The sequence below is a fragment of the Amphiura filiformis genome, chromosome 18 (genome assembly GCF_039555335.1).
Source record: "Amphiura filiformis chromosome 18, Afil_fr2py, whole genome shotgun sequence".
Lineage (NCBI taxonomy): Eukaryota > Metazoa > Echinodermata > Ophiuroidea > Amphilepidida > Amphiuridae > Amphiura > Amphiura filiformis.
In genome coordinates this window covers 65,359,006-65,429,210 of record NC_092645.1, presented here as the reverse complement: position 1 = coordinate 65,429,210, position 70,205 = coordinate 65,359,006, and the positions used below count along the sequence as shown (strand labels likewise).

The 70,205-nt window shown below is 36.4% G+C and overlaps 3 protein-coding genes across 3 annotated transcripts in view; 2 read left to right on the top strand and 1 right to left on the bottom strand.

Moving 5' to 3' along the window:
* Positions 1 to 26,279: 26,279 nt before the first annotated feature.
* LOC140139322 (uncharacterized) lies at positions 26,280 to 27,008 on the bottom strand. Its single transcript, XM_072161103.1, has one exon. The coding sequence runs from the start codon at positions 27,006 to 27,008 to the stop codon at positions 26,280 to 26,282; it is 729 nt and encodes a 242-aa protein (XP_072017204.1).
* A 3,741-nt stretch (positions 27,009 to 30,749) lies between these two features.
* LOC140138935 (uncharacterized) lies at positions 30,750 to 59,466 on the top strand. Its single transcript, XM_072160718.1, has 20 exons — positions 30,750 to 30,991; positions 33,846 to 34,393; positions 36,514 to 36,681; positions 37,637 to 37,757; positions 38,554 to 38,674; positions 40,073 to 40,190; positions 40,613 to 40,769; positions 44,120 to 44,346; positions 45,311 to 45,388; positions 48,362 to 48,531; positions 51,069 to 51,326; positions 51,460 to 51,618; positions 52,471 to 52,527; positions 53,104 to 53,154; positions 53,510 to 53,572; positions 54,680 to 54,742; positions 55,817 to 55,879; positions 57,117 to 57,206; positions 57,884 to 57,981; positions 58,918 to 59,466. The coding sequence occupies exons 2-20, from the start codon at positions 34,243 to 34,245 to the stop codon at positions 58,937 to 58,939; spliced, it is 2,235 nt and encodes a 744-aa protein (XP_072016819.1). The 5' UTR covers positions 30,750 to 30,991; positions 33,846 to 34,242; the 3' UTR covers positions 58,940 to 59,466.
* Positions 59,467 to 67,099: 7,633 nt separating this feature from the next.
* Positions 67,100 to 70,205, top strand: part of LOC140139321 (aquaporin-3-like) — a 17,672-nt gene continuing 14,566 nt past the window's right edge. Inside the window, exon 1 of the mRNA XM_072161100.1 lies at positions 67,100 to 67,204. Within this exon, the coding sequence (XP_072017201.1) occupies positions 67,100 to 67,204 (105 nt within the window). The remainder of the gene's footprint in view (positions 67,205 to 70,205) is intronic.

The window sequence follows — 70,205 nt, the reverse complement described above, 5'->3', positions numbered from 1 at the left end:
CTTCATTCTATGGGATAGTATACAAATACTACTTGGTTAGAGAGGAAATAGGGAAACATGTTTTATATAATGATATCACATGGGTTCCTGTCTTCATTCTATGGGATAGTATACAAATACTACTTGGTTAGAGAGGAAATAGGGAAACATGTTTTATATAATGATATCACATGGGTTCCTGTCTTCATTCTATGGGATAGTATACAAATACTACTTGGTTAGAGAGGAAATAGGGAAACATGTTTTATATAATGATATCACATGGGTTCCTGTCTTCATTCTATGGGATAGTATACAAATACTACTTGGTTAGAGAGGAAATAGGGAAACATGTTTTATATAATGATATCACATGGGTTCCTGTCTTCATACCATGGGATAGTATACAAATACTACTTAGTTAGAGAGGAAATAGGGAAACATGTTTTATATAATGATATCACATGGGTTCCTGTCTTCATACCATGGGATAGTATACAAATACTACTTGGTTAGAGAGGAAATAGGCAAACATGTTTTATATAATGATATCACATGGGTTCCTGTCTTCATACCATGGGATAGTATACAAATACTACTTGGTTAGAGAGGAAATAGGGAAACATGTTTTATATAATGATATCACATGGGTTCCTGTCTTCATTCTATGGGATAGTATACAAATACTACTTGGTTAGAGAGGAAATAGGCAAACATGTTTTATATAATGATATCACATGGGTTCCTGTCTTCATTCTATGGGATAGTATACAAATACTACTTAGTTAGAGAGGAAATAGGGCAAACATGTTTTATAATGATATCACATGGGTTCCTGTCTTCATACTATGGGATAGTATACAAATACTACTTAGTTAGAGAGGAAATAGGGCAACATGTTTTATATAATGATATCACATGGGTTCCTGTCTTCATTCTATGGGATAGTATACAAATACTACTTGGTTAGAGAGGAAATAGGGCAACATGTTTTATATAATGATATCACATGGGTTCCTGTCTTCATTCTATGGGATAGTATACAAATACTACTAGGTTAGAGAGGAAATAGGGAAACATGTTTTATATAATGATATCACATGGGTTCCTGTCTTCATGCTATGGGATAGTATACAAATACTACTTGGTTAGAGAGGAAATAGGGAAACATGTTTTATATAATGATATCACATGGGTTCCTGTCTTCATTCTATGGGATAGTATACAAATACTACTTAGTTAGAGAGGAAATAGGGAAACATGTTTTATATAATGATATCACATGGGTTCCTGTCTTCATACCATGGGATAGCATGCGCGTATTTTGGGGGGGGGGGGGATTTAGGGGCGACAGCCCCCCGGGGTAAAAAAAGGAGCGACAAAAAAAAAAAAAAAGAAAAAAAAAAAAGAAAAGAGAAAAGGAAAAAAAAAGAAGGAAAAGAGAAAAAGAGAAAAGAAAAGAAGGAAAGAAAAAAAAACATAGAAAGAAAATGACACTATCATCTATAAGGGCGGCACATTTTAGTAGGGTGGCGTGTAATCAGGCAATAATTAGGGGGAGAGAGAGCACTATTATGCCTACAGGGTGGTATATACAAGGAGGGTGGCTTATGGGGCGACACATACAAGGGGAGCGGTGGCCTGTGAGGGCGGCACATGGTCAACTTGTAACCAAGATAAAAGAGGGGGTGGAAATGTACAAGAAGTCTAATATGCCTACAGGGTGACCTATCACAAGGGGGCGGCTTATGGGGCGACACATACAAGGGGAGCGGTGGCTTGTGAGGGCGGCACATGGTCAACTTGTAACCAACATAAAAGAGGAGGTGGAAATGTACAACAACTCTAATATGACTACAGGGTGACCTATGACAAGGGGCGCGGCTTATGGGCGTCACATACAAGGGGAGCGGTGGCTTGTGAGGGCGGCACATGGTCAATTTGTAACCAACATAAAAGAGGTGGTGGAAATGTACAACAAGTCTAATATGCCACAGGGTGACCTATCACAAGGGGGCGGCTTATGGGGCGACACATGAAACAAGGGGAGCGGTGGCTTGTGAGGGCGGCACATGGTCAACTTGTAACCAACATAAAAGAGGGGGTGGAAATGTACAACAAGTCTAATATGCCACAGGGTGACCTATCACAAGGGGGCGGCTTATGGGGCGACACATGAAACAAGGGGAGCGGTGGCTTGTGAGGGCGGCACATGGTCAACTTGTAACCAACATAAAAGAGGGGGTGGAAATGTACAACAAGTCTAATATGCCTACAGGGTGACCTATCACAAGTGGGCGGCTTATGGGGCGACACATATAAGGGGAGCGGTGGCTTGTGAGGGCGGCACATGGTCAGCTTGTAACCAACATAAAAGATATGCCTACAGGGTGACCTATCACAAGGGGGCGGCTTATGGGGCGACACATATAGGGGGCCTAAGTGGAGCGGTGGCTTGTGAGGGCGGCACAAGGTCAACTTGTAACCAACATAAAAGAGAGGGTGGAAATGTACAACAAGTCTAATATGCCTACAGGGTGACCTATCACAAGGGGGGCGGCTTGTGATGGGCGGCACATACAAGGGGAGCGGTGGCTTGTGAGGGCGGCACATGGTCAACTTGTAACCAACATAAAAAGAGGGGGGTGGAAATGTACAACAAGTCTAATAATGCCTACAGGGTGACCTATCACAAGGGGGGCGGCTTATGGGGCGACACATACAAGGGGAGCGGTGGCTTGTGAGGGCGGCACATGGTCAACTTGTAGCCAACATAAAAGAGGGGGTGAAAATGTACAACAAGTCTAATACACAGCAAAAAATAAAAGCTCAATATTGAGTAAAATATTACTCATCACGATAGTAAAAAGGGAGCTAGTCGAATTTTGAGTAATTCTTACTCAGCTTCGGTTGATTAATTGTTTACTCAGCACATGTTGATTAAACTTTACTCAATATTGAGTAGCTCCTTTTTACTCAAAGATGAGAGTAAAATTTACTCTTTCACTTGGAGTAATATTTGCTCAACTTTTGTTGAGTAAAATTTACTCAATATTGAGTAGCTCCCTTTTTAAATCAAAGATGAGAGTAAATTTTACTCATTGACTATGGAGTAATATTTGCTCAACGTTTGTTGATTAAATTTTACCCAATATTGAGTAGCTCCCTTTTTTGCTCTGAAACAAGGAAACATTTACTCGTTTAACCTTGAGTAAAGGTTTACGCAAGTGTTGATTAAAACGATTACTCATTATTTGAGTAAAACTTAATTGAAAAGATTTGCAAAATGATGAATAGTAAAGTGTTACTCAACATTTTCTACGCGATTTGAGTAAAATACAATGTGGCGATTAAAATATTTTACTTCTTTCCATTGAGCATTTTTTACTCTGGCAAAGAGTTGTGTCAATTATCGTCTTTTACTCGTTGATGAGTAAATAATTGGTCTATTTTTTAATCAACATACTTTAGTCGGTAGCACTTTACTCCTTATTTTTTGCCTACAGGCTGACCTATCACAGGGGAGCGGCTTGTGATGGGCGGCACATACAAGGAAGGCGGTTTGTAACCAGGACAAAAGTAGAGGGAGGGAGGAGAGAAAAACGCTTGTTGGTCATCTATATAGGGCGGCACATCGTGACTTTTAACCAGGGGGGAAAGAGAGGGTGAAAAGTTAGTTCACACTTTTTGACTTTTATGGGCCTGCACTACAAGGAGGGTGGCTAGTGGGGCAGCACACAGGTATGGGGGATTCGGGGGCGGCACATATAAGGAAGGCGGCTTGTAACAAGGAAAATAAATAAAACGGAGAGAAAAACGCTTGTCAGCCACCTATTTGTAGGGCCGCACATGTTGGCTTGTAACCAAGAGAAAGAGGGTGGGGGCGGCGGAAACGTACAACAGGCGTTATAAATATAGGTGAGGCGACACATACAAGGAGGGCGACTTATAACCAGGACGAAAGTACAGGGAGGGAGGAGAGAAAAACGCTGTCAGTCACATCGTGATTGGCGGCACATCGTGATTCTTAACCAGGTGAAAAGAGGGAGTGGAAAATGGTATATCACGCTGTGTAGCTATGGGCCTACACTGTGACACATCTAGAAGGAAGGTGGCTTGTGGGCGGCACTACACAATAGTAAGGGGGCTTATGGGGCGGCACATACAAGGAAGACGACTTATGACCAGGAATAAAGCAGATGAAGTAGAAAACCGCATATGGTGGTTTTCAACACGACAGGAGCATGGGGGACCGTTCCCTGGGCCCACCCTTGGGGGCGCCGAATTGACCAATTCAACATCGATTCTTCGCCCCTCCTAGCGATGAAAGTCAAAATTTTCGCGCGCTTCGCGCGAATTTAAGCACAAATTCAATTGAAATATCAATTTACGATATTCAACTTCATTACATAACCAAAAATAATGAGTGATAGGTCCTATTTGTGCAAATTCTCGCGTGCTCCGCGAGCATTTGTTTCAAGGATTGGGGAGGGCGCCATTATATATCCTTAGCCCTGGGCGCCACATCGAACCCCTAGCTACGCCACTGGCTTTCAACTAGCACTAAGAGAAGAGGGGAGAGGAAAATCAACGCCATGACCATTTCTTAACTAAGGGAGACAACGGGGAACTTGCCGCCCTGCGTTGGATTCAGCGCCTCTTTAATGGATTTTGAGCCCGCGTCCGGTCCAAGCAGTGAAAATCTAAATTTCAACAAAACTAATCATTATTAAAGATTGTTTTATGGCCGGCAAAATTCAGAGGGTAAGAAAAAACCGAATAAACGCATGATCAGATACAGTGCCCCCTCGATGGATTTTGAGCCCCTTCCAAGCAGTAAATATTTAAATTTTCGCGCGCTTCGCCCGAATTTCATCAAAAAACCTATTATTTTGCTTTGGTCGTTAAAACTAAGGGAGTAAAAAAGGGACGTGCCGCCGTGTTGGAATCAGCACCCCTCGGTCGATTTTTAGCCCCTTTCATGATGCAAGCGGCAAAAATGTTTCCGCGCCTCTTGCGAATTTAAAAAGTAATCCTTATGAAAGACAGTTTTTTCCAAGCCAAAATTTTCAGAGGGTAACAAAAAACATAATTATAGCCCCGTGCCATTATCGTTGCATGGAAGTCAAATTGGAAACGTGTCGCCCTAGATGCATTTAGCGCCGCCCCTTATGGATTGTGAGCCCTTTCCGAGAGGCGGTATTCTGAATTTTCTAGACCATGCACCACGGGCGCGGCGTCAATCCCGGGGGACAGGGTTCATGTCCCCTTCACATTTTTTGATTGTGAACACAATATCAAATGGCCTCGGTGATGCATACAATTATTGACACCTGTATATGGATTTCTGACCAAATTAACCTTATATTTGGTCACATAAATCTAAAGAGTGCCAATTTTTGCGCGCTTCGCGCGAATTTATTCCACTTTTATACCATATACTTCGCCATTTTAGCTTCAATCATGGTAACTTTTTCTGGCACTTCGAACGCATTTGTACCATAAACTGAGTTTGTCACTGAAAGGCTCTGGATTGACTGTACTTCAAGAAATTTTCCAACCCCACCCATGTTAAAAAGAAATCTACGCCACTGTCCATAGGGCAGGGTGGCAAGTCAGAACCCTCCCTGTTTAGTCGAGAGAAATGTTGTGACAATTTACGATTTGCATCTTCCTTTGGTCTATTTTAAACCCAAAAGTAAGCCCATTTTGGAACATTTAGTATTAAAATGCCAGATTGCAACGCGCTTCGCGCACATTTATCTCGGCAAACCCATTTTGAGAGTAGATCTGTGAGACGCCCCATTGGAAATTCCATTTTTTTATATCTCAAACTTGAACACAATCACGAATCTCAAAAAGGAGAGTCATAATTTCATCCTTTCTATTATGTAAATCATAAATATGAGTGCTGTATAGGCAGCTCCTCTGATGCCTAGAATAAGCATAAATCTCATAAGCTGGATCAAAATACCGGGACTAAATTAACCAAATGTTGTAAAAGGCCTATACATCTTCCTTTGGCACAATTGTTCACAATCGTGCTCATTTTAGCATTGAAATTGCAATTTTTCACGCGCTTCGCGCGCAGTTGTCCCGGCAATATTCTTTTAGTAGGCCTAGAAAATCAGTGGGACGATTTGGAAATTTCGGCCCCTGGCTTGGTGACTCCGATACAGCTTGTACAGTTTGGAAAAAACATGGGTTACAGATGTGGGGAGGGGTGTTTTCTATCTGATGAGCCAGAAGTGGCGATGATGTTGCGCAGGGGCCAGCTAAAGGACGTCACTCATCAGACAACCAACCCCCTGTGATTGAACAAACAAGTGAAAATGATGCAGCACATAGCATCGATTTGGATCTTTATTTGGCAAAAGTGTCCAACTTCTTTGGGGGAAATTAAATTTTCGCTCAGACACCCCTCTCGGACTTGTCAGATACTCACTGCATATGGTTAAACAAGTGAAAAATGATGCACCAAACGGGTTCAATTTGGACCTTCATTTAGCAAAATTTTCCAACTTCGTCGGAGGGGATATCCCACTCAGACACCCCTTCCAGCTTATGGATAAACAAGTAAAAAATGATGCACCAAACGGTTTCAATTTAGACCTTCAGTTGGCAATATTTTACGAGGGGGACATGTATCTCTCAGATACCCCTTGCGTATGGATAAACAAGTGAAAAATGATGCACAAAATGGCTTCAATTTGGACCATCATTTACCAAAACTTTCAAACTTCTGAGTAGACACCCTCCTACGTATAGATAAACAAGTGCCCGTTTTCTCTTCTCTTTTCAACACAAAATCAGTTTTGGTCCACGAATTGCTTCATTTGGGCCTTCATTTTCACTTTTTTAAAGTATAATTTTACATTATAATAGTGTCAAAATCGTCCACCAAATGGCTTTAATCGGGCTTTCATTTTGGAATTGTTTCCATATTCTCAGGAAATAACATTCCCCTCAGACTTCCCAAATTATCGGGTGGTGTGTCGGCGGGGGGGGGGGGTTAGGGCGCCATCCTGTATCTTTTCTCCAGGGCGGCACAAACCATCTCAGCCCCCCGGGGTAAGGGCCCTCTAGATACGCCACTGGATAGTATACAAATACTACTTGGTTAGAGAGGAAATAGGGAAACATGTTTTATTATAATGATATCACATGGGTTCCTGTCTTCATACTATGGGATAGTATACAAATACTACTTGGTTAGAGAGGAAATAGGGCAAACATGTTTTATATAATGATATCACATGGGTTCCTGTCTTCATTCTATGGGATAGTATACAAATACTACTTGGTTAGAGAGGAAATAGGGAAACATGTTTTATATAATGATATCACATGGGTTCCTGTCTTCATTCTATGGGATAGTATACAAATACTACTTGGTTAGAGAGGAAATAGGGAAACATGTTTTATATAATGATATCACATGGGTTCCTGTCTTCATACTATGGGATTGTATACAAATACTACTTAGAGAGGAAATAGGGAAACATGTTTTATATAATGATATTACATGGGTTCCTGTCTTCATACTATGGGATTGTATACAAATACTACTTAGAGAGGAAATAGGGCAACATGTTTTATATAATGATATTACATGGGTTCCTGTCTTCATGCTATGGGATAGTATACAAATACTACTTGGTTAGAGAGGAAATAGGGAAACATGTTTTATATAATGATATCACATGGGTTCCTGTCTTCATTCTATGGGATAGTATACAACTACTACTTGGTTAGAGAGGAAATAGGGAAACATGTTTTATATAATGATATCACATGGGTTCCTGTCTTCATTCTATGGGATAGTATACAAATACTACTTGGTTAGAGAGGAAATAGGCAAACATGTTTTATATAATGATATCACATGGGTTCATGTCTTCATTCTATGGGATAGTATACAAATACTACTTGGTTAGAGAGGAAATAGGGAAACATGTTTTATATAATGATATCACATGGGTTCCTGTCTTCATACCATGGGATTGTATACAAATACTACTTAGAGAGGAAATAGGGAAACATGTTTTATATAATGATATCACATGGGTTCCTGTCTTCATACTATGGGATAGTATACAAATACTACTTGGTTAGAGAGGAAATAGGGAAACATGTTTTATATAATGATATCACATGGATTCCTGTCTTCATACTATGGGATAGTATACAAATACTACTTAGTTAGAGAGAAAATAGGGCAACATGTTTTATATAATGATATCACATGGGTTCCTGTCTTCATACTATGGGATAGTATACAAATACTACTTGGTTAGAGAGGAAATAGGGAAACATGTTTTATATAATGATATCACATGGGTTCCTGTCTTCATACTATGGGATAGTATACAAATACTACTAGGTTAGAGAGGAAATAGGGAAACATGTTTTATATAATGATATCACATGGGTTCCTGTCTTCATACCATGGGATAGTATACAAATACTACTTAGTTAGAGAGGAAATAGGGCAAACATGTTTTATATAATGATATCACATGGGTTCCTGTCTTCATACCATGGGATTGTATACAAATACTACTTAGAGAGGAAATAGGGAAACATGTTTTATATAATGATATCACATGGGTTCCTGTCTTCATACTATGGGATAGTATACAAATACTACTTGGTTAGAGAGGAAATAGGGAAACATGTTTTATATAATGATATCACATGGATTCCTGTCTTCATACTATGGGATAGTATACAAATACTACTTAGTTAGAGAGGAAATAGGGAAACATGTTTTATATAATGATATCACATGGGTTCCTGTCTTCATACTATGGGATAGTATACAAATACTACTTGGTTAGAGAGGAAATAGGGAAACATGTTTTATATAATGATATCACATGGGTTCCTGTCTTCATACTATGGGATAGTATACAAATACTACTAGGTTAGAGAGGAAATAGGGAAACATGTTTTATATAATGATATCACATGGGTTCCTGTCTTCATACCATGGGATAGTATACAAATACTACTTAGTTAGAGAGGAAATAGGGCAAACATGTTTTATATAATGATATCACATGGGTTCCTGTCTTCATACTATGGGATAGTATACAAATACTACTTGGTTAGAGAGGAAATAGGGAAACATGTTTTATATAATGATATCACATGGGTTCCTGTCTTCATTCTATGGGATAGTATACAAATACTACTAGGTTAGAGAGGAAATAGGAAACATGTTTTATATAATGATATCACATGGGTTCCTGTCTTCATACTATGGGATAGTATACAAATACTACTTAGAGAGGAAATAGGGAAACATGTTTTATATAATGATATCACATGGGTTCCTGTCGTAATTCTATGGGATAGTATACAAATACTACTTAGTTAGAGAGGAAATAGGCAAACATGTTTTATATAATGATATCACATGGGTTCCTGTCTTCATACCATGGGATAGTATACAAATACTACTTAGTTAGAGAGGAAATAGGCAAACATGTTTTATATAATGATATCACATGGGTTCCTGTCTTCATACCATGGGATAGTATACAAATACTACTTAGATAGGGAAACATGTTTTATATAATGATATCACATGGGTTCCTGTCTTCATTCTATGGGATAGTATACAAATACTACTTGGTTAGAGAGGAAATAGGGAAACATGTTTTATATAATGATATCACATGGGTTCCTGTCTTCATTCTATGGGATAGTATACAAATACTACTTAGATAGGGAAACATGTTTTATATAATGATATCACATGGGTTCCTGTCTTCATTCTATGGGATAGTATACAAATACTACTTGGTTAGAGAGGAAATAGGGAAACATGTTTTATATAATGATATCACATGAGTTCCTGTCTTCATTCTATGGGATTGTATACAAATACTACTTAGATAGGGAAACATGTTTTATATAATGATATCACATGGGTTCCTGTCTTCATTCTATGGGATAGTATACAAATACTACTTGGTTAGAGAGGAAATAGGGAAACATGTTTTATATAATGATATCACATGGGTTCCTGTCTTCATACTATGGGATTGTATACAAATACTACTTAGAGAGGAAATAGGGAAACATGTTTTATATAATGATATCACATGGGTTCCTGTCTTCATACTATGGGATAGTATACAAATACTACTTGGTTAGAGAGGAAATAGGGCAAACATGTTTTATATAATGATATCACATGGGTTCCTGTCTTCATACCATGGGATAGTATACAAATACTACTTGATTAGAGAGGAAATAGAGAAACGTGTTTTATATAATGATATCACATGGGTTCCTGTCTTCATACTATGGGATAGTATACAAATACTACTTGGTTAGAGAGGAAATAGGGCAAACATGTTTTATATAATGATATCACATGGGTTCCTGTTTTCATACTATGGGATAGTATACAAATACTACTTGGTTAGAGAGGAAATAGGGCAAACATGTTTTATATAATGATATCACATGGGTTCCTGTCTTCATACCATGGGATAGTATACAAATACTACTTGATTAGAGAGGAAATAGAGAAACGTGTTTTATATAATGATATCACATGGGTTCCTGTCTTCATTCTATGGGATAGTATACAAATACTACTAGGTTAGAGAGGAAATAGGGAAACATGTTTTATATAATGATATCACATGGGTTCCTGTCTTCATACCATGGGATAGTATACAAATACTACTTAGTTAGAGAGGAAATAGGGCAAACATGTTTTATATAATGATATCACATGGGTTCCTGTCTTCATACTATGGGATAGTATACAAATACTACTTGGTTAGAGAGGAAATAGGGAAACATGTTTTATATAATGATATCACATGGGTTCCTGTCTTCATTCTATGGGATAGTATACAAATACTACTAGGTTAGAGAGGAAATAGGGAAACATGTTTTATATAATGATATCACATGGGTTCCTGTCTTCATACTATGGGATAGTATACAAATACTACTTAGAGAGGAAATAGGGAAACATGTTTTATATAATGATATCACATGGGTTCCTGTCGTAATTCTATGGGATAGTATACAAATACTACTTAGTTAGAGAGGAAATAGGCAAACATGTTTTATATAATGATATCACATGGGTTCCTGTCTTCATACCATGGGATAGTATACAAATACTACTTAGTTAGAGAGGAAATAGGCAAACATGTTTTATATAATGATATCACATGGGTTCCTGTCTTCATACCATGGGATAGTATACAAATACTACTTAGATAGGGAAACATGTTTTATATAATGATATCACATGGGTTCCTGTCTTCATTCTATGGGATAGTATACAAATACTACTTGGTTAGAGAGGAAATAGGGAAACATGTTTTATATAATGATATCACATGGGTTCCTGTCTTCATTCTATGGGATAGTATACAAATACTACTTAGATAGGGAAACATGTTTTATATAATGATATCACATGGGTTCCTGTCTTCATTCTATGGGATAGTATACAAATACTACTTGGTTAGAGAGGAAATAGGGAAACATGTTTTATATAATGATATCACATGAGTTCCTGTCTTCATTCTATGGGATTGTATACAAATACTACTTAGATAGGGAAACATGTTTTATATAATGATATCACATGGGTTCCTGTCTTCATTCTATGGGATAGTATACAAATACTACTTGGTTAGAGAGGAAATAGGGAAACATGTTTTATATAATGATATCACATGGGTTCCTGTCTTCATACTATGGGATTGTATACAAATACTACTTAGAGAGGAAATAGGGAAACATGTTTTATATAATGATATCACATGGGTTCCTGTCTTCATACTATGGGATAGTATACAAATACTACTTGGTTAGAGAGGAAATAGGGCAAACATGTTTTATATAATGATATCACATGGGTTCCTGTCTTCATACCATGGGATAGTATACAAATACTACTTGATTAGAGAGGAAATAGAGAAACGTGTTTTATATAATGATATCACATGGGTTCCTGTCTTCATACTATGGGATAGTATACAAATACTACTTGGTTAGAGAGGAAATAGGGCAAACATGTTTTATATAATGATATCACATGGGTTCCTGTTTTCATACTATGGGATAGTATACAAATACTACTTGGTTAGAGAGGAAATAGGGCAAACATGTTTTATATAATGATATCACATGGGTTCCTGTCTTCATACCATGGGATAGTATACAAATACTACTTGATTAGAGAGGAAATAGAGAAACGTGTTTTATATAATGATATCACATGGGTTCCTGTCTTCATTCTATGGGATAGTATACAAATACTACTTAGATAGGGAAACATGTTTTATATAATGATATCACATGGGTTCCTGTCTTCATACCATGGGATAGTATACAAATACTACTTGATTAGAGAGGAAATAGAGAAACGTGTTTTATATAATGATATCACATGGGTTCCTGTCTTCATACCATGGGATAGTATACAAATACTACTTAGTTAGAGAGGAAATAGGGCAAACATGTTTTATATAATGATATCACATGGGTTCCTGTCTTCATACTATGGGATAGTATACAAATACTACTTGGTTAGAGAGGAAATAGGGAAACATGTTTTATATAATGATATCACATGGGTTCCTGTCTTCATTCTATGGGATAGTATACAAATACTACTAGGTTAGAGAGGAAATAGGGAAACATGTTTTATATAATGATATCACATGGGTTCCTGTCTTCATACTATGGGATAGTATACAAATACTACTTAGAGAGGAAATAGGGAAACATGTTTTATATAATGATATCACATGGGTTCCTGTCGTAATTCTATGGGATAGTATACAAATACTACTTAGTTAGACAGGAAATAGGCAAACATGTTTTATATAATGATATCACATGGGTTCCTGTCTTCATACCATGGGATAGTATACAAATACTACTTAGTTAGAGAGGAAATAGGCAAACATGTTTTATATAATGATATCACATGGGTTCCTGTCTTCATACCATGGGATAGTATACAAATACTACTTAGATAGGGAAACATGTTTTATATAATGATATCACATGGGTTCCTGTCTTCATTCTATGGGATAGTATACAAATACTACTTGGTTAGAGAGGAAATAGGGAAACATGTTTTATATAATGATATCACATGGGTTCCTGTCTTCATTCTATGGGATAGTATACAAATACTACTTAGATAGGGAAACATGTTTTATATAATGATATCACATGGGTTCCTGTCTTCATTCTATGGGATAGTATACAAATACTACTTGGTTAGAGAGGAAATAGGGAAACATGTTTTATATAATGATATCACATGAGTTCCTGTCTTCATTCTATGGGATTGTATACAAATACTACTTAGATAGGGAAACATGTTTTATATAATGATATCACATGGGTTCCTGTCTTCATTCTATGGGATAGTATACAAATACTACTTGGTTAGAGAGGAAATAGGGAAACATGTTTTATATAATGATATCACATGGGTTCCTGTCTTCATACTATGGGATTGTATACAAATACTACTTAGAGAGGAAATAGGGAAACATGTTTTATATAATGATATCACATGGGTTCCTGTCTTCATACTATGGGATAGTATACAAATACTACTTGGTTAGAGAGGAAATAGGGCAAACATGTTTTATATAATGATATCACATGGGTTCCTGTCTTCATACCATGGGATAGTATACAAATACTACTTGATTAGAGAGGAAATAGAGAAACGTGTTTTATATAATGATATCACATGGGTTCCTGTCTTCATACTATGGGATAGTATACAAATACTACTTGGTTAGAGAGGAAATAGGGCAAACATGTTTTATATAATGATATCACATGGGTTCCTGTTTTCATACTATGGGATAGTATACAAATACTACTTGGTTAGAGAGGAAATAGGGCAAACATGTTTTATATAATGATATCACATGGGTTCCTGTCTTCATACCATGGGATAGTATACAAATACTACTTGATTAGAGAGGAAATAGAGAAACGTGTTTTATATAATGATATCACATGGGTTCCTGTCTTCATTCTATGGGATAGTATACAAATACTACTTAGATAGGGAAACATGTTTTATATAATGATATCACATGGGTTCCTGTCTTCATACCATGGGATAGTATACAAATACTACTTGATTAGAGAGGAAATAGAAAAACGTGTTTTATATAATGATATCACATGGGTTCCTGTCTTCATACCATGGGATAGTATACAAATACTACTTGATTAGAGAGGAAATAGAGAAACGTGTTTTATATAATGATATCACATGGGTTCCTGTCTTCATACTATGGGATAGTATACAAATACTACTTGGTTAGAGAGGAAATAGAGAAACGTGTTTTATATAATGATATCACATGGGTTCCTGTCTTCATTCTATGGGATAGTATACAAATACTACTTAGATAGGGAAACATGTTTTATATAATGATATCACATGGGTTCCTGTCTTCATACCATGGGATAGTATACAAATACTACTTGATTAGAGAGGAAATAGAAAAACGTGTTTTATATAATGATATCACATGGGTTCCTGTCTTCATACCATGGGATAGTATACAAATACTACTTGGTTAGAGAGGAAATAGGGCAAACATGTTTTATATAATGATATCACATGGGTTCCTGTTTTCATACTATGGGATAGTATACAAATACTACTTGGTTAGAGAGGAAATAGGGCAAACATGTTTTATATAATGATATCACATGGGTTCCTGTCTTCATACCATGGGATAGTATACAAATACTACTTGATTAGAGAGGAAATAGAGAAACGTGTTTTATATAATGATATCACATGGGTTCCTGTCTTCATTCTATGGGATAGTATACAAATACTACTTAGATAGGGAAACATGTTTTATATAATGATATCACATGGGTTCCTGTCTTCATACCATGGGATAGTATACAAATACTACTTGGTTAGAGTGGAAATAGGGAAACAACATGTTTTATATAATGATATCACATGAGTTCCTGTCTTCATTCTATGGGATTGTATACAAATACTACTTAGATAGGGAAACATGTTTTATATAATGATATCACATGGGTTCCTGTCTTCATACCATGGGATAGTATACAAATACTACTTGATTAGAGAGGAAATAGAGAAACGTGTTTTATATAATGATATCACATGGGTTCCTGTCTTCATACTATGGGATAGTATACAAATACTACTTGGTTAGAGAGGAAATAGGGCAAACATGTTTTATATAATGATATCACATGGGTTCCTGTTTTCATACTATGGGATAGTATACAAATACTACTTGGTTAGAGAGGAAATAGAGAAACGTGTTTTATATAATGATATCACATGGGTTCCTGTCTTCATTCTATGGGATAGTATACAAATACTACTTAGATAGGGAAACATGTTTTATATAATGATATCACATGGGTTCCTGTCTTCATACCATGGGATAGTATACAAATACTACTTGATTAGAGAGGAAATAGAAAAACGTGTTTTATATAATGATATCACATGGGTTCCTGTCTTCATACCATGGGATAGTATACAAATACTACTTGGTTAGAGAGGAAATAGGGCAAACATGTTTTATATAATGATATCACATGGGTTCCTGTTTTCATACTATGGGATAGTATACAAATACTACTTGGTTAGAGAGGAAATAGGGCAAACATGTTTTATATAATGATATCACATGGGTTCCTGTCTTCATACCATGGGATAGTATACAAATACTACTTGATTAGAGAGGAAATAGAGAAACGTGTTTTATATAATGATATCACATGGGTTCCTGTCTTCATTCTATGGGATAGTATACAAATACTACTTAGATAGGGAAACATGTTTTATATAATGATATCACATGGGTTCCTGTCTTCATACCATGGGATAGTATACAAATACTACTTGGTTAGAGTGGAAATAGGGAAACATGTTTTATATAATGATATCACATGAGTTCCTGTCTTCATTCTATGGGATTGTATACAAATACTACTTAGATAGGGAAACATGTTTTATATAATGATATCACATGGGTTCCTGTCTTCATACCATGGGATAGTATACAAATACTACTTGATTAGAGAGGAAATAGAGAAACGTGTTTTATATAATGATATCACATGGGTTCCTGTCTTCATACTATGGGATAGTATACAAATACTACTTGGTTAGAGAGGAAATAGGGCAAACATGTTTTATATAATGATATCACATGGGTTCCTGTTTTCATACTATGGGATAGTATACAAATACTACTTGGTTAGAGACGAAATAGGGCAAACATGTTTTATATAATGATATCACATGGGTTCCTGTCTTCATACCATGGGATAGTATACAAATACTACTTGATTAGAGAGGAAATAGAGAAACGTGTTTTATATAATGATATCACATGGGTTCCTGTCTTCATTCTATGGGATAGTATACAAATACTACTTAGATAGGGAAACATGTTTTATATAATGATATCACATGGGTTCCTGTCTTCATACCATGGGATAGTATACAAATACTACTTGGTTAGAGAGGAAATAGGGAAACATGTTTTATATAATGATATCACATGAGTTCCTGTCTTCATTCTATGGGATTGTATACAAATACTACTTAGATAGGGAAACATGTTTTATATAATGATATCACATGGGTTCCTGTCTTCATACCATGGGATAGTATACAAATACTACTTGATTAGAGAGGAAATAGAGAAACGTGTTTTATATAATGATATCACATGGGTTCCTGTCTTCATTCTATGGGATAGTATACAAATACTACTTAGATAGGGAAACATGTTTTATATAATGATATCACATGGGTTCCTGTCTTCATACTATGGGATAGTATACAAATACTACTTGGTTAGAGAGGTAATAGGGAAACATGTTTTATATAATGATATCACATGAGTTCCTGTCTTCATTCTATGGGATTGTATACAAATACTACTTGGTTAGAGAGGAAATAGGGAAACATGTTTTATATAATGATATCACATGGGTTCCTGTCTTCATATGGGATTGCTTACTTGCTTACTTGCTTAAGATGAGTGGTGTCCTCGAACTACACATAGGGCCAGCACTTTGTCTCGTTTTTTGCAGGTTTACATGGTCCAATAACCACAAGATGACTGACATGTGGTAACAAAGGAAGCAGTCACTGCAATTTGATTATGTCCCATATGATTGGCCATTCAAGACACCCCTGTGAATATACTATAGCGGCCTTTTCAAAATAAACTGCTCAAATAAAGAAAGTCCGCAGTCATGTAATCCGTCCTACACCAAAACCTGATCTTGTTATGACAATTAGATTGATACGGTCGTGTGCAGAATCTTGTTAGCTCCAATTTGATACCAAATTTGCTACCAAACACTCAAAAGTGACAAAGACTGACACCAGTTTATGACATTTGGTGCATTTTCAAAAGTTGCATATCAAAATGAAGCACGCGGTCGAAATTGCATAGCGTGGCATGGTCAAGCTTGCTTGCCCACGATGGGCCCATGTCGACTATCCAAAGTGCGCGCTTTATTCAATTGTTAATTTAAAATGCATGGATTGCCACAGTGCTTTACTGTGGGGCACGATGCGATCGACATGACTTAGCGGTTGTTTCGGGCTATGTCAATGGTCGCGCTCTGCCATTCTCCTCTACAGGTCCGCTTGGTCTATTTTTAATTTGCAACTTTTGAAAATGCACTAAATTTCATAAACTGGCATCAATCTCTGTGAATTTAGAGTTTTTGGTGGCAAATTTGGTATCAAGTTGGAGCTAACAAGATTCTGCACACGACTTTATCAATTAAATGTTCATAACACGATCAGATTTTGGTGTAGGACGGGTTACATGACTGCGGACTTTCTTTATTTGAGCAGTTTATAATACCTGTTTGCTTGACTGCATTGACAATACCCGGGAACAATACACACAGTATATGCATTGGACAAACTTTTCACAATAAGCATGATAAGTGATGATGTGACCTCCAGATTTATACATCGTTCGTCTCGCACACTGACAACATTTGATTGAATGGACTGTTGGCTACTGCGCCGTGATTACGGTGAAGGACACCGGTTCAAATCCTTTGTTAAGAGCCAATCGATAACATACATACATACATACATACATACATACATACATACATACATACAAAGTATTTATGACACGCTGTTTCATAGATATCACAGCGTGTGTGATGATACACTATATAATAAATAACAAACAAAAAATAAAAGCAAGCAAATAATATGGAACAAAAGAAAAATCACTGTGTGAAAAGGTGTGTTTTAAGTCCTTTCTTAAACATTTGAAGTGATGGCACAGACCGCAGAGCAGGTGGTAAAGTGTTCCACAACCGAGGAGCAAGATATGCGAATGATCTGTCGGCAGCAGATTGAAGAGTGCGAGGTGTGTAAGTTTGTTCAGTGAGTCTGGTAGTGTCAGTTGAAGATCGTAAGCCAGTTCGTGCAGGTGAGTACAGAGACAAGTTGCAGGCAAGGTATGATGGAGCAAAGCCATTTAGGCACTTGAAAACAATGACAAGTATTTTGAATGTTATTCTGTTCTTGATAGTAAGCCAGTGGAGCTCTTTGATGAACGGTGTTGCATGATCACGCTTCTTTGCACAGAAAATTAGTTTTGCCGCCCAATTTTGCAGTCTCTGAAGTCTCGCGATGTCAGTTGCGTTTGCTCCAAGTAGAACTGCATTTGCATAGTCGAGACGAGAAAGAATTAATGACCTAACGATGTGGTGGCATGTGTCTCTGTCTAAGAACCGGCGTATACGTGTTATCTACCAAAAAAACGTTGACAACGTAAAGAAATCAGCAAGTTTAAAAAACCCACCTCGGCTCACTTTTTGAAACTTGGTCCCATTTGTAAAAGGTACTGATTTAAACTTTATCATATTTATATAAATTAAAAACATTTCCAGAAGTGTTATGTATCTTTAATGTGCAGATGCGATATTAATTTGTAAGCTTTCTGGAACGACCTGAAAGGTTATTATCTTGTTCTTGCACGGTAAGCCAATATCCTATTGTGTTTTGTTTTATAATAATCATGATTAATGATTGAATTAAACAAATAACACGTAGGCTTGTAATCTTGTTGGAAACGCTGTGTTCTGTTGAAATAAAATAAAAACACTGATTTGCTGTTGGTGTTTAAAATGGGACCAAGTTTCAAAAAGTGAGCCGAGGTGGGTTGTTTTAAACTTGCTGATTTCTTTACGTTGTCAACGTTTTTTTGGTAGATTTCTTTTCTTTTTATGAATGTAGCCAAGCAGCTCCAAGCTTGGAAAGTCATCAGGTTAGGATGTGCTCCATAAAACAAATAAAACGAAAAATAGATGTTTGAAGTTGCAATTCTGGATTCATGACAATAAATAATTAAACAAAACTTTATCAGTCGTTTATTTTAAAACTTGCTTGTCACACGTGACTGTAATGTTAAGAGGCGTACACAATGATCAATATACATTTTAATATATTTTAATTATTCAAGGCAACGTAAATATGTAAAGAAAATGTAAATATGAACAACACACACCCAATTGCCGAGAGACACAGAGATTTAGGCCTACTTCAAGTCGGAACTGGTAAATGCGCATTATATATAGCCTATACTACGGAAGCGTCTAAATGCCCCGAGTAGGCAATATAATCGTGTTTTAATGTTTGTGGTTCTTTGTAGCCCTGCGGGGCAACCTAGCTCGATATTCCTATTAAGCGGCAGTTGTCGGCGATCTTTCGTGGTTTGTGGTTTTCATCATGCCCTGCCCTCTATCGGGAGCTAATTTATAGTTTAAGCTTGTTGGATATCCATATTTCGTGGTTTCTGGTTCTTTGTAGCCATGTGGGGCAATCTAGTTGCATATCCAAATTTCGCTGTTTGTGGTTCTTTATAGCCCTGCGGGCAATCTAGTTGCATATCAATATTGAGCTGCAGTTGTTGTTGATCTTTCGCGGTTTGTGGTCTTAATTTGTTGGATATCCATATTTCGCGGTTTGTGGTTCTTTATAATCTGGCTTGTTGGATATCCATATTTCGTGGCTTGTGGTTCTTTGAAGCCCTGTGGGGCAATAGTTGCATATCAAAATTCCGCGGTTTGTGGTTCTTTATAGCCCTGCGGGCAATCTAGTTGGATATCAATATTGAGCGGCAGTTGTTGTTGATCTTTCGCGGTTTGTGGTCTTAATTTGTTGGATATCCATAGTTCGCGGTTTGTGGTTCTTTATAATCGATAGGCCTGTGGGAAATCTGGTTGGATATCCAAATTGTGCGGTTTGTGGTTCTTTGTAGCCCTGCTAGTTGGCTATCCCTATTAAGCGGCGGTTGTCGGCGATCTTTCGTGGTTTGTGATTTTAATTTCCCTTATCAAGCCCTGCCCTCTATCGGGAGCTAATTTATAGTTTAAGCTTGTTGGATATCCATATTTCGTGGTGATTCTTTATAGCCCTGCAGGGCAATCTAGTATATATCCAAATTTCGCGGTTTGTGGTTCTTTATAGCCCTGTGGGGAAATCTAATTGGATAACAATATTCAGCGGCAGTTGTTGGCGATCTTTCGCTGTTTGTGATTTTAATTTGTGACAAATTATAATATTTATTCCAAATATAATTTCAGTCTGAGCTGTGAACAGAGCCACTGATAAATGTGTTTTAAATGACGAAGATATCATGATAGTCAGGCATGGTGAAAGCATCTGGATGGTGAAAGTAGGCCCTAGGCCTAGGCCTAAATGTGAATAAAAAATCAAACATGTTTGTTTGATGATATAATATCACAATAGCAATGGATGTTCGAAATGGTGTTATTCTTGATTTATGACAATAAATTGGTTAATAAAACATTAAAAACAAGTGGTGGGAAGTTTCGAACTTGGGCAAAACTTCGTAAGTGGATTAGAAGTCCATGGCCTTAACCACTTCGCCACGGGGACGTCCCGATATAACGACGTGTGAAAGTGGCGTATTCAGTCAGCTACCTGCACAACCGATTCTTTTGTTCTGCAAGGCTCACTCAGTCATTTAATGAGGCAATACAAACGATCGAAATTGGTGTTGAAATGAGCAAAATTTTGAGTTACACCTTTTCAGTGTAAAATTTTTTTTCTCAGCCAAATGAAAAGCAATAATTTTCATTTTTTCAGTAAATGGCTGGAAGAACTATAATGCTTGATACTGATTTTTTTTAAAAATCCTGGTGTTAAACTTAGGCCTGAAATTCAGTCATTTAGTGTAAGATATTCGATTTTATAGGCTTCAGCTCGGCCCGCGAGCTTTTTCTTGATCAACCTTTTAGCTTTTCAAAGTAATATAGTTCGCTAATGAAGGATTTTCCCCAACTTTCTAAAGCACATCACCGTGAGCTATATATCATAGTTTTGTCAGAATTTCCGTTTTGATTTCACCATCTTTCACTGTCGGCTGAAAAATTTCTAAATCAACACGTGAAATCTAAAGGCTAGTACTAGCATTGTGGATCGATATCCCTGGGTTTAATAGGAATACCGGCATGGCTATAGTGTTGCCAGAACTTCAATATAGCAAAGAAATTCCCAGACCTATAGCGCTCCTACTGATCATGTTTAACCAGAACACCCAATTGGGGATTTAATCGCTGGTCGGGCAATTTGCTTTCAATGAAAAATTGACCTGGATAACAACAAAGGAAATATCGACTATTTCAGCTGGTTGCTCTCGAGATAAAAGTACTCACCATTGCCTACTTTTACTTAGTTTGACATTTTCGGACCATGAATGGAAAAAGGGTAAAACAAAAACGGAAATTCTGACAAAACTATAACATATAGACCCACACGATGTGCTTTACAGAGGTGGGAAATATCTTTCTTTAGCAAACTATGTTAGTTTGAGACGCTAAAACATGAATTCCGTAAAAAGCTCGCAGGCGAATTCAAGGCCTATAAAAATCAAAAATATCACACTAAAAGACACAATTTGATGCTTAATTTTAACACCAGGATTTAAAAAAATGTATATTCAAGCACCAAGTTTTTAACTGACATTACTGAAGAAAAAAAAAATATTGCTTTATATTTGACCGAGAAAATTAATTTCATAGCAAATAGGTGTATCTCTGAATTGTGCTGATTTTTACATGTATCGATCGACTTTTAGCGCGACTAAGCATTTCTAAAGAATTGGTTGTCCAGGCGGCAGACTGTATTTATTAATATGAATGTATGCTGTGGTCCGGAAAGAATAAAAGAATTGTGAAAAACTTGATTTTTGGCGAATGGGATCCAGAATTTGTATGTAGGGTATCCAGGAAAATGCTAGGGTATATTTTGAAAGTGAATCTCAAAAAGTAGTGCGACAGTGACAGCCATGTATGGCTGTAGCAGTGACGAAAGATTCTGAATATCAGTATGATTAGCTATGATTTTACACTAATTTTGGCTATGAAATACCGCGTGAAATAATACAAGAATGTTTGTTTATTATCAAACAATCGGATTGACTGTAAGATTGGTGTAACTTTTTGAATTAATGAGTTATTAAAATATTACACTTTGGACAGTAAATAAGATTTAGCATGGTTTTAGATATATATATATTGTACCCAGCGAAAAATATCACAGAACAATAGCGTTTTGTTTCGTGTAAATATAGTCCGCGGTGCATCTGTTTATTCTTATTTATCAGTCGTTTTTTTAAACTTGCTGGTCATGCTACCGCTTGACTCTAATGTTACGAAGATGGTAAGTGACATTACTACACAAGCTTGTAATATGGGTTGACATGGAAAGCTGACCATCAAAGAGGACACCCAGATTGCGAACAGTGTCAGAGGGAATGATAACATTGTTATCAATTCGATAAAAGCATGCAGGGCCTCTATACGCCGTAGAAGTGACGTAGTTAATCGGATTAACTACCATAGCAATAGATGAATACAATTTTGGCTATATCGCCCCGCACTACAACGTTCATGCGGTACCGATGCATTGAACCATAGATGTCAAAGAAATGCTAATCACTTGCACCTGTAAGATTAGTCTCTTTGAAAAGAGCGGTATTGTATTCAATCTATTATATGATTGAAGACAGGTGATGAGTGCAACCTGCTGCAGTGCACCGCGGTATATTCAAAAATTGTATTCATCTATTGCTATGGTAGTTAATCCGATTATGACGTCACTTCTACGGCGTATACCCATGTACAGTTTATCCCTTACATAACCTATGTCTTGAATACGCTGGCAAAGTTATGTAATAATCGGATTAATACTATATAGCAGTAGGTAAAAACAAGTTTTGAATAATCCGCGCTACAAAGTCCCATGCAGTGATCCCAGCGAAAGTGAAAAATAAATCAAATTGTTACGTTTATAAATTTTATGGCAAAATCATTTCTAGCATACCTCTATGAGCATAATGAACACATGGAAAAAAATGAATGCTGAACTCCAAGCGGTTTTGGAGATATGGCTCGTCAAAATTTGGCCCAGGCCCCCACTTTTTGCTCTCTCAAGTTGCGTCGTTGAATTGGTAGCGTTTTGGAACACTCATATTTGACTTTGCAAAAAAGACATTATGCTGATAAGTACTAAACTGGGGTGATTTTTACCCAGAAAAAACAGAATCTGGCCTCAGAAACAGTGCATCTTATCTACTTAAGAAGTTATGGGTCTCTCAAAACCTTGTTTCGTTTTGTCAAAATTTTATTGTCAAAAACGAAACAAAAAGAGGTTTTGAGAGACCCATAACTTCTTCAGTAGATAAGATACAATGTTTCTGAGTCAGGATTCTGCTTCTAAAAGTCACCCCAGGTGATACTTTCAGCTTAATATCTTTTTCGCTCAAAATATGAGTGTTCCAAAACGCTACTAATTCAACGACGCATCTTGAGAGAGCAAAAAGTGGGGGCCTGGGCCAAATTTTGACGAGCCATATCTCCAAAACCGCTTGGAGTTGAGCTTTCATTTTTTCCATGTGTTCATTATGCTCATAGAGGTATGCTAGAAATGATTTTCAGCAAAATTTGAGTGGATGACCACTTTACTCTACCGATCCTGATGAATTTGTTCAACTGTTCATATGGATGATGGCGTTTTCCCATGTTCGACGAGACGCGTCCTAAGTGAGCGGGCACTCTCACCGATGTACGATGAAGTACAATCACCACAGGGGATGTGGTACACCACACCACACTTGTCCAATTTATCTGTCTTGTCCTTAGGATTGACTAAAACAGATCTGATAGTGTTCGTCGGTTTAATGTGGGTGAGGATACCATTGTACCGTAAGATTTATTTCCAGTCTATCTCAACTTCCCATATTAAAGCACTGTAGACTTGTATTGAGATCTTATTCACCATGACAGTTGGTCACTTTGGGTGATGACACCATTGGACCGTAACAACCGCTGAATGGACTCCGATAGTCCCGGTATGAAAGGGATTGAAACACTCCTCTTTTTATTTAAATTATTCACTTGTTTTATTCATGTTTATATCTATTTACACGAAAAATACCCTGTTCTACGCGGACTTAGTAGGGTTGGTAGGGCGGGATTTCTACGCGGACTTAGTAGGGTTGGTAGGGCGGGATTTTTACGCGGACTTATTAGGGTTGGTAGGGCGGGATTTTGTCTGGTGGCTAATGTGATCTTAAAAAGTCACAGAAAGCTTGAAAAATTTTTGTCAAAAAAATCCCACAAAAGCAACATCTGGGTTGATCCGTAGAAAAGTGTTTTTTTTTCGTTTTTTCGGGTTGCCTATTTATTTATTTTTTATCTGTCTATATATCTATCTATATATTTATGTATTTCTTGTATCATCAAATCGATGTTTAGGTATATCTTATATATAAAACATTGCTCATTACCAGAGTTATGACTACTCTGTGCAGGTTTTGTGAAGCATGCATGTGTGTGAAATAAGATTGGTCACGGTTGTTGGACGTGATCATTTATTAATTTTTACAACAAAACATTACTGCAATGTTCAATTCTAGACCTGAATAATTCCAACAACTATCACACTAATAAACAGTACATACATTTCTATTTTGTAGCAATTTCTAACATAGATTTTCGTTTCTATATGAAATTATTCATCTTTTCGGCTTTTTTGTGGTAATTTGAATTCTACAAACTGTACATTAGTGTGCAAATTGAGGGCGCTATTTACATATATATTTTCAATTTAAATTAGCCAAATAATATGAGTTATACCTTACATTTCATGATAAAAGTTTTTTGAAAATTTTCTTGTCATTTGTTAGTCTTTTTACCGATGTTCTAATACCATTCTACAAGTGTCTACCCATTGTAAAGTTGCAAACAAGATTTTAGATAAACAGCGCCATCATTGTTCAACTTTTCTTTAAAATGACTTAGTTTTATATGCAGTCAAACAACTGTGTGGTCGTCATTACCTCTTCTATCTAGATTAATAGCGAATTTGTTAAGAGATGGGGTATGAACGTTTGGACAGTATTTATTGTGGGACATTAGAGCACATCAGACATATCGAATTGCATTCTGAATACGAAGAATGTCCTTCTGAAATCAAGTAATTTTGATTTTCGCAATGTAATACATATTTCATGGCAAATAATTTACGCCTATTACTTAAAACGCTCTAAAAAGGCTTAGGATAACAGTACGCGTCCGGGTGATGCAAATTGTCTTTTAAACACAACCAATTCATCGCCTCATGGTCAATAATGAGTAAAAAATTGGTTTTGTTCAAAAGAATTAATGTTTCTTACTGTAAGCCTATATCCACCAATCTGATGAATCTATTTAGTCATTTAAGGTTTGCGAGATCCCAATAACTTGGATGTGCAACGAGGAGTGGGGGTGTCACAATTTGTTTTGCAGAGGAGCGATTTTTGGCAGGCCGGGGGGGGGGGGCATTTTTGACAAGCCGTTTGGAAATTTTATCCCGGGGACCCATAATTATTGCACAGCCCCTAATAATTTCAAAACAACAATTTTATGAAAACAAAACAAATATACAGATACAATTATAGATAGCCCTAAACGAAATGGGACATCTATTGCATTGATTTTTCTTCCACAACTTTTATTTATTTATTTATCTAATAATTAATTAGTTAATTAAATAATTAATAATTAATTAATTAATTAATTAATTAATTAATTAAACAAGTTTACTTTACAAGTGACTAACTTTGGAAATATGAGCGCTCAAACATAATAAAAGGTGAGCTAAAAAACAAATTTATTTATTTATTTATTTGTTTGACCTTGACCTATGGCGTTCACTCCAACTTGGGGTTGAGTGGTGCCATCTGCTTCATGATGTCCTGCCACTTCCTTCTGTCTTGAGCTAGCCTGCTAGCGCTGACCAAGGAGCTGATGTGTACTTTGTTACAGTCGGCTTTCAGGCAGTCACTCCATCTTTTTAGTGGTCGCCCTCTTGGGCGTTTGCCATGGATATGTGCCTCAAATGCTAGTTTAGGAAAACGTGATGGTGGCATTCTCTGTATATGGCCGAAGTACCGGAGTCTTTTTGTTGAGATTCTGTCCAGGATGGTAAATTCCATGTCGAGGGTTTTGCGAATGGTGGTGTTTCGGATCTTGTCGAGGCGTGACACTCCCATTATTTTGCGAAGGCACATCATTTCAAATGTTGAAAGTCTGTTTTCATCTTCCTTCTTTAGTGTCCAAGTTTCCGCTCCATACAATAGTATCGAGAGCGTAAGTACCTTATAGAGCTCGATCTTTGTGCTTCTCTGGATGTCTTTGGCGCTCCAAATCTTATGGAGTTTTTGACCAGTCCCTATGGCTTTCCCAATGCGTAATTTTACGTCCTCGGTGCAGGATCCAGATTGACAGATCTTCCCTCCTAGGTATGTAAACTCCTCAACTTGGGCTAGTGGTGTTCCATTGATATTTATATTTATTTGTGTGTTCTTTTTGGTGATTGCCTGTACCTCAGTTTTTCCTATGTTGATTTTCAGACCCAGTGTTGTACTACTCTCATGCATAAGGTTTACCAGAGTTGTAGGTCTTTTTCACTCCCAGCTACAAGTGCGATGTCATCCGCGAAGCGTAGGTTATTGATAAGCTGTCCCTGAATGTTTACTCCTATATTTGTGTCATGAAGCGCATATAACATGACCAGCTCAAGAAGGATGTTAAATAGCTGAGGTGATATCACGCACCCTTGACGCACTCCAACTGCAGTAGTAAACCATTCTGTTAACTCTCCATTAACTCTTACAGCGCTTTCTGATTTCCGGTAGAGTGCTTCTAGCAGCTTTATGATTTTGTTGGGGAATCCAAAGAATCCCAGTGCCTTCCACAGGCCCTCCTGCCACACAGAATCAAAAGCCTTTTCGAAGTCAATGTAACAGCAAAAGAGTCCTTTGTCCTTTTCTAGGTGTTTTTCCATTACTTGTCTCAAGGGGAACAGTTGATCAATTGTTGACCGGCCTGGTCTAAACCCCGCTTGGGCTTCTGATAAAATTTCTTCAGCCCTTTTCATGATACGTCTTTGAAGAATTAATGTGAGTACTTTGCATGAGTGACTATTTATCTATATATTTATTTATTTTTTTATTTTCTTGTTTATTTATTTATTTAAGTTAGGCCTATTCAGGTAACTCAGCTCTTAAACATTTCACGTACTCACTTGCAACGGCTCAACAAATCAATCAATAAATCAATTCTTCAATTTATCAATCAATCAAACAATAACAATATTAATAATTATATAATATTCAATTTCGATCAATAGACTTATCAAACCATCAAATAATGAAACAATGAACTGATCGACCAATCAAGTTGTCGATCAATTTTAATTTTATGACTTGTTATAACGTGAGAAAAATGACTGACAGATTGACTGATTGATATGTTGATTGATTGATTGATTGGTGAATTGATTGATTGATGATTGATTGTTCGAATGAAGTGTGAAGGTATAACAGGTAAATGAATGAATGCAAGAGTGATTGAGAGGAGGGAGTTGATTGATTTACTGACCACATATTATTTTAAATGGCGTGATTGGGGCTCGAGCAAACTGGCATATGAAAATATTGAGAGAGAAAAAATCAGGACTCAGCGGGGATTGAACCCCGGTCGCTGGATTACCGGTCCAGAGCTTTACCACTGTACTACCTGAGTTCACAGTTGGTACTCGGGCAATCTCAACTAAAGTCCCCATGATAACTCTCAGCGGCCAATTATATATTAAATAATGAAGAAGGAGGTGGCCTATATGCTTCACCCTAGCAGGGCGTAAGACAATGCGAAACACATTTGTGTTTCGCATTGTCTTACGCCCTGCTAGGGTGAAGCATATAGGCCACCTCCTTCTTCATTATTCACATATTATTTTGTAAGATGGATGATTACTGAATCTGTCATTATGGTAAAATAGACAGTGGTGACGGTAGATTTCTTGGCATTGGTGGATGAATTAATTTTTCTGAAATAAATGCGCGCAATAAATTGCCATTTTGAAGTTAAGGTGAGACAGGTGTCAAGAGAAATCCAAAAATCATCATTATATCAATGTGTTTTTCATCATTAGACACATGCACTTTTGATGATACATTAAACAAAATTTTAAAAGTTATGCAAATTGGATAAAAAAATGTGAAAACAACATTTTTCTTTTAATTTTCAAATGCGTTTTTTACACATTTCATTTTTTCACCATATTTCGTCCTGAGAAAAAATGTAGCTCCAAAAGTATACACACTATAATAGGCCTCAAACTTTGCATATATTGTCTTTAGAATATTTTCTACTGCATGCACCTACAATCAAATTGATCTATCTGGGACATTTAGAAAAATATTTTGACAAATTTACACAATTTAAATAATATTGTTCATGATATAATTATTTGGGTTGTTTGGTCATCAGAAGGAGATTAATTTTGAGTGAGTAGGTGAGTGATCGAGTGAAGTGAGTATATGTTAGTGATTAAATAATAAATAAATAAATAAATAAATAAATAAATAAATAAATAAATAAATAAATAAATAAATAAATAAATAAATAAATAAATAAATAAATAAATAAATAATAAATAAAAAGGTTCTTATTTCTGATCCAATAAATTGCGCTTACTATGTACGTTTCGATAACCACTCTGTTATCTTTATCAACACTGAATGAAGACTGCTACTGTGAACTGGTCATCCAATCACCTATTGATTTCTTGGTGATTGACCTGTTGACTGGTCAATTGAGGGCGCTATTTACGTGTATATTTTCAATTTAAATTTTTGAAAATGTTCTTGTCATTTGTTAGTCTTTTTACCGATGTTCTAATACCATTCTACAAGTGTCTACCCATTATAAAAATGCAAACAAGATTTTAGATAAACAGCGCCATCATTGTTCAACTTTTCTTTAAAATGACTTAGTTTTACATGCAGTCAAACAACTGTGTGGTCGTCATTACCTCTTCTATCTAGATTAATAGCGAATTTGTGCAAGTTTTGTTAAGGGATGGGGTATGAACGTTTGGACAGTATTTATTGTGGGACATTAGAGCACATCAGACATATCGAATTGCATTCTGAATACGAAGAATGTCCTTCTGATATCAAGTAATTTTGATTTTTTGAAATTCGCAATGTAATACATATTTTATGGCAAATAATTAAAAATTTATATTTTTGATATTCAACAGTACTCGAAGTAAACTTTATAAATCTGATGATTTATACTTAAAGTGTATGTAGGTGGGATGAAAAGCCGACGATCAATTGAAAATTTTAACCTTTCGTATTGAAGATATGGATTTTTTTCCCAAAACACCAATAAAAATTAGGTCTTTTTTGGGAAAAAAATCCATATCTTCAATATGAAAGATCAAAATTTTCAATTGATCGTCGGCATTTCCTCCCAGCTACATACACTTTACGAATATATCATTAGATTTATAAAATTTACTTCGAGGACCGTTACATATCAAAAATGTGAAAATATCAAATTTTAATAATTTGTCATAAAATTTGTATTATATCGTGAATTTCAAAAATGAAAATTATTTGATATCAAAAGACATTCTTCGTATTCAGAATGCAATTCGATATGTCTGATGTGCTCTCATGTCCCACAAAAAATACTGTCGAAACGCTCAAAACGCTCATTCCAGATCCCTTAAGCATGCATAGGTGTGGAGGTTCACTTTAAAATTATATGAGATCCAAACTATGGGCAGTTTATAATGGTATTGCAGAGAGCGGCAAGACTGCATTACCATTGAAAGTTGAAAGTCCCCTTTCGTTAACTAATTATATAAACATGGCAATTAACAAAGTATGAATGGTAATGCTAGTATATAGACAGTATTACTATAATATCCTTATATTAGTGACCTTAATATTCCACATAGGGGGTATATAAATATCAAAATGATATATTGTTAAAATATATTGTTTCTTCCATTTTGTAATAACAAAAAAAATAAATTAAATAAATAATTAGCAAAGCAAATCTACCTTTTCGCCTTATGCAATCATTGCATTAATAATACATATCAAATAGGGAGTTACTACGTCGATGAGATAGCATACGCTGCGTGACGTGCAGCCTTAGTGCATTAGCAATCAAACGCTATTCGCAATGAGATGCATGCTGAACATCTGGATGAACGGAGCCCCATCCATGCAACTGAGTCGACGCGTCGCGAGCATCGGTATAATTAATGAGCTCGCATATAACGTGCACGCTTGCTATAGTAAGTGTAGATATACGACTGTTTGCTGCCTTACTGCTGTGTTATTTACAAGCTCTTATAATATCGAATGGAAAGCTGATATTTAAATAGAAGCTTACCTAATCACCCCTACATACATCTCCATTGAGGAAAACCTTACATATTCGATAATGTATGCTTTTGATTTTATTTCATCTTATGAAGATAGCAACATATTTAGTGCTTTCGTTATAGCCGTTCGTTAGATGCATTTCATTGGATACTCAGCCGTGCAAATAGTAGGTAAGAGTAGTGTACGCGTGTTCATACTGTAATGTTGTTATTTTCAATTTATTGCTAATATATCGTAAGGACAAGAATATAATTTGTATTGGTAGAGTTTAAAACCTATACACACAACTAAAATTGTTCACTTACGTGAGCTTTCGACACGACGACTCTGTGTCTTTTTCAAACTGATGGTGATTGAGTTATTGATCTGGGATGTCACATGACGAGCTGACGATGTCATGTGACAGAACAGGTTCATAGAATTATAATTTGTGTTTTGTGTTTTGTGTTTTGGAGAGCTTCATATTCAGCTGCTGTTTTAGGATTCACACAATTTGTGTTGTTAACATGTAATATATATATTACATATATTAATATATAGTTAATCAAAACAACTGAAGATAGTGCTCGATACTATTAGATAGCTGTTATAACATAATTACGCTGTTTTATGTATTTTATTACATATATTACATATAATATCTATTACATAATACGTATATAATAATTATAAAACTATTATTTCATAATTATCAAAATATAAAATGCTATCAAATAGTAAATAATATATATGATTTACACATATGAGTTAATATCCAGACAAGGTTACCAGTGTATATATTAATTTACGCATGCTTAATATTAATATCATAATTAATTATGCTATCAAATACGATAGCCTACCTCAGACCTTACTCTAGATACATCTGTTCAGTTGAATTTATACTACATCGCTGAGCGATAGCGATTTTTAGCCAACGAGGTGGAGCGCTTTTTGTTGCGTCGGGAAAAGCGCGCTACCTCATTGGTTAAGTACCAATCGCTCGTCGCTCAGCGATGGAGTATAAATTCAGCTTTAATCATACGGTCATAAATATGATTCACAAATATGAGAACTATTCAGACAAGGTAACCAGGCCAGTGTTTATAAACATCTCAAAAAAAGTAACTAACCCTCTTAAATAATGACCATTATTCAAAAACGGGTGATTGTATTACAAATCTGTAAAATGCGTTGGAAGCAGAATTTATTTCTTGCACATTTTGACACCTCATTTGTAGCAATTGACTAAATATTGACGTCACAGCAATCATTTAAATCAATGTAGCCCAAAATTTGAAAGTTGAAGTAAATTCTATTGATTTTGCATTCACTGTAATGGAAGGAAATCTGTGTAATGATATCTGAGTGTTTTTGTATTGTAAAAATGTGTATGTAAGTGCAACTTTCAAATCTGGACCTCACTACATTAAATTGACCGGTGTTTTATTGTTTTCTGGGCTATCGTATCAAATGAGGTGTTAAAATGCGCAGAAATAAATTCTGCTTCCAACGCATTTTACAGATTTGTAATACAATAGCCACATTTTGAATAATGGCAATTATTTAAGGGGGATTAGTTACTTTTTTTGAGATTTTTATTATTTATGCATGCACATTATTATCATAATAAATTATGCTATCAAATTCAATATTTTACTCTAATCTAAGCCTGAATATAAAATTTAAGATAAATTTGTTACCAATTAAAGTAAGCAAGCTTTAGAGTAGTGCCTACAAAGACTGTGCTCATTATTATCATAATTATAATCCACATAATATTATACCTCAATCAACATTTTATTTTCTATTTTAAAATTCAAGATAAATTTGATAGTCATAATAAGTAGGATTCAACAATATAACTTACAGATACGGTACCGTAGAATTCCATTAAGCATATACCCCTCTAAATGAGTGTTGTTGTTTTTTTGACGAAAGACAGACACCCTTCACAAAAATATTACAACAGATTGGCCTTACAATAATATTTGTTTGCACAGCCGTCTATTATAGTAACTCAAACTTCAAAAAACACAAAAAAACCTAAACAAACGACAAAAACAAACCCACAAAGAAACACACCCTCCATGCACCCCAACACACATTTAGAGGCTTATATGTTATGCTTACTTGTAGACGGAAAGATACGGAATTTAGTTTCCTTGTTTTATAATTAATCATTTATTGTGCTTATTATCATCTTATGTAGCCCCCACCTCAAGATATGGTCTACAGGGGAGGGGGAAATGGGAGTACATTGGAGTGAAGGGGTGGTGTTATAGGAGGTGTAAAGTTTGAGAGATCGAGGATAGATGGAGGGAGGGGAAACAGGATGGGAAGGGAGAGAGATTAAAAGGAGGGGAAACAAAGAAAGGAAGAATGGGAGTTCCATTACGCTTTGTGTTGTAAAATGGAAGTATGACATTGACAAAGCTTACGTTAACTTGATCCTTTATTAAATAATATATACATAGTATCATACGAATATTTAATTGAAACATAACAGCTAGTTAAAAAAAAACAATATAAGACGGTCATCGTTATTCATGTTTATTTAAATTAAGCGCTTATAGAGTAAAGTCTATAATGCTGAGTGTGACCAATAACCCACTCGACATATTAAAAGGAAGATATTTTGCTGCAGTCGCTTACACATATCTTTATTTTGATCGCCTATATTGATACACGTGTCCCGAGTTCAAGCGTCAAGACGCTGTTGGTGTAATAACCAATTAAACGTTCGCGTTGAAGTAAATCAGAGCAAGAAAACCAATCGATATTATGTGAAGTTGATGTAGAAGTCGAAGTTAAGTTGCAAACTTCATTTCGTAAACACTCCATTAAGGCCTCAATTTAGTCCGACGTTTGTGCGGACGATTTCACGTTGTCAAATTGTTCGAGACCTTTTTTCGCTTTATTGACGTCTGTCAGGGACAAAATGTAACGTCAAAACGCACACAAAAACACAGAGGCCTCTAAGAAAGGTCAAATCAACGTCATATCAAATGATTAAAAATACTCTTATCCTTCTTTTTTTTACAGTGATTGTATCGTACATGTGTAGATGAGAATACCCAAATACACCAAATCTCTAGAGAGAAGTGTTTAAATACACCTAATGTGTAGAAGAAAACACCCAAATACACCAAATCTTTGAGAAAAAAGTGCTGAAATACGCCTAATTTGTAGAAGAAAGCACCCAAATACACCCAATCTCCAGAGAGAAGTGCTGAGCTACACCTAATGTGTAGAAGAAAACATCTAAATACACCCAATCTCCAGAGAGAAGTGCTGAAATACATCTAACTTGTAGAAGATAACACCCAAATACACACAATCTCTAGAGAAAAGTGCTGAAATACACCTAAGCTGAAGAAGAAAACACCCAAATACACCTAATCTCTAGAGAGAAGTGCTGAAATACATCTAATTTGTCATCATGGAGGATATCCGTGGAATTCAACGTGGGAAATGTTTAAATAAACAGTGTCCCGCCACAATATGTGACTCATATTACGCAGAGAGCGGGTCGATACAGTGCGCATATTGCACCTGCGCACCAGGCATTCATGAAGACGTATCTGGCAGAGGTAAGTTAGGCTACAAAATGAATATTGTGTCCAATGTTGAACCAATCAAGGAGGGTGTTACTAAGATCATCTGCAAATGCAAGTTTGACCATAAATAGTTTAAAGCCTAGTCAAAATTGGCAATTTAAATGAGATTTTCAAGTTATCAACCAATCAGAAATGCTGTTAGATTATCAGTAGTGTCCAGGGGAGTAATTTTTAGGTTAGGATTAGGGTTAGAAATATGTTAGAGTTATGTTTAGCATTAGGGGTATGGATAAGGTTAGATTAGGGTTAGGGTTACAGTTAGGGTTAAAATCAGGGTTATGTTTAGCGTTAGGATTAGGACTTGGGTTATAGGTTAGAGTTTAGTTTAATGCTAGGATTTGGGTAATTGACAGATTCAACTCTGTTGCTGGAGAACACAGGTTTCCTGTTGTTGCTGCCAAAGCATGGAATGGTCTACCACAACACATCAGGGGAGCCTCATCTACAATCACTTTCAAGAAACTCTTAAAACACACTTGTTCTGACTTTCTGGTTGTTATTGCTTATGTATTTTGCTCATGTTATTTTTGTAAACGCAATGTTGCTTTGGCGAATTGCGTCCTAAGAAACTTTTGTATGTATGTATGTATGTATGTATGTATGTAAAGATTAGGGTTAGCTTTAGGGTTATGGTTATGGTTAGATGAGGATTAGAGTTAGGGTTGGGGTTGGCATTAGGAATATGGTTAGGGTTAGATTAGGGTAAGGGTTAAGGTTAGAATCAGTGTTATATTTAGGGTTAGGATTAGGGCTTAGGTTATAGGTTAGAGTGTAATTTACTGCTAGTATTTGTGTAATGATTAGGGTCTAAATCCGATCAGATTCACCGTTTTTGGATTTTGTCAATCTTTATGTGCGCTGGCTGCTCTATGTAAAGCTTAAAAAACCTGGAAATTAAGTATATCCAATGCAATTGCTTGTAACATTATAAATTGTCTTCACCCATTTGATGAAGGCTGCAGTGATAAGATTTATACTCAACGCACTACAGGGTCTATTGTTCTATTGTGTTCGATTTGAGCGCTGACATATTGGAAAATGTTGCCAATCAATATTCATGACAGTGTACATTCAACGTCCAGTTATCGAAATTGGGCGACTTGTGTTTTGACTGGGTGTTTTAATTACGGAACGCATAAAGGTTTTGGCATCATTGAATGGCTGCCTAGTGCTGTTATATGCTTAGTTTTTATAATAAGTATTATTACCGGTATTTTCTTTATTAATTCCTTTCTTTTCCTTTCTCTGCACTTATTCTTTCTTATGCCTACACACGAATATGATAGCCCCGTGTTTATACTATCAAAGGCACTGAAGAAAAAGTAATATGACAGAAATGTTTTAACTATCTTTACGTGTATACATGTCAGTTGGAAAGCAATTTGGGGCAGTTTGAAAAAAAAATACCCTGAAAATAATTTGCAGTTAAGAAAAATAATCCGAAGAATTATTTTTTGCATTTTTTATTCATTTGCCATTGTTTGTTTGTTCAAGTGTTTCCAATGCAAGCAGTTAGTCAGTGATGTGTTTGCAAGCAAATATTACTGCGGCAGTAGTTGCTTGCTGCATGCAAGCAGGGAGATGCTTGCATTGTAAGCTTGAATTGCGACTACAATTTGCAAGCAAATTAATGCTTGCAGCAAGCGTGTACATGCTTGCTGCAAGCATTTTTGGTGATTGCATTTTCGTAAGAATATGTATACTGATGTTTATTCATACGTAGTGGTAAACGTAAATAGAAAGCAAAATTTTACTTCTACGCTACTCAAATTTGGAACACTCACCGGAGCACTGTCACCGGGTCAACCAGCGTCTTTAGCGGATGATATTGCTCTGGAGATTTGTTTTTGCTGGTGATGTTGTAGGGACAACCCCATGACGTCACAGATGTTGATGATGCCAAATACGCCGGTTGGCGGAGAAAGCGCTCCAGTGAGTGATCCAAATTTGAGAAGCGTAGAAGTAAAATTTTACTTTCTATTTGTGTATACTGGTATAGTTAATCGTTTAATCCTAGTGATGCATTGTCTAATCCTAGTAAAGCTTTGTGTAATCCTAGTGAAGCATTGTCTAAATGGTCATTTTCTTCTCAGAAAGCACGGTGACAGACGATGATCGGGACAGGAGGCAAGATTTAGTAGCAGGCGAAGATCACAGCAGGAGGCCAGACATAGCAGCAGGCGATGATCAGGGCGGGAGGTCAGATAGAGTAGCCGGTGAAGATAAGGGCAGGAGACCAGACAAAGGCATGGAAATAAAAGGTTTGTGGAGAAAGAAGAAATAATTACTAATAGAAGACAAAGATAAAGAAAAAGAAGAAGAAGAAAATAAAGAAATACTCCAATACCTCATGATTGACTCGGCATAAATATTGAACACACTTGGTAACAATACTAGTATGCACCATTGACGGGATCTTCAGTAAGATTGAGGTTAATTTTGTATGATCTATGATTGTTTCCTTTTCTTCTGTCTTCTTGGAACATGCTTCTTTACCTCTGACAGAGCTAACTCCCCATAGTTCATATGTATAGAGTTGTACTCATTTTAATTTACAATTCTGAGTTAACATTCAGGTCCTGGTTCACCCAGTCGCTCTAAGCAGTTGCTTATCATGATCACAATCCGCTCCTAGTTATGGACCGTTTTAATTTATTCCCAATTATTGCATCAAGATAATCAAGATGCAATTTTTAATACTGACATTGTTAATGTTAGTTAAATAGGTAAGCAAATCATAAAAATTGCATTATCGCCACTCGCATCATCCCTGTTGAAGCCCTTGTTAAAGTTTTAATGATACAGGTGTCATCCCCATAGCAATAATAAAAACACGCCAAATTGGGCGCCAAATCTAAAACTTGATGAGCATCTCGTGCAAGCCCTTGTTACAAGCTTTTGTTTTTGATTTTGAAATAGGTTTCATCCTCATAGCACCTTAAATAAATCCAGTTGAAATCCACACTACACTTGTGGAAGATTTTTGGAAATATCTTCCACAGAGGGAGACAAATGATATTGGTCAAGGTTAATCATTTTGAAACCCCATACTCCCCCTGCATTATGGCGTTACCTATATCTTCCACAATTGAGTGAGTATTTTAAATGGAGGCTTCCCAAATGTCTATTCTATTCTATTCAAAACTTATACCAATGAACATAACATCTTATCTTTATATACTTAATATATCTTTTTGTTGCATTACAATCACATAGATAGATCTGTTTGCGAGATCTGCGGAAAGCACAACATATCAAACCCAAGCAGGCATTTAAATATACATTTCAAAGATAGACCGAAAGAAAAAAGACGACACCTAGCAAAATTAAGAATAAGGTAAGCAAATGTAATAAGAATACACCCAAATGTAATAAGAATACACCCAAATGTAATAAGAATACACCCAAATGTAATAAGAATATACCCAAATGTAATAAGAATACACCCAAATGTAATACGAATACACCCTAATGTATTAAGAATACATCCAAATGTAATAAGAATACACTCAAATGTAATAAGAATACACCCAAATGTAATAAGAATACACCCAAATGTAATACGAATACACCCAAAATGTATTAAGAATACACCCAAATGTATTAGAAACACACCCAAATGTATTAAGAATACACCCAAATGTATTAGAAACACACCCAAATGTATCAGAAACTCAAATGGCGTTTCATCCCAGCTACATACAGTTTAAGTACATATCAATAGATTTAGAAAGTTTACTTCGAGGACTAATAATAATAATTTGCCCTAAATTTTGTATTATCTCGCGAATTAAAAAAAAAATCACAATTATTAAAAAAATTTGATATCAGAAGGACATTCTTGGTATTCAAACTTCAATTCGATATGTCTGATGTGCTTTCATGTCCCACAAAAATACTGTCGAAGCGTTCATACCAGAGCCCTTAAGTTATATAATCGGACGACCTATTTGTGACTCCTGTCAATACCTTGCAGGTTTAAGGATTTATGTACTGAATTAATTGGTATACACTCATTTGTACGATAATAATGATATTCACATGCACTTATAACAAAATTGTCAAAATTATTCAAACGCATGAGTTTACCCGGATCTTTTTCAAAGACTTTTCTTGTTTCATTTTGATTCCAGGAGAAACCAGGCAAAGGGGAAGAGGGTAAAGAATGCGATATATTGCCCACTGGACTGTGGAAGCATATTAAATGATGGTAGGCTCAGGACCCATTTTACCAGCAGAATACATCAGCTCCAGGTAATATATATAATGAAAAACTCTTACCCCTTTCGACTGCAGACGACAAGTTTCAATTTTTCTTTAAAAACTTCAGAATTGAACATTTTCATTACCATATTTGGAATAAGCATGAAAACTGCATTAAAATGAGTACAAACAAGCCCATTATTGGTTCAGACGTTTTTAAGAAAGCTCTTAATATTTTGAGAAAATATCTCAAAACTAGGATTGAAGGTTCACGACCCATTTCACCAGCAACATACATCAGCAACGCTCTCTATGCGGGTGTCAACTGCAGCCGACAAGTTTGAAATTGTGTTTAAAAATTTAAAAAATGTCAGAATTGTACATTTTCATTACCATATTTGAAACTAGCATGAAAAATGCATAAACATGAGTACAAACAAGCCAAGTATTGGTTCAGTAGTTCTTGAAATAGCTCTGGATATTTTGAAAAGATAATTATCTCCAAACTAGGTGGCTTACGACTCATTTCATCTCCAGGTAAAGTAACCATGGTAATAAAAAACTTTAAAAGCACCACAAATGTATGTTGTTTTCAGCAAATGTTTTTGGCGTTTTTTGATTAGGTCCTTTATAAAGTTATCTTATAATTAGCCTCTATCAGCCGTTAGTGGCATTTTGGCTCGTCTAACTCTAAATCATACCGGAATTAGCGAAGCGGAAAACTGAAAGCTAGTACGATTGTGTAGCCAATCTACATTGGAGTTTGGAGCCTAACCAAAGCGCTATCAGTGGCTGGAATTAGGCTAATTATAAGGAAAATATATTACTGTGATCAGGTGATCCAGGCCGTTGTCTAACATTCGTTACGCTTATAAACACAATAGAAGCCGATTGCAAGCGGGCAAAAGGCGCCTTTTCTGCCTGTTCGCATATTACTTTTTGCTTTCTTGCCCTGCGGGATCCTAATATTGGGGTCCCACTTGGAGTGTTTAGTCGTCGTATGGGAGTCGCCAGCCTCCGGGCTGCTGCCCCGCGGCCTTGATGTTTTTGTTAATACTGAATATATATTCCACTTTTATTATTAATGTTTTTATCTTTTACCCCTTAATTTTCCTCATTCTTTAAGCCCTGCCCTCTATCGGAGGCTAATTTGTAGTTTAAGCTTGTTGGATATATCCCTATTTCGCGGTTAGTGGTTCTTTGTAGCCCTGCGGGGCAAACTAGTTGATATCCAAATTTAGCGGTTAGTGGTTCTTCTCATTCTTCAAGCCCTGCCCTCGAAGTAACGATGATCGCTAAACGATATGCACATATGGGGTATTTTGCGTATGACAACTATGACAACTAGACCAAAAATGCCGTACTGCGCAGGTGAGCAACCAATCACGCCGCGCCTTTGAACTGACGTCAGACGCAAACTAGTCTTTTTAATTCGGTCTTTAATTATAGCCAACAGATGCTCTATATAAGAAGTACATCGGGAATCGTAAAACTGTCAAGAGGGCGCACTCCAGATTTTTTACGGACAGGTTACCAACCAAAAAGCCTAGGTTCAACTCAATGTCAGGTATGTAATAATAATAATAATAATAATAATAATAATAATAATAATAATAATAATAATAATAATAATAAATAGTAATAATAATAATAATAATAGTAATAATAACACTAATGATAATATTAATAATTACAATTACAATAACAATAACAATAACAATGTAGATGATGGAACTTTGGATTCATTTTTGACATATTTTCTCTTTATTACCGAGTAGATGGTGATATTTTGGATTCCTTTTTGACATATTTTCCTCTTTTTTACCATGTAGATGATGGTATTTTGGATTCCTTTATGACATATTTTCTCTTTATTACCGAGTAGATGATGGTACTTTGGATTCCTTTATGACATATTTTCCTTTTTTACTGTGTAGATGATGGTACTTTGGATTCCTTTATGACATATTTTCCTTTTTTACCGTGTAGATGATGGTATCTTGGATTCTTTTTTGACATATTTAACTGTCCAGCTGCGTTCTACAAAGAAGAACGCACAGCAAATCGTCAGTGAGATAAGACGACTTTCTACTGTCACAGAGAAATCGGTCAGAGTTGTTATTCGTGACGCCGAAACGATATCCAGGTATTTGATTAGTATCCTCAGATAATTATACTCTTTTCTAAACACATGTCAGTAACCAAGCAGTTGTCCAACTGACACAACAGCAAAATGCACTGACATAGAAAAGCTTCCTGGACAACATTAACAGCCCAATGATTGGCACCCAGCACAAGAAATCTGTGAGAATGCGGATAAGATCCTTACACAGGTGACAATTTCCAAAGAGTAAGTGCTTTTTACGCACTTTCTTCAAGAAACAGGCCTTGTTATACACTATTCCACTTACTCACAGATTTCTTGTGCTGGGTGCCATTTATTGGGCTGTGAATGTTTTGTTGAGTTGAGTATTGAAGTAATCCTGTGTGTTATTTTGGTTCATTTTGATGCACAGGATTTTAAGATGTGACATGTGAAAATTATAAGTTTCTTTTTTGGCTTAGTGTATACAATTAATTATTATCCTTAGATAATTATATTTTACGATGCTTAATTTAGTTTAATCTTAAAGGCCTATTCAGTAATTTGCTCGTTTGCGAAGGATTGTAAAAATCATCAAAATTGAGAGATTGACACCTTATTAGTGTCATAGATGTGCTAACATAGCCTGATAGTGGTAAAGCCGAAAGCCGTGTATTAAAGACATCCTTCATGAGCAGCAGAGTGCATAATAGCATCTTATATCACATGTCTGATGCTTTACTGTACCCCTTCACTCTTGTTGTTCCGAAGCTGTTGTGAACCACTGATGGGCCCATGTGGTTGTCTTTTATAGTGCCTTGACTTGTGTCACTTCTCATGGGCTATCGTTCACTTAAGCATTTATAAAAAAAGGACGTTGTCAGTAGAATTATTTGTTCTTTTTTTTGCGTGCACACATTATGGCAGATCATTTTAGAATAAAATCAAAATTTTAAGTCAGTCTTAAGGGCTGGGGTATGAACGTTTGGACAGTATTTATTTTGGGACATCAGAGCATCATCAGACATATCGAATTGCATTCTGAATACGAAGAATGTCATTCTGATATCAAATAATTTTGATTTTTGAAATTCGCAATTTAATACACATTTTATGGCAAATCATTAAAATTGATATTTTTGATATTTAACAGTACTTGAAGTAAACTTTATAAATCTGATGATTTATACTTAAAGTGTATGTAGGTGGGATGAAAAGCCGACGATCAATTGAAAATTTTGACCTTTCGTATTGAAGATATGGATTTTTTTCCCAAAACACCAACAAAAATTAGGTCTTTTTGGGAAAAAAATCCATATCTTCAATATGAAAAGTCAAAATTTTCAATTGACCGTCGGCTTTTCCTCCTGCTACATACACTTTAAGAATATATCATTAGATTTATATAATTTACTTCGAGGACTGTTATATATCAAAATTTGAAAAATATCAAATTTTTATAATTTGTCATAAAATTTGTATTATATTGTGATTCTTAACAAATGAAAATTATTTGATATCAGAAAGACATGCTTCGTATTCAGAATGCAATTCGATAGGTCTGAGGTGCTCTCATGTCCCACAAAAAATACTGTCGAAACGCAATAAACGCTCATTTTAGATCCCTTAACATGATAATAAATTTAATAGTTTATCTTGAAATAAGATACAAACGCATCAGCACAACACGAAGATTTAGATTTATGCGAAAAAAAAACATGTTAAGGGTTTGGTTAGTGCGTAATTATTCGACACATTTGCTGCACTAAATCATGTGAACATTTTGTAATACCAACTCCGAACTATAAATAATGCGAGTGTGTGTATTGTAATTTTATGTATACAGTGCAAAAGATGAACTCATCAACACACTCTCAGCTTCGAATACACCCAAATCTATTAGGAATACACCCAATGTATCAGGAATATACCCAAATGTATTAGGAATACACCCGAATGTATTAGGAATACTCCCAAATGTATTAGGATACACCTTGTGTATTAGGAATACACATAAATGTATTAAGAATATACCCTAATAAATTTTATTTAAACAGTGCGAAGGATGAACTCATCACCACACTCTCAGCTTTGAATACACCCAAATGTGTTAGGAATACACCCAAATATATTAGGAATACACCTACATGTATTAGAAATGACCCAAATGTATTAGGAATACAATAATTTGTAATTTATTTTATACAGTGCGAAGGATGAATTCATCACCACACTCTCAGCTTCGAATACACCCAAATGTATTCGGAATACATCCCAATGTATTAGAAATATATCCAAATATATTAGGAATACACCTAAATGTATTAGGAATAGACCCAAATGTTTTAGAAATACATCCAAATGTATTCGGAATACACCCAAATATATTAGGAATACAATAATTTGTAATTTAATTTATACAGTGCGAAGGATGGACTCATCACCACACTCTCAGCTTCGAATACACCCAAATGTATTCGGAATACATCCCAATGTATTAGAAATATATCCAAATATATTAGGAATACACCTAAATGTATTAGGAATAGACCCAAATGTTTTAGAAATACATCCAAATGTATTCGGAATACACCCAAATGTATTAGGAATACAATAATTTGTAATTTAATTTATACAGTGCGAAGGATGGACTCATCAACACACTCTCAGCTTCGAATACACCCAAATCTATTAGGAATACACCCAATGTATCAGGAATATACCCAAATGTATTAGGAATACACCCGAATGTATTAGGAATACTCCCAAATGTATTAGGATACACCTTGTGTATTAGGAATACACATAAATGTATTAAGAATATACCCTAATAAATTTTATTTAAACAGTGCGAAGGATGAACTCATCACCACACTCTCAGCTTTGAATACACCCAAATGTGTTAGGAATACACCCAAATATATTAGGAATACACCTACATGTATTAGAAATGACCCAAATGTATTAGGAATACAATAATTTGTAATTTATTTTATACAGTGCGAAGGATGAATTCATCACCACACTCTCAGCTTCGAATACACCCAAATGTATTCGGAATACATCCCAATGTATTAGAAATATATCCAAATATATTAGGAATACACCTAAATGTATTAGGAATAGACCCAAATGTTTTAGAAATACATCCAAATGTATTAATAATACACCCAAATGTATTAGGAATACAATAATTTGTAATTTAATTTATACAGTGCGAAGGATGGACTCATCACCACACTCTCAGCTTCGAATACACCCAAATGTATTCGGAATACATCCCAATGTATTAGAAATATATCCAAATATATTAGGAATACACGCAAATGTATTAGGAATAGACCCAAATGTTTTAGAAATACATCCAAATGTATTAGGAATACAATATTAAATTTGTAATTTTATTTATACAGTGCAAAGGATGAACTCATCAAAACACTCTCAGCTTCGACTGTAAGGCACCACATGCAGTCTCTGAAGAAATTACTAGAGTATCTGACACTGAAAGAGAGCATGGCCAAGGCACTGAAATTGTCACGCAGCGCCATACGTCAGGCTATGAGCGTCATTGATGCACTCAACAAAACGATGGCCAACCTGGTGGCAGATCAACAACTAGAGCGCATGAAGCTTCTTGAAGGTTAGTCATGAGTACACCCAAATGTATTATAAATACGCCCAAATATATCAGGAATACACCCAAATTTATCAGCAATACACCCAAATGTATTAGGAATACACCCAAATGATGCCCTAAACAAAACGATGGGTAACCTGGTGGCGGATCAACAACTAGAGCGCCTGAAGCTTCTTGAAGGTTAGTCATGAATACACCCAAATGTATTATAAATACGCCCAAATATATCAGCAATACACCCTAATGTTTTAGGAATACACCCTAATGTTTTAGGAATACACCCAAATGTATTAGGAATACACCCAAATGTATTAAGAATACACCCAAATGTATTAGGAATACACCCAAATGTATTAGGAATACAGCCAAATGTATTAGGAATACACCCAGATGTATTAGGAATACACCCAAATGTATTATTAATACAGCCGAATGTATCAAGAATACACCCAGATGTATAAGTAATACAAGCAAATGTATAGTCAATGTATTAGGAATACACCCAAATGTATTATGAATACACCCAAATGTATCAGGAATACACCCAAGTGTATTAGTAATACACCCAAATGTATAGTCAATGTATTAGGAATACACACAAATGTATTTTGAATGCACCCAAATGTATTAGGAATACACACAAATGTATTATGAATCCATCCAAATGTATTAGTAATACACCCAAATGTATTACGAATACACCCAAATGTATTACGAATACACCCAAATGTATTACGATTACACCGAAATGTCGTTACACCGTATAAACGACTTCTTTTCTGGAAGTTCTAAACTTTGAATATCTATTTATTTTTGTATCTATTTTTTTTATTTATCTATTTATTTATTTATCTATTTATTTTTTTTTTTTTTTTGACTTATTTATTTATTTATTTATTTATTTTTATTTAGCTATTTATTTATTTATTTATTTAAGTATTTATTTTGATTATCATATGCAATGCAGATGAGAGCTACTGTGTGTCCATCGATGACGAAGTGAGGTACAGAGAAATGAGCAAGAATGAGATCGATCGAATTGAAGGTATGTCTGATAGTTTTAACAAGGATTCTCGAGTACTAATATACTATAGGATAAGCCACTCGTTTGCGCAAATGAAGTCAGTCATTCAGCCTATACACCAATCCGAGAAGCGTTTACTGTATTTGGCCCTCTATTGACGGTAACACAGATGTACCAGAGCGGGAGATTTAATTCGTAATTCAATACTCATGATCGTGTATTGAATATCACTGCTGTGTACAATTCCCGGGTACAATTCTGTGTAGCACGCAATAAATAATGGGTGCAAGGTGGAACCCCCGACCTCGGGACACCGCAGTTTTACATCGGGGACACCGCAGTAATGACGAAGTCGGATTGGTGTATATGCGCCTTCATGCATGCGATGACATAGCGGTGTAGGAGTGTATTACCTGTGGACGAGATGATGCAATGTTTACGTCATCGTTTCCAAAAAAATTAAATGGCGAAAAAGTGCGAACATTTGGTCGAATCTTTTTATTACTATCATATCGTGAAAAACCAAATAGCTGAGGAGTTAGCTCAATATGCTAGGAAAATATTCTGTTCGATGACCCTATGACGAGACTGGCTAAATAAGCCGTATTTTTGCTGAAAAGGGTCCGAAAAATTGGCAGTCGATGTGCGCCATCTTGGATAAATTTGGTGTACTGAAAATGCCCAGCAACTGTCAATCAAATACGAACTTGTCAATTGAATATAGGATAAGTCTGTTCCACCGTGGCAGAAGTACTCACAACGTTGTTGTGCGAACAGTGCGTAAATTTTAGGCTAAGGTGCCTGAGCGTTACCAGGACGTTACTAGGTGTACTGAAAAAGCCTAGCAACTGTCACTCAAACTGCCGATGTGTCAAACTTGCCGTAAAGTGACTTCAATTTTTATACAGGGTTTGAATACGAGTGTCACAGCCCTGGTTCGGATAAAGTGTTGATGAATATACTCTAAAAGAAAAGCGTTGGTACAATTTTCAAGTCTTCCTATTTTTTATTATTTCTTTAATATCGCGCCTTTTGTGAATGTGAGGGCTTTTGCAACAAAATAAATTTACCCCTTTTCTAGAAACCACCTTTGCAATCAAATTTGAGCCCATTTGTTTGCACTACTTTATGTAACCTGACAAATGCTTTCAAAATCAAAAAGACAAATTGAATTATCTCATTTACTTTTTTAATTATGAATTTTTAATTAAACCCGGGAAAATGACGTTTTTGAGCATTAATTACAATAATTTTTTCAAACATAGTGACCCCAAAAATAGTTCCTTTTGGTTTTAATAGTAAAGGCTACTATTATACATCAAGAAATTATTTTCCTAAAATTGTATATTCATTTTAAGTTCAGATTTCCTGAAATTCCCTAAGATTTCCCAAACGGGAAATATACGAATTCTCCGGAATGGAAAGTGATATGAAGGTCAAACAACCACCAGAATGTGCATTTTTACCCACACTATAATGTCATGTCAATAACTCAATTTCAGCCAAAAGTGGATGTACATGTAAGGACTTTTGAAACAGAGCTCTTCACATGTGTCCCCTAAAAGTTGCGTACTGGTTAATAGAGAGGTTGGGATGTCCCATACTGCCTTGCGTCGTACGGCCGAAAATGTGGTAACGGATGTTCATTCGTAAGAACACGCCGCATGCATTCATAGGCAAATCCATACCTTATAACTCAACAGGGGTAATCAGTGTGACGTCATATATCTTGTTGGCACATGCTGCGATGGTCGTTCGATCTCCATGCGTGAACAGCAAAATCACCGCGTTGATGGGTGATAACAGCTGCGTGTCAAGCTGCGCCCTGCGCGTAGTGTCCGACGCATGAACACGCAGATTATTTGTTCCCCACAAGATGGCGAAAGGATTTACATGTAAAAACGCCGGTGCAAATTAATTTGTTGGAAAAAGCAAATATTTCAGTATTGTTAAGACTAGAACCATGAATACGTCACATACATTTTTAAGCCTACACTAGTAGAAATTTATAATGATAATTCTTTCAAATGCGATGAGAATTGAAAAAAACGATGAGAATTGACAATTATTATAATTATCGTGTAGACAACCTGTCACATTGTTTTAAATGTCAAATTTAACACTATAATAGTAAAACAGGGTTGATAATATAATATGAGAATTAACATCGTTTTTGAACGAATTCTTATTTTAAATTTCCACTTCTAGCCTCTTTTGTTGTGCGGAACAATCTGAACGTATGATCCGCACGTATTTTCGCAGCTCTAGCTTTGAGCTTTGAGTATAACGAAGTGGGTCATATTAATATATCGTCCATTTTGCATTGTATTAGATTCAAGGATACTGAGCATAAATAGGAAACGCTAACAATCATTTTGTTTGTAAGAAATCTTTATTATAAAGCTTACAGCGAGGTGTGAAAAATCGACTTCATGTGCGTTTCATACGTGCAGATTGTCCCCCGGGATTGTCCATTGAAATGTGTGTGACATCTGCCGTAAAGAAATAAAAGAGTTTGCGATTTCACATTTTGGACTCAAACCCGCGAGGCGTCGAAATAGGCTGATTTATACAGTATGCCGCGGTTTTATTCAAAGTAGCTATTTTGCCCAAAGTAGCTATTTTGCCCCACAAAAAATATCATTATAATAGGCACGTAGTTGTTCTTAATCCTCTACATGCTAGCCATAAACTTCAACATAAACAGTCCATGTTTTCAGGTATTTTCTCTAAATATCAAGAGTTATCTCAAGAACCACTGAGCCAATACTACGCTTGTTTGTACTAATTTTAATGCATTTTTCATGCTGATTCCATATATGGTCATGGAAATGTACATTTCTAAAAAAAACCCGAAACTTGTGATCTGCAGTCGATACCCACGTGGAGAGAGTTAATCTACTGTAATATTCAGGAATCAATGAAATCTGTTTACGCTAATAATCCATTTTGATAATTGATTCAATCGTCATTGCACATTATTTGTTAATACAGGAGCCATAATACGTGGCGAAGCCCTAACGACCGAGCAGCGCCATTATTATACACAGTTCATCCTCATGGACATATGCTTGACTAATGCCAATAGAGCTGGTGTGGTTAAGAATGCCACCGTCGACGAGTATGGAAAAATGAAACTAGTCAGAGGAAAGAAAACATTCATGGTAAGGATGCAACAGAATTATTTGAACAATGGGTCAAAAGTGTTTTTTTCTTAATGTTTTGCTCCGCACTAAGCAGGTTGAACTCATGACCTGTCCTATCCACAGTGACATCGCCCCGATATCTTCATGGCAGAAATCACCATGGTAGGTTGAATCCACCGCCACGCATGGCCATTTTGTTCCGACCTGTTTAATAGTTTTGAGACGCATAATGGGCCGAAAGACATCTGACTAAGGCTACTGACAATAGCCCGGTGACTGTCCTCGCTGTGTGTGAGTGAGCATTGTACGCCATAGGTCATCTACTTTTAGACTACCTCCACGATTGGCCTATACACTGCGCTATATAGTTCGGCACATATAAAATCAGAATTATTGTCAGTTTTTGAGTTCAAGACGCAAGCTTCTCATGATGCAGTCATGTCTACAGTAGAATTCACCACGACCCCATAAAATGCTATTAAACCAAGATAACACTCATTGAAAACAGCTCAACTGATTAAATCAGATCTTGTCTGGTTAAATCTACACGACACGTGTTTCTGTTTTACCTGTGCAATGAGCAATGAGCTGGTATTATAGTTTCAGTTGGCATGGTTGGGTGAACGATTATAAAGCGAACGAAAGCTAACAATATTGTGTGCGCTTTTGTTTACGAAATGAGACAATAGTGTGGTTATTGTTAACCAACGTTCTTGAAAATGTCCTATTACCTATAACATACACTAAAACACCAAAGTGCGAATATTTCCAAACACCTAAATTAGCTAAAAATTTAGGACATGTTACAAAACTATATTTTCTAGAATGTCAGAGTATACTTTAAATATTGGCCGGTTATTTTTCACAGTGGCGTTAACTAGGCAATTGCCTATACTTCTAACATACACTACTTGTAGAGGTCACGCGTGAATTGTGAGAGCTCTGTGTATTGTGTACAGGAAAACGGACAGTAACTGCAGTATGTTTCTCAAGACGCAAGCTAACGACTATCATATCTGTTGAATCCATATATTCAAGTGCAAGGAACCACATCTGGTTTCTTTAGACGAAATCAATTACGGGAGATATTCATAATTTTCTATCCCGGTATCCAAAGATTTTCGTCTGAATATGAAAATCGTGCATAGCACATTCACGTGTATCGATCTCGGGTATTGATTTTAGTATTTCTGCTGTACCAAGTAATTATTAGCCAGGCGATGTCGCTGTGCTATCTGTGTTATTTGTGCAATCATAGTTATATTGAACGTAATTCCGCTCTTTTCAGAGACCCTAATCGTATAGGTGCGAGTGAAATGTAAATGGACTCAGCAAAGTGTGAAATTTTTATTAAATTACGATTGTGGTCTTTAGGCATATTCTTTGATGCAGAGACACAGCGTACGTCTAGTGCAGGGCAAATCATTCAAAAATAGTTTTGACCCATCGCTATGGTAATTCATCCTGTTACATCACTACTTCTACAGTAAAATGGACACATATATGAGTGTATGCATAATTTATAAAATTATTAACAATGCACAGTATATCAATGGATTTATTTAAAAGTTTGGCGGGTTGGAACGGTGCCTAAGCTAGTGGTGTTTTTGCTCAAAATAATACGGAGAAAAATAAAGCCCACAATCAGTCGTCTTTGGGGCATTTAAATAAAGGCACTTAATTTAATGCCCACGCTGGAGTACATCTATCGTCTCATATAACACGGGCGACATCATTATTTTAAGTAAAACAACGAGGCAAAGCCGAGTTGTTTGACGCCAAAAATAATGATGTCGCGTGTTATATGAGACAATAGATGCACGACAGCGGCTAAAAACAATACCTTTATTCTCATTCTTTAACATTTTGATGAAAATAAATATATTAATCATTAAGTATACCAAATTTTAATCAAATTAAATCCTAAATTATACAAGGAATTACCTAGGGCTTAGAATCGACCAGTCCTGTTGTTGTTATGCACATTCCGATTGGTTCAAACAGCGCGTACGAGTATCGTGTCGACACGCACGCGCCAAGGTTATCAAGTGTTTTTAAAAGAATTAACACTAATACAGGTGCCAAATTTGATACATTTTACGACCATGCATCCTGATGAGCACATCACTGAATAGGCCTTTAATCTTGTGTTGTGTATGCATGTGTTTTGTATTTACATTGATTTTGTTAGCTAGTTTTGACCTCGGATTATATAATTTCAAAACCAATACAGCACTGATTTTCTAGGAATGTAACTGGGCACATACTATGTCATCAAACCACTCTAATACCTCTTTCAAAGTGACAGAGGTGTCCTCGAAGCTGGAACAGATAAATAGATATTTAGTTAGTTACTTTTAAGTAATTAAAATTAGTTAATGCTCTGCATGCTAGCCATATGCTTCAACATAGAAGTCCAAGTTTGGAGATATTTTCTCTAAATATCAAGATCTACCTTAAGAACCACCGAACCAATACTAGGCTTGTTTGTACTCATTTTAATGCATTTTTCATGCTGATTCAATTTTGACTTCGGCTTATTTATGTTGTCGCAGGTTCACAAGCACAAGACATGGAAAAAAGGGGCGGCTCCAGTGGTGTTAAACGACATTACGCGTCAGAAATTAAGCTACTACTTCAATGTCATCAGGCCAGAACTAGTTATAAGCGGACCGGATGAACACCTTCTGTTTCTGAACCGTGACGGGGGACCTGTCAAGCCCTCTGACGGTTTTCCCCGTCACTGGTTCACAGTAACGGGCGAACATAAGAAGTTCACCCCTACGCTTGTTAGACACCGGGAAGCAATCCTTGTAAGTATAACATTAACCTCTCACCTATTTTGTTAAACACGACCATTACAATTTACAAGCCGAGTTCTTTTGAAATAATTATCTCAAATAAGAACTGTCTTTAAACAATTATTTCAATTATTTTTCATGTTAGTCAGCCAAACACGTGGAGAACCGATCAGAAAGAAACAAGATAGCAAGTCTTATGTGCCATTCGATGGGAACAGCAGAAAAGTATTATGAAGGCCTCACACAAGTATCTGATGCTGTTGAAGCTTTCGACCTAATGGAGGCGAACAGAGCCAAAGAAAAGGTATTATATGTGATAGGTCATGTCTTCCATAGGGGTGGGTGGATCTCTTATGTGTCATTCGATGGGAACGGCAGAAAAGTATTATGAAGGCCTCACACAAGTTTCTGATGCTGTTGAAGCTTTCGACCTGATGGAGGCGAACAGAGCCAAAGAAAAGATATTATGAATTGAATATGAAAATAATGGGTGTAGACAGAGAGCGAACAAGTGAAGAGTTTGTGATAGAAGGACAGCAGAAGGCTGGCTATTGCAAGGACAGCTGTGCAAGGCAGGTCAAGCATGTGGAAAAGCTGAGGCCTATCCATTGACCTCAAGGTACGCCTACTATGTGCAACTTTGTTTTACATTGCTCCTTTATCATGTTTATACGGATGCAAGTTTTGGGCTATGACCACGAATGACAGGAAAACTCATGGGGCGGATCTCGAGGCTATTGATACAAGGACAAGAGAGAGTTATTCTCTCAAGTTCCAGAGATTGTACACAAGCTTAAATGTTCACAAAGGATGTTTTTGTTTGTCCGCATCGTAGCTGATTGGAATGAGCTTCCCGATGAAGTTGTGAATTCATGAACATTGGAAGCTTTCAAACAGCGCCTTCATCATCAGCATCATCAGTGTGCATCCCTTCAGAAGCTGACGTCATGTTTGCATGAGTTGCCATTTTAGTTATGTGTGGAAGTTAGTGAAATGCAGAGGGTAATCATGTCCTGCCGATACTGATACGGGTGAACATGACAAATATATCACCCGAATATATTTAATTTGAAAAATGAGTAATAATAGGCGAGTTCATAAGTTCCACTTCAAAGACTGAATCTTATACAAATTGCTCTCTTTGATTACATTTCAGAAGAGAATGGCCGACTTGGCTGATGTTAGCAGCATCGATAAGTTGAAAGACAAAGCAGTAAGTGCACATTATAATTAGTTGCAGCATGTATTAATTACATGTGCTTGTATTCAATGCTTTTACCACTCAATAGATATACTTAGTCATCAATACATACATCATTTGAGTACCTGACCGCAAGAAATATTCTATTTTTTGCGTAAAGAAAAACATACACTTTTGGTCAAGTCTGACTAAGTCAGATGTTGACATGTGCTATCTCGGGAAATCACGTGGGACTTTCTTGTTCAACAGTTTAAGATTCGTTAATCTTTGTCAAATAACACCTTATAAATGCTAATGAATCGTGGTTTGCTGCACATAATAAGCTCGGTACTTTAAAAATCCCCTAAACTTCAAAAGTTTACACACAATAATTAATGATGACACATCTATGACATTACTTGCGCCCTCTTTGACAATACATTTACTGTAAAAATTCCCGGATACTGTCACTTTTTTAATCACTTTTAAAGGACTTGGGTGGGTTTTGTATTCATGTATTCACAACATGTCGATTGTTGTTACTAGTGATAATGATGCTGCTACTACTACTACTATTAAAAATAATAATATATTTTTTTCCTTGTGAAGATGAGAAATACTGCAAGACTAGTTATTCGGAAGAACACCCGTCAAGGACAGGTAAAGTTCATATAGGTGTCAGTTTCAGTTGATTTTTACCATACAATATATACAAATAAATAATTTATTCTTATATAGCGCATTACATCAAAGACCACAAGACGCTTTACAATTAAAAACATAAGAACATAAAACATAATGCGAATAGAATAATATACATCATTAAGAAATAACAAAAATTATATCGGCACACGGTGGATATTGAACAAAAGGGATTGCACGGAAATGACATTCAAATTGAGCAAAGAACATTAACTAAGTGACGACCTAAGAACAATTTAAAGCAAAATAATTTTTAACCAGACTATGCTTGCTACGATTATAACAACTAATTCTGACATGTCTACTTCCACAGCATGTTCAGAGTGCACATAGTGCACAGAGTGTGTCATGCAGAGGCACTGCGTCTTCAAAAAAGGTAGGTCGACAGGCATCAATTTTTTACAGTTTTCTAATACGTTGGTATAAATACATTCCTACATGTACATTGATAACAGGGTATGTCCCCGGGGGGGGCACTCAAATATGACAGTGTACGCATGCGTGACCAAATTTTTTTCAAACACCCCCGAAACGAGTTTTACCCTACCAGCAAATTTAGCCCCTTAATAAGGTAATTTAATATAGAATTTACCCCCTAATGAGTTTTGGGCTGGTGAAAATGCAACAAATGTACACTTTTTGGACTCATAATTTACCAAAAATTTGAAAAGGTACCCCAAACAAGTTGTCCAGTTTCAGAAAACTACCCTTATTCTTGAAAATCAGTGTTTTTTAGACCCTAAATGCGTCACGCGCGTAACTTGCCTTGCCTAAAAATAACACCCCTTTTTACTTGTTTTTTTGGTCACGCATGCGTACAGACCATTTATGTGAGTGATCCCCCCGGGGGTATGTCTTTGAATTGTGCAGCTGATCCTGGCTGCGAAGGTTAGTTGTGGAATGCCTAGGGTATACGCTTCTATTAAAAAAGACACTGAGGTGTTTTTAAATGGTTTATGGAATTTTGGGGCCGTCGTAGTTAGCGACAACCTGCTGTGCTCTGAGGCTTATTAATCAACGTCTAGGCGTTGTGCATGTCGTAGCACACTATAAATCATTGCCTATTTTTTATGAAGCGAGTAAAGATCACTAAATAGAACAAGCAAAATCACACATGTCATAAAATCCTTTTGTTTAAAATTTGACCTAGTAGCCTATAGATTAGATGAGGTGAATACATTGTGAAATTATATCGACGCGCTTTCAAACAAGCAGATTGTCTGTTTTGTTTGTGGAAGATGTCGGCCTAAAAAGTTTGCGATGCGAAGTTTAATGCAAGAAGGCTTTGAGATTCATATTAGCTCATATCATTAGAAGACAAAAAATCCGTGATCTGTTGCCAAATCCTTAACAAAATCTCTAATAACACAGATATTTCACGGATTTTCAACCGTTTACAGATTTTTACGAAAAAAAATGTTTTCTAGTATATCCTGTAAAAATTGAACTTCTATATTTCTTATTTTATTGTTTACTCCAATAGCGTGTACAGAGTACGCCTAGTGCACAGAGTGTGCCAAACAGAGGTACCGCGTCTTCAAAAAAGGTAGGCCGACAGACATCAAACTTTTTTATACGTTGTTATAGTATATCTATGAATGGCCAAGTGGTCCAAAAACGCGCAAGATAAACGTGTAAGGTTACACGTGTAAGATTCCATCTTACACGTATAAGGTTACATCTTATACGCGTAAGATTGCATCTTATACGTGTAAGAATGAAGCGGGATTTTTAAATTGACGAATCACAGAGTAAGAAATCACAAACAACCAATCACCTCACGCGTAACAAACTTCAACCAATAATATGTAAAGACGTTTTGTGATTTGTAACACCCACGACATCTTATACGTGTAAGATTTGAATTTTAGTGATGGACGATACGTGATATTATTGGTGGCGTACCAAGGATAAGGAGAGCTCGTCACCAAAATCGTAAACGAGGTATTTTCTTAATTTGTATGAGTGCTACAATGTACTGCATTTTATGACGAATCTCTGTCAGGAATTGTTCCAACTGTTGGTCCGTCATGGTCACATTCCGATTTGTCTCACTTTTTGTCTACTTTTTTCATTTATCTGGAGTCAAGTAATACTCATATCAATTAAATATCAAGAGGTGATGGTAAAATAATCACGTTTGCGAAAACTACCGCGGTGCAGATCAATATCGAGGCTGAGATTATTCGACACTCGTCGTACCATGTCAAATCGGAATACCGTCCATCCCTAATAGGCAATTCTTACGCGTATAAGAAATGCTATGGCGAGTTTTCATTGGTCGAAGATGAATACGCGTAAGATGATAGGTTGTTTGGGGTTTAAATATGGGCTCTTTATATATGATTCGTCAATTGAAGCATCCCGCTAGATTCTAAGACGTATAAGATGCAATCTTACACGTGTAAGAGGCCATCTTACACGTGTGAGGTTACATCCTACACGTTTTTTGTATGTGTTTTCAAGATCACTAAATAGAACAAACAAAATCCTTTGTTTTAAATTAAATGAGGTGAATAAATTACGAATTTTCTCGACGCGCTTTCAAACAGGCTTGCGGTAAATGCCATCCTAAAAAGTTTAACTTATATATTCCTTATTGTAATGATTACTTTCACAGCGTGTACAGAGTACGCCTAGTGCACAGAGTGTGTCAAACAGAGGTACCGCGTCTCCAAAAAAGGTAGGCCGATAGACATCAAACTTTGACGGTTAACCAGTATTCTGAAAGGGGTATATCTTTGAATTATCCAGCTGATCCTGGCTGCGAAGGCCAATTGTAGAATGTTTAGTGTGTTCGCTTCCAAGCAGCAGAGTCCCTGAGTCGTTGTTAAATGGTTTATGGAATGATGTGGGGCTGTAGAAGTCAGCGACACTGTACGGTGTGCTGAGGCTTGTGGGTCAACGTCTAGGCGATAAATATTTCCCCTTTTATCCAATTTGACCGTTAAATAAGAATCTACTTCTTTTATTACTGATTTAATTCCGCGATTTGTTCCATTAAGCAATATCAAAGATTAATGTCACACATCTCACAACAGATATTTAGTTGGCGTAGTGGTCTTGCACAGTGCTTTTTAACCGGGAGTTCTACCGGATTCCCACCTCTGCCTGCAATTTTTTTCAAGACTGGGAAATAATAACCTGACATTCGCCGCTATAGCCAATGCTGCCCCATAGACGTCAGTACAAAACGTAACAATGACTGTCAAATTGGAACGATTTTGTTCCACACAAATTTTGACTCCGGGATTTTGACCCACTTCCCAATGTCCGACTGAGCTGCAATTTTGACGATAGTTGAATGAATGTTTGAACTTGCTGCATCTACATTGACAGCTATGTTAATTAATTTTTGTGGGAATTAGAACTTTGCGTTTTCCCCGAATTTTCAAGGTCCTTTGGACATTGCGTGTGCACGTACAGGTCTCGAGATTGATTTTGTCGACACTGTGCCTATTGTTCTGTGCAGCCATTGAACAACCCTATTAATCCAAGCATATCATGCACTTTGAGTTTACACTTTTTAGGAATCTATGGCCCTGAAGTGATATGTGCTAGTGTCATTGGATATTGTTAAAAGGCAATAAGGTGTGTAATTGCAATATTTCCTCTGAATAGGAAAGACTCTCTACATCGAACCATGGATGCTGGTGGTTCGAATTTGGGGAAGGTATCTTCCAAACCCAGTTCCAAATGGTGGATTTTAAATGGAATAGCCCAATGGTGGCGTGAGTTCGAGCACCCGCAGTCCTCTAATTTGTTATGCGGTGACATTTTACAATCGTTTATAATGTGGTCTGGAGAGTGCTATTAATTGAAGATAAGTACAATTTTGTCAAACTATATAGATGTGAAGCATGTCTATAGTAAGTGAGTGTAAACTACAAATAAAGTTTCATGATTTTTATTCCACACAGAAACGAGGACAATTTGGAAAAATCTTACCTGACATAATGAGAGAGTTTGGAGACACAATCAGGGCCAATAAACGTGTTGGCAAGGTGGAGGTAAGAAACGATTGGGAAATCCAGAACTCCCAATAATCGTTTGTAAAACATTATTGTATCATGTTTAAAGTGAAACAGAAGTTAATATAACAACCATAAATACAAAACTATCATTTTGGCATTAAAAAGAGTATAATATTATAGACATTGAGCCAAATCTGTGTTAATTTGATTGTGTTCGGTTGTTGGTCTATCACCATTTTGTCAAATCTTCTCAGGGTTGTTACCATTTGTTTGTTAATTTGTTTGTTTGCTTGAGTGCGATAGTACCCTCGTATTTTCCTTGAGTAACTGTCATTGGGCGCTTGCGATGTGGTAGTTAAAATATCCGACATCTCAGTCTGGTGATGGTGCAGTTGACCAATTAAATAACAGGATTACCTAATGAATATTTATGGGGTATGGGGTATGATAACATTGATTATGAATATGTAGCAGGTGCGTAACCAGACTGGCTGTTCCGAGGGGGCAAGAAACCTGTCATTGAGAAATCTGTCCCGATTAAAAGGGTATCAAAAAAGATCGGATCTACCCTAAAAAATAAGTTTCATCTTTTCTGTCCCAATTTTGCCCGATTTTTTCCGAGGGGAAGTCTAACCCACTACCACTGGTTACGCCACTGATATGCAGCCAATATACCAGCCCTAATTGTATGCCAAAATATTTTTTCACATCAGGTGCGACTCTGGTGGGAACAATTCGGTAGGAGTAGTACAGGGTCGGAATTTACATCACAACAGGTTTACGACTACATTCGTTTATCGCTACAGAAAAAGTAAGTGTATAGACATTTCATAATTTTTATTCAATCATAGATCATTTTCTTAATGCCAACTTCATCCATGTGCCCTAATTTTGCGTTTACATGTTCGAATTTACTATTTTCTAATTGTGTGAAACTATCAAATTACAAGGGGTGGTCCGGAAGTGCCCTGTATATATTGCATGCACTCACCCGCTGAAGCAGTAGTATTTTGTAACATTCAGGGCGGTTAGGGTTTTAATTAATGTAGACTATGCCCTAGTCAATTTTGAGAAGTAAAACTTACGTAGAGTTTAGGGCGGCTAGATGAACTCAAACTGCTTCGGCCCAACACAAACCACTGTGTCTTCCATTCAGCGAGCGGGAATGGGCAACACAGAAGATACCTCCAACCCAAAGTAAGTGAGTAAAGATTGACCCAAGTTAATATTCAATAAACAAATAACAATAAAATAAAAATAAATAAATAAATAAATAAATAAATAGTCCCGATATGGCATAAACAGTTTCTACAGGTGTTTCTTGGAGAACTTTTCCGTTGAAATTATAATTTGTTTAACACTTTAATTCTTGGACCAAGCAAGATTGAATAATGTATGCAATTACATTATAAGATGTTTTGGGTTCAGACTTGTATGGTAAAGGTTTGTTTTGAATCCTGATTTAGAGTTCAAATTCAGTGTTTAGTTATCTCTTGATAAAATAGGGGATACATGTTTATCAGTTATCATTTGGTTGTTGATAGAACCAAATTGTGTTTTCAGGTTGCTTATTATCGAATCGAGTTTTTTTAAAGGTCCACAATCGACTTAATGTACCTGTTTTTAAAATACTTTTCGTGTGCCAGACTTAGAAATCCTCTTTTCCCACAAACCCGTCTAGTTAAAAAACCTGTTTGAGAGAATATTCATAACTCTTTATATATTTATTGTTTCTTTTCATTTGCAGATCTTCATTGAAGCAGAACTGAAGACATGAATATCTGACATGACACGAATGCAAACTTAACCCCCGAGCACTACCTGCTGATCTAATCTTGCCTTTGATTGGTCAATTACATGATATTTTCACTTTAATCACCAATCAAAATGGACCTTTCCAAATAATTCACCCGATTTTTTTTGCGTGGTGAAATTATTCTAATAATGTTGCTGATTGAGCCAATTGATAATGAAAAATTCTTTTTGGCCAATCGGCAGGTAGTTCTCACGGGGTTTGAAGCATTGTTTATTGATTACTTGAATGAGAACTTGATAGAAACTAATTTTAATACTAGTAACATATTTTATAGAATGAATAGCACCAATTTGTGTGACTTTGTTATCGTAGCATGTTGCTTTAATTTAAACAATTCTCCCGATTCACAGTACAGTGCACCACCAACGACCGACATGCTTATAGAGAGATTTAACGCATTGCATGGTGGGAAATTTTCGACATCCAAAGCCCGCGTATAATGCGATTACAACACTGGAACATACTGGGTGTTTAAATGTCAATATGTTCGCCAAAAGTAATGTTCACCAAATGCACCCGTATTTCAAACACATACCACAAAGTAATTACCCCTCCCCCCTGTGAAAGACAATTAATCCACAACGGTTTGTAGTGGGCTAAAGCGGAATTAGTTTCTGCGCATTATGACACCACATTTGTTGTGCACAATGACCCAAATATTGATGTCACAGCTTACGTTCATTTACATTATAGTGACCCAAGGTTTGAAAGTTGCAGCAAAGTCCTATTGGCTGTATTTTGTGTCCATGGAAGGAAGTGTTTTTGTGAGTATTCCTTTTGTGGAAGCTGAAAACATGTGATAATCAACATAAAGATGTCTATATTTGTTCTGACCAAAAGGGTCTTAAATGACCTGCGTATTTTCTGTGCATTACAAATGTTATTGTGCAATAGCTTACCGAAGTTTGCAATCAATGTTTACCCATAATTAATATATATTAAGTATTATATAGATGCTAAAGTGCAATGTTATTGTTATAATATGTGCAATTGTGTAAAATTAGTATTTTGCATGAAGTGAATTTACGATTTTGATATTTTAAAATTTAGTGTTCGTAATTTCTAAATATTTGACATTTATCTTGTGAAAGTGTCAAATTTGACGATATACTTAGGGTACAAGTTTATACTTTTTTGATGTGAAAATTTAATGTTAAGTATTTCTTAGTTATACTGGCGTATATTGATAGTTTTACCATTGTCTTGATTTTGTTAAATGTATATAACTGATAATAACATTTGTTGAGGAGAACCCCCTCAAAAAAATTTTAATTCAGGATTTTACACGACTGTTATGTGCTTTAATTAGTAAACAAAGTGTAGATACTCTGCAAAAATCATTGAAGACTTTAGGTGCCTCAGTTTTGCCAAAATCCGAGATTTTGAATAAAACGTTGTCCCAATAACTCTCTGTTCATGATCTTCCATGTAGATGGCCTACATTGTCGGAGAAAGCGGTAGGCCCCATGGCCGCACCGTGTAACAAAATACTGTTTTAGACAAGCTCCAAAGATGCTTACTATCTGGTCAGGTGATAATTCAGTTCTTTCGCCGAGTACGCTGTCTTGTTCTAGGCGAGAGCGTACAATCAAGGATTCTCGAGTACTAATATACTATAGGATACACCACTCGTTTGCGCAAATGAAGTCAGTCATTCAGCCTATGCGCCGTGATGGCAAAGCTGTGTAGGAGTGTATTAACTGTGGAAGAGATGATGCAATGTTTACGTCATCGTTTCAAAAAAAATTAAATGGCGAAAAACGGCGAACATTTGGTCGAATCTTTCTATTACTATCATATCGTGAAAAAACCAAATAGCTGAGGAGTTAGCTCAATATGCTAGGAAAATATTCTGTTCGATGACCCTATGACGAGACTGGCTAAATAAGCTGTATTTTTGCTAGAAAAGGTCCGAAAAATTGGCAGTCGATGTTCGTCATTTTGGATAAATTTGGTGTACTGAAAATGCCCAGCAACTGTCAATCAAATACGAACTTGTCAATTGAATATAGGATAAGTCTGTTCCACCCTGGCAGAAGTACGCACAACGTTGTTGTGCGTAAATTTTAGGCTAATGTGCCTGAGCGTTACCAGGACGTTACTAGGTGTACTGAAAAAGCCTAGCAACTGTCACTCAAACTGCCGATGTGTCAATTAAGTTGCCGCAAAGTGACTTCAATTTTTATACAGGGTTTGAATACGAGTGTCACAGCCCTGGTACAATCCTAAGTGCTTAGTAGACTGAGACAAATTGAATAAAGCACTGATGTCATATGATCTCAACTCTTCATCCTCCTCCACTCTTTAGTCTTTGATAAGTTCGACAAACTGCTGCGAATTGGAAATGTGAAGTTTGTTTTTCCGACGAGAGGTGATAAAATGTCCGCTACTAATTTGGAACAGTTGAACGTGATGGAACCAATGCAACTGACTATCGGTAGCAAAGGAGTGTTGGGTTTGGGCACCTTAGGTAGTTTATAAAACTTAGAGGAATTTTAGCAGTTGAGTATAATTTGCGATACTCGACTCTGTTTATGGCACCTTCATTTTCAATGTCATGCAGTACTGACACAATATTTTTCTTGTATATGGAGGAGGGATCCCGCTGTCCTAACGTTTTGTATGTACTGGTGTCCCCAAGCAAAGCTTTCACACTTTTGGCGATATTCAGTGGTGTCCAAAATCGCGACCTGATACAGTCACTCACTCGCTGATGAAAGATGGAGTACCATCTGAAAATTCCGAGGTAGGAATTAATTCCGTGTGTTTGGATCAAAAGTTTAAATCAAAATCACGATGTATACCAACACAGATGAACTTTCAAAAACAAACATAGTTAAAGGGGTTTTCTTCTTGCTGTACTTGTAAGTAGCTTTTGATATATCGTTATATAATCTTTTTGATGTATCGTTATGCTCGGCCATGTAAATATGGACACCTGGTAAAGAAGAAATAAACAAAGAAACGAACAAACCTATTAGTAAACAAAACATATACCCAACACATTATATTTCATGTAAATTATTCACGTAAAATGAATAGCGTCACCTCTTTTCTGAAAATATTCACATCTTGAAGACCATCACAAGAAAGTAATGAATATGCAAATAAAGCAAATTCCCATTGCCAACGTGGGAACATGTGTACTTGTAGCCCAAAAATTTGAAGAAACGTCCAAAGACAAGGAATTAATTCCTACCTCGGAATTTTCAGATGGTACTCCGTCTTTCATCAGCGAGTGGTGTATCAGGTAGTGATCTTATTTACATTTGACCTGATACCAGACTCGTAGACCCCTGAAAGTTTGAACCGGTCCGTCTTTGCTGAGAGATGGTTGGTTGGCTTTGATGTGAACTGCTTCTTTGACTCCACGTTGGAGCCACCTGATGCCCCTGTCAAGTATGTGAACTTTGTCCAAGTCCACGAAATGTCCAGGAGACTCGATGTGAATATGGTTAGATACTTCAGATGCTGTACTACAAGGCCATTTATGTTCATAAAACCGTGTTTTCAAAGAGCGTTCAGTTTCACCAATATAGGCTTCTTTGCACTGTCCGGTTACAGTTTTGCTCTGGCACGGGATGTAATATACCGGACCTGTAATGTTCTTCTTATCTGTCTTGTCCTTGGATAATAGAAGGATGTGTCTCAGTGTGCGGGTGGGTTTAAAGAACACGCTAACACCGTGATTGATAAATATCCTACTAATAGCTTCAGATGTGCCTTTAATGTAGGGTAGCACTGCGTGGCCTTTATTTTGCCGTTTATCGCTCAAATCGCACGTTTTGTGAGTTTTGGTTGAGTATGTGAGTTCACATGTGATATTGTATCCTTGTGATCCTGGTGACTACGGTATCGGCCCTATGGTACAAAGTTTGGATGAATCCAAGTTTGTGATCAAGGGGGTAATTATAGGCGAATTAAGATATTGATGAGTGTGTGTGCTTTTGCGATTAATAGTGACTTTGGTGGAAATGTCTGCTTGGATAACGATGAGCGTATCTAGAAAAGCCAGCGAGTTATTCTCTTCTCCTTCGGTGTTAAATTGAATGCCTATCCAGGAAATTCAAATGGTCGGCGAATTCTTGAGAGTGACACTTCTGAAGTTTACAATGGATGACATCTACATTGCGAAACTACCACGGGGGGGTGTTGTCTCAATACCTCTCTGTCCATGATCTTCCATGTAGATGTCGCACATTGTCGGAGAAAGCGGAAGACCCCACATTGTCGGAGAAAGCGGAAGGCCCCATTGCCGCACCGTGTAACTGTTCATAATATTCTCCATTGTAGACAAAATACTGTTTTAGACAAGCTTCAAAGAGTCTTACTATCTGGTCAGGTGATAATTCAGTTCTTTCGCCGAGTACGCTGTCCTGTTCTAGGCGAGAGCGTACAATCCTAAGTGCTTAGTAGACTGAGACAAATTGAATAAAGCACTGACGTCATATGATCTCAACTCTTCATCCTCATCCACTCTTTGGTCTTTGATAAGTTCGACAAACTGCTGCGAATTGGAAATGTGAAGTTTGTTTTTCCGACGAGAGGTGATAAAATGTCCGCTACTAATTTGGAACAGTTGTACGGGATGGAACCAATGCAACTGACTATTGGGCGCAAAGGAGTTTTGGGTCTGTGCACCTTAGGTACAGGGTGTCCCAAAAAAGGCCCCTCATTGCGCCCTATTTTTCTCCTATTTTTGAAAAGCTGATTAAATATATTTTGGTATGTAAAGAAACCTTTAATCGTTAGCTTTAATAAACCAAAACAATTATTTCAATCGGCTCATAACTTTTGAAGATATGTTCTTTTGAATAAAAGTACCCGTTTTTCACTCTGTCCACGGATAGCAAACATAGTGGTTGGGATGGCTCATGCTGTGGAGTGGCCTGCACGATCACCAGACCTCATACCACTTAATTTTTTTCCTTTGTGGCAAAATCCAAGATCTTCGCAAACGTTTACTGAATTCATTTGCAAGTATCCGGCGCAAAAGGGTGGTACCCAACGCAATTGATGCAATGAGGAACAGGGCTGAAACCTGTATTCGCCAATTAAAAGGAGGCAACCAGGTAGAGGGCAGAGCAGCACAGTAAAATCACTTCAGAAGAACCAAAGACAACTACCTTTTATCCTAAAAGAGAAATGACGTATGTTGTAAATGAAAAAAAGAAAGCAAGAAACAACAAAGTCAGAAAGTAAGAAACGTAATAAAACTAAAGGCATAAATAACCAAGAAAAAATAAGTAATTGCAAGTAAAGCAAAAGAAGTCCCATTCGGCATCCATTTTAAATTAAATTAATGGCACTATTAACAAAAAATAAAGCCCATCCGATAAATAAAGTTATTTTATAAAGTTATCATTGAGGAATGTTGATATTCATGCATGGTATGTGTACTCCTTTTCAATCTTTGAAGTAGCCAAACCTTCTAAATGGGTACATTTCTTTAAAAGAACATATCTTCAAAAGTTGTGAGCCAATTGATATAATTGTTTTGGTTTATTAAAGCTAACGATGAAAGGTTTCTTTACATACCAAAATATATTTAATCAGCTTTTCAGAAATAGGAGAAAAAGAGGGCGCAATGAGGGGCCTCTTTTTTGGGACACACTGTAGTTCATAAAACTTAGGGTAATTTTAGCAGTTGGGTACAATTTGCGATACTCGACTCTGTTTATGGCACCTTCATTTTCAATGTCCTGCAGTACTGACACAATATTTTTGGTGGGATCCCGTTGTTCTAACTTTTTGTATGTACTGGTGTCCCCAAGCAAAGCTTTCACACTTTTGATAATATTCAGTGGTGTCCAAAATCACGACCTGATACAGTCACTCACTCGCTGATGAAAGATGGTTTACCATCTGAAAATTCCGAGGTAGGAATTAATTCCGTGTGTTTGGATATAAAGTTTAAATCAAAATCACGATTTATACCAACACAGATGAACTTTCAAAAACAAACAAACATATTAATAAGTTAAAGGGGTTTTCTTCTTGCTGTACTTGTAAGTAGCTTTTGATATATCGTTATATAGTCTTTTTGATGTATCGTTATGCTCGGCCATGTAAATATGGACACCTGGTAAAGAAGAAATAAACAAACAAAGAAACGAACAAACCTATTAGTAAACAAAACATATACCCAGCACATTATATTTCATGTAATTTATTCACGTAAAATGAATAGCGTCACCTCTTTTCTGAAAATATTCACATCTTGAAGACCATCACAAGAAAGTAATGAATATGCAAATAAAGCAAATTCCTATTGCCAACTTGGGAACATTTATACTTGTAGCCCAAAAATTTGAAGAAACCTTCACGATGCTCTTTAATTTATCTCAGAACTGTCAACTTTAAATTGGCTAGACATTTCATCTATTAGTATGAATTATGAATACCGGTCCGGGTTTCGAGAATCTTTCTCCACTGACTCTTGCCTCATTCATCTGTTAGACTTCATCAAATGCCAATCAATTTTTATTTTTAATGTATTTTTTAGTTTACCCGCAGGGCTACAAAGAGCCACTAACCGCGAAATATGGATATCCAACAAGCTTAAAAGTCGAGGACAGAGCTTAAAGGCATATATTGGAATGTCATATTTCCCTGGGTAAGACCTTACACCAGGCCAGCCCATGGCCAGAGGGTAACATGAGTAGGTTTGTTTCACCTTGAAGGCAAGGATAGTCTTGCTAATATGGGCTAACTTTCCCTAGGCATTCAATATGCCATGAATTAGTAGGACTACAACTGGTATCTACTGTTCAGTTTATACTCCTATTTCCACATCTGTTAATTTTATATGGGCCTTTAAGAATGAGGGAAAGTTAGGTAAAACAAGAACCACAAACCGCGAAATATGGATATCCCACAAGCTTAAAAGTAGAATATAATATTATGTGGTGTCAAATTATATTAAGGTTACTGTTTTACATTTTGGTTACTCTTACTTTCTTGTCCTGCGGGGCCCTTACATTGGGGTCTCACTTGGAGTGTTTAGTCGTCGTATGTGAGTCGCCAGCCTCGGAACTGCCGACCCTGCGACCTTGTCCGACTTGCACTACTATCATCTTTATTTCGACAATTGCAACCTAATTTTTTTTGTACCTGGCTGGGCGAATAATTTACATTAATTATTTAGCATATATGTGGGCAATTTAACACTCAGATAAAAAAACGCCCTTCATTGGGTCTAACTTAGGGCCTATTCCAGTGAAAGCCAAAATAAATCTAAAATAATAAAGCAACATAATTCATAGAGTGTAACTTTAAGATGGCAACAATCAAACATTCTGTTTATCACAATTCTGTTTATTTTTTAGACCAATCAAACCAATATATGGGTGTAGTACGCCCTTAAGAAACGTAAAACCTCAAAATTGATAACCTGCCCAAAAGTGTCTCCTTTTGAAATGGCACGTCACATTTGTAAATGTGATAATGTACTTACACAAAATAAGTGCGAGACTGATTTGCTGATGTTCTCTTGACATAACCCAATAGCCTATATCTAATGTCTAATAATCTTTTTAACTTTGTGCGCATTGTTTACTCTATTATCTTGTTTACAATTTATTTTGATAATTATTAATAATGACCTATGACCGGCTAGTCAAATAATGAGCCACGCATTATACATGTTATATTAAAACACAGGTAGTGCTGTATTGAGTGTGTACATTTACTCACGAGGGATTCCAGGTGTAAACATTACTATTTTCTCGCTAATTTTTACTAACTTTCTTGTCGAGGTGTGCGCGGCGGCCTCATTCTTGCGCACTGACAAACTGTCATCGTTATAGTACTGACAAAAGCGCGGGCTAGAAAGTTGTAGCAGACGACAAGTGGCTATTGCAGACTACGTCTTCAAGGAATCTCACTTATGCAATTTTGCGCAATGCTTAATTTACAATAGCAGTTGTCTTCAACAGCTTAAGATGATTACTTTTCTTCACTAGACTTTACTATTGACTACTTATCTTTGAAAACGACTGGAAAGCAGCACTATTTAACTATCGTTTTATGTAACAGTGTTTGCTTCTCATCCGGATCGTATAGTAGTAAATTGAAACATTGGCAGACAATATCTTTGAAAATTAGTTTCAAAATGGCACGAAGAAATTGGAGAGATAATCTTGCAGACAAATGTCGAGTGCGCAATACGTACGTTAAGGAATTTATAGCTGAATTGCTCGGAACTTTTGTAATGCTTGTAAGTATATAGGACCACCTTTAACCCTTATACTACCCCCCACCCCTAAGATTTTGTATCCGTCATAAAAAACGCACGCGTTTATGCCCAAACGACCTAAGCTAATCGTAGAACCATTCGCTCATTTTAATGATAAAATGTTTAAGCCAGCACTTTACCCGGGAAGGGGGGGGGGTAGAACCGGCCATCAAGAGAAGGGAGGGGGTGCTGGTGGGGCCCACCATTAGTTTCCTTGCTTCCAAAAATGACCAAATATTTAAATTTGACTTTAGTTGCTAGTTAGAACTAACAAAAGGATTAGGATTCAACTATATTTCATTTGGAAAAACTAAAAACTAGTTTTAACACGTTGAAACACACCCTACACACAGAATTCCTATTTTTCCCTCTGAGCCGGCGCGTCGTTTTTCCTTCTGATTATAAAGTTTCCAAAATTGTCTCTTATCAAGAATGACCTTTTAATTCTTTCTCGAATTATCACCATTTTTACTCGCTCCTGCTTTTCAACTACTGAGCCTTATTTTGTAACACGGACTACACGGTGGGATTTAACCTCCCTATTTTAATTATAAACGTCATATACCGTTATACAGGGTGTCTCAATAAAAAAATAGGCCCTGTGGAATAAGGACGTAACTTAAAATGTCCGCAGTAAAATCAAAACATTTTTGTAGATTCAAGAAGCATGACGTTTCTTCTTTAAGATGGTACACAAATCATCAAAATCTGTTCACGCGCCACTGAGATAATTGGGTTTGTACAACTAGACCCATTTTTGGACCGTTCCAATGGGGCAGGTAGAAATAACCTAATTAATTGGCTAGTTTGTCAAAACTGGATCTCTGAGGCAACATTGTATTACAGTTTAAGCAGTCAATATGTGTGTCAATACGTATTTTTCCTTTTATATTTTCATATTATCCATGAAAGTAAGAGAATTTTTTTTAAAGAGAAAAATAAAACAGTTTGATTAGAATTTTTCTACCTTAAGCGCAACAGAATATAGATTCTAATCTCTGGATAATTGTCTTTATGGCGATATTGTCCTTATATATGTGACCTGCCACCACGAAATAAGCGTAAAGTCGCAAGTGGGTAGTTTCGAAACGCCCTGGCTACTGCGTTGGTGGTCTTTGTTTCCTTCGAGAATGGTCGACCATTGTGCCCCAATCACAAAGGACATACAGACACATTTCTGGCTTGAACAGGTGTACAGCAAACAAAGCCATCAACTCAGTCGGCCTGGATGTCTCGAAACTACAGGGTGTAACAATAAAATTTGTACAATTTTGAAAATAGAATGAAACAAGTATGCCGCTTAATTTTTGGTTTGATATTTATACGCCTATCAAGATAATTTCTTTAGCCACCAGATAAACTTTATGCCAACAAAATCGATGGTATACAAGTGAAGATATGGCGAATTATGTAACCTAGTCTTAAAACCGCTTGGGCCACTTTTGTCTAAGTGTTACAAAAGTGACTGAATAGAGTTGAACCATGGACCAGTTGGACGATGCTCTTATGATAGGTAGTTTTAAACAATGGGGTATTCGAACTGGTAGAAATGATTACATAATAGAATATCTCCTTGATTTTTTGAAAGTCACAACTAAGCACTGACATAACAGCCTCATTTACTAGAAATCGTGGCTGCAGCCCAACAACTTCAACCCCTATTCACGTTGGAAGAGCGTATTTTTATAGTTGTGACATTCGGTAGCACAAGGAGTCAAGCAGAAACCATGCGATTCTTTATAGCTCATTTTCCAAACTCATTTCTCCATCAAGGCATACAATTACATATACCTATGAGAAGTATCTAGAATTTGTTAACAGAAATGCTGGCAATAGTGATCGCCCCAGAACAGCTAGAAGCCCAGCTGAACTTAATTTAAAAAAAAATGTTATTGTTTTCTACATATAGATGCAAAAACTGTTCTCGGTTTTACCAATGATATCTAAGGGATATGAGAAATTACTTTATTTATAAGATAATTTAAAAGAAATTTCATGACTTCATTCATAGATTTTAAAGAAATATCATATTATTATTAAGTTCATGTTAATCATATGAAGAAACACCACTTGTAACTTTCTTTTGTATCCGTTCTTTGATGTTTAATACACGATAAGCATATCTACGCGGTTCAAACTTGATATGCGCAAACATGGCAAAAGTGGCCCAACACGTTTTCTGGACGATTTAATTAATCACACGTAACTTTTGAACCCAAGCTAGTAAAGACACCAGCTAAACGTCTTCTTCTAGCCAAGATATTACTGATTGTATTGCATATAACATTTGCGCCATAACTCTTTTAGTTTTTTCCTGAGAAGTCAAAATGTAATTGTACAAATTTTATTGTTACACCCTGTACACCAACTTGCGACTTTATACTCATTTCGTTGTGGCAGGTCACATAATAAAATAATTTTGGTCAGCATTTTGTGTCAATGGTGTGCACGAGCCTCGATTGTCTGATCACTATCTGATCAATATTTGACCATTATTTGACTAATATCTCATTTGATTAAAAAATATATAGTTGTAAAGATAACCGAGTCTGCAATGACCGCCCCACTGCACTCCATGTAGGTCTACCTGTCAATTCAAGAAGCAATTACTTCTTTTCGACTAGATGTAATCTTTGTTAATTTACATATAGGCCTATGCCGGGGGGCTACACTATGTAAAATATAATTTTAAAACAGACTAAAGACTCTTCAAAGAGAGAGAAAAAGTTAGTCTAAAGTGAGGTACGATGACGGCGGGCGCGTGGCAGTAGTGACACATGGTCTGCTTTCTGGACTTTGGGCTCATACCGAACCGTTACAAAATCTTGCTCATAATAGCCAAAACAATATAAATAATAATAATAAATCACATCTAATCTGAATCAGTTTAAGTTAAATCAAACAAAGATGAATTGACGCTTTCGTGTTTCTGAATTCTATATGTGACATGATCAAGGGGAATGAGTCACATGTCGACCCTGGT

Excerpts from the sequence above, each read along its gene's own strand:
- LOC140139322 (XM_072161103.1), bottom strand. The coding sequence starts at position 27,008 with ATGCATGAGAGTAGTACAACACTGGGTCTGAAAATCAACATAGGAAAA.
- LOC140138935 (XM_072160718.1), top strand. The coding sequence starts at position 34,243 with ATGGAGGATATCCGTGGAATTCAACGTGGGAAATGTTTAAATAAACAG. Across the intron at positions 36,682-37,636 it reads CAAAGGCATGGAAATAAAAG|ATAGATCTGTTTGCGAGATC; the intron begins GTTTGTGGAGAA and ends ACAATCACATAG. Across the intron at positions 40,770-44,119 it reads GACGCCGAAACGATATCCAG|TGCAAAGGATGAACTCATCA; the intron begins GTATTTGATTAG and ends TTATTTATACAG.